At 37.0% G+C, this 72,089-nt stretch overlaps 1 long non-coding RNA gene across 1 annotated transcript; it reads right to left on the reverse strand.

Annotated features, from left to right (window-relative positions):
• Positions 1-26,207: 26,207 nt before the first annotated feature.
• LOC132310079 (uncharacterized) lies at positions 26,208-49,029 on the reverse strand. Its single transcript, XR_009482553.1, has 3 exons — positions 48,677-49,029; positions 47,294-47,361; positions 26,208-26,442 (listed from the first exon to the last, which is right to left on the reverse strand). It is a non-coding gene; the product is annotated as an uncharacterized LOC132310079 (long non-coding RNA).
• Between the last annotated feature and the right edge of the window lie 23,060 nt (positions 49,030-72,089).

Below are 72,089 nucleotides of genomic sequence, written 5' to 3' on the forward strand. Positions count from 1 at the left end.
CATGGAATACCATCTTGTAATCATACACCAAGTTGCAAATTATAAGTTAAGCAAGAATATAACATTAATACTTAATTACCTCAATGAAAACATACAAATGGAACTTAATTAAATTAAATAATTAAATTCTCAAGATTATAAAGCAACTCCAAAAATTCTAAATATATTATATGTCAAAGGTCATAGCAAAGCCTAATTTAATTTCAAGTTACAATCCAATTCTACCTTAGTTACAATAAGGTAAATTAAGATCAATGCCAAGAAAATAATTAAATAAATTTTTTAAAACTCATTCAAATATTTTCTATTTAATACATATGAAAGAACATGTCAAGGCATTGTTTAAAATCAAGTTAGAAGTTAATTCTACACTAAATACAACTAGGTGAATTAAATTTCATACAAGAAAATAATTAAATAAAGTTTCCTAAACTCATTCAAATATTCTCAATTTAATATATGTTAAAAAACATACCATACTCATTACATATATCAAGTCAAATGTCAATTTAAATGAATGCAACACTTGAATAGAAATTAATTAAACTAACTAATTAATTTCTCTATAATTTAAATCAATTTCAAATGACTCTAAATAATTATATGTCAATGGTACTATCATGGTAATCACATATATCAACTCAAAAACTTAATTAAGTAAGTGGAACAATTAAATAGAAATTAATTAATTCTTAATAATTAAATCTCTAGATTCTAAAACAACTCCAAATGACTTTATACTAAAACAAGTTATAGATCAAGACATGGCCTTCAAGAATATCATGTTCTAATTTAATTTCATGCAAGGTACTACAATCTATTAATTTAAAAATTAAGTATAAGACATGTAAATAATTTATTGTAAATTATAAAAACAATTAAAACACTTAGATTAAAAACCCAAATCACCCCCTACCTCACAAGAGGATTGTTCCTCTTGAATACAAAGCAAACAAATGAATTTTACAATTTCCTTCAAGGGTTATATAGAGGAAGGTGAGGCAAGTGTTTTGTGTTCCAAGTTTTTAGGTCTAAGAAGAGTGGAAGGAGATCAAAACCAAGGTTTTAAGCCTAGGTTAATGGATTCCTTCAATGGTGGCTAGGGTTCTAAGTGAGGAAGAAGAAGTTTAATGTGTAAAATGAAATAATTAAAACACTTTAGTGTATTCCTCCACTCACTTGGCCAATGGAAGTCAAACACACCTAGTCTTGCACCATCCCCTCACACACACAAAAATTAGACTTTAATTAGAAGCCTACACTTGTCATTAATTCAATAGTTCATTCTAGGCTTAATCTAAAGCCTACACTTATCAATAATCCAGGCCAACAAGTGCACCAATGCTAAGCCAACAAGTGGGTGAATCTCCACCCTGCACATGTCATCATCCAAGGTTTGCAAGTGTTAACCAATGAAATGCTTACAAGTGGACCAATGAGAGCGCGACACTTGTCACACTTAACGGTAATTAAAAAAAGATCCCTTTTGAAAATATCTTACCAAATAAATTACAAAAAGGTCCCTAAAAAATAAAATAATTACTTTCTATAGTTACGAAAAAACCCCAAAAACAAATAATGTTTCCGAAGAAACTATGCATTCATGCCCTTTTACGTAAAAATAAACAGCTAGCATACTTTTTTAGAAAAGTAAAAATACACAAAGCATGTAATTTAAATATCATGGATGCATGAAAAATCGGAACCAAATCTGAGTACAAAAAGTGAGGTTACGCGATGAAAATCATTCTCTGTAAAAAGACGAAAAGTGAATAGTGTCAAAAAAATGAAAATGTGGAAATGACTCGGTTCTCAAAGGAAGTTATCAATCCAAAAGGAAGAGTCTCAGAAATCATTTCTGAGCACTCGAGATGAAACTAAGTGATGAGTAACTGAACTTAGAAAAGAAAATTCAACAGAAAAAATTTATCCGTAAAATTTCAGAAAAAGGAAACGAAAGAAAATGACCGGGTCATTACAAATACGGGTCTTTAAATTTCATGTTCATAAAGTATTTTGAATTCTTTAGAAATTTCTTGGACCTCATATTTGGCTTCGAAAGAGTGATTGATACATTATCATGGTCATATATATTTGTTTTTGTTTTTCATAATCAACAACGAAAAAATTGTAAATTTTGAAAAATTCTAAAAAGATTTTATTTTCTCTTTAGATATGAATTAATTAAATTTTTTTTTTTTTTTTTTTTTGGGTATCTTTGATATCCTTTATGTGCCTATGTGTTTTCATGTGGTTTTAAGGACAAAAAGATTAAGTTTTTTGGTTTTACCACTTTTCAGATTTAGTGAGGTTCAAGTTAAGTCACTTATGCATGTCAAGTACCTCATGTTGAACATTGTGTCCACACCATTGCATACCCAAGACACCTTCATATATTATCACTTGTTCCCATTTGTCTTTGATGCATTGTTAAGGTAACATTGCTGGATTTTCTTCATTAATCATAAATTTAGATTTTTCATTGTATTTTGATGCTAGAAATCTAAGTTGTGATTGATTGAAGGAGTTTGGGAAATATTTGAGGTTTGGATTGATTTAGGGAGATTCATTGCATTTGGGTGATTGATTAATTATTATTTTTTAAAGTATTTGATCTTCTACATTTATATTTTAGGATTTGTATTCATGTTTGTGATTTGAACCCATTGGAGAATACTTTCAAACTTGAGTTTAAAATTGATGCATTCTAGGTGCTTGATATATTGTCACATCCAAGTTTGCATATCTTTTGAGTCCATTTTTAACATTCTAACAATGCTCCAAAAAGACTTAGGTCTTTAAAATTGTGTTTGTTGTGGATAATGAAGTGATAGGTAAGTCATAATATCAATTCGAATGACGAGAATTAATTCTTAGACCTTTAAAATTGTGGTCTTAGATGCTTAGTACTTATAACTTGATAGCTATGTTTTTTACTCATGTTAAGATCTAGAGATGTTCAAGGGTTTATGACTTGATTTTATAAAAATTGATAATATTGATTATTGAATATATTTTTAGAGATATTTTGATGATCATGTCTATATTTGGTTGTCTTTTGGGATACATCTTTTGATGATGATGATGGATATATCTTAGATATTTTTGTGGATGATGCATGATTTTATTTTCATGATTATCTTTCAAATTATTCATATATGTTCATCTTGTGTGAACTTTTAGCTCAATTATTGACTGAATATTGATATTCTCTCTTAATTTGTTCTTTTCTTCCTTTGATGCATGATTTGACAATTTCTTACAAAAAGGGAAAGAAGATGTACTTTATGTTTAAGGAGGATATATCATGTGTGGTTTTGAGCATGTTTGTTCTATTTATTTTGTGTATATAACATGTGTTATCTTTGAAATTTCTCTTTTGTTCCATTGCTACCATATATCATCTTGTTTTTATGTTTATTGTTATATTTCTTACATGACTAATATTTTTGTCTCTCTTCATGTTAATTTTCCCTTATTATTTCTTTTACTTTCTTGTTAAGCTTTATTTGTCAATTTGTAACCAAAAGGGGGAGAAGTGTGCATATTTGAGGAGGAGAATTTCTAGAATTGAGGGGGAGACTTAAATATTGATATATATTGTTTATCTTTCTTGATTAAGCTTCACAGGTAGTTTTGCTGAGCTGATGCGCAGATTACAGGGAGAGAAAAGTACATGTGATGAAGGTTCATATGGTTCAAGAAGAGTTCCGCTTTTTGTTTCTGTTTTTGGACATTTAATGTAATTTACTTTTTTTGTTTGGGTATATTATATGTTGTCTTAGGGTTTTTGTCACGAAATTGTCAAAGGGAGAGATTGCGAGATGTAAATTTGTAATTGGTAAATTTCGTTGTCAAAACAAGTCTGGTCGAATTGTAAATTTAGTTTCGATTTATCAAGGCTCAAGATCGGAAGCGGAATTGAAGAAGTGACCATGTTCGGATTTCGATACACTCCGCGATGATGAGAAAAACACTTTAGGAAGGTAGGTAAGGTGGCGAGGACCTTGCATGACTTTTATGTTTTCAGAAATTGTGACGACCCTGATTTTTCAAGCCAGTGCGTCCTGTGATGACCCGTAAGATGACTCGAAACGGATCCGGAATGCGAAAGCGAAAATAAAAACAAGGTCTCTAGGGATGTATGTAACTTGGAGAAATTGATGATTCAGTGATTATTTATTTTACAGTGTGGGGTTCTTCATACCTTGAATGGCTTGAATGATTTTGTTACAAATATTTTATTAACTGTTATTTTGTTAAAATTGTATATATATATTTTGTTTAAAAACATATGTATATTTTTATGAAGCTAATTTTTCATGAAACTCTTTGAAATCCTTGTTATGGTTTTTCCTACTAGGACTTCCCCCGTCTCACCCCCTTCCAGTTTCAAGTACTAAGGATGAACGTGGATTCATAGTTGCGGGCTTAGATGGAAGAAATGGTGTTGTGGATTTAATTTAATTATTTAGAGATTTTGTTGTATTTATTTGTGGAAATTGATTATGTATCAATAAAGTGTATTTCTTTTGAGATCCTGGGTGAATATTGATGTATTTGGATTTGAATAAATTGAGGAATTTTATTTAGAAAATTCGGGGCGTGACAAAAATTGAGTGTTGCTAAATTTTTTCTAAATGTAAACCTCACTGTTCAAATCTGGCTAACTTGAACTGGTTCATGTACCCCTGAACCTGAACCAGTTCAAGTGCTAAATTTGGTTTTCTTAAATTTCCTACTGGCCAACTTGAACAAGTTGCTGAACCGATTTAAGTTCAGCAGATGTTTTTGGTAACTTTGTTTCCTACTCTGTTTTTACCTTCCTATTTTGGATAGACTTCTACCGGTTCAAGTTCAGCAGATATTTTCCTATTTTGGATAGACTATTCAGTAGGAGACTCTATATAAATGTTTTTCTTACATTTATAATGCAATTAATCATCACTTGGTCAGCTATCCAACAACTAAATCTAAAAAAAATGGTGATGAATGTTGTGATTTTTTATTTTTTGTTCGATCACTTCTTTTTAAAATTTCTGCTAATGTAATGAATGGCAAATGTTGTACCAAGTATATGTATATTATAAAATTTTCCAAGTATATTAATTTTGTTTCTTATAACCAAAAAGCTGCTTACTACTCAATTGTTTGATATCAAATTTTTTAATTTTGGGGTATGATATGCATCATCGTCTCTTCATTACACATTAAATGGTTTAAAAAATTTCTAAGTGTAAACCTTATTGTTCATGTCTGACCAACTTGAACTAGTTCAAGTGCCTCTGAACCAGTTCAAGTGTTAAATTTGGTTTTCTTAAATTTCCTGCTGGCAACTTGAACCCGTTGCTGAACTGGTTCAAGTGCAGCAGATGTTTTTTGTAACTCTGTTTCCTACTCTGTTTTACCTTCTTATTTTGGTTAGACTTTTACCATAATAGTTATGCACGAAAATGACTTGTTTTCTAAGTACAATTAGGTTTTCAAAAGTCTATAAAACATGTTTTTTCACTTAGGGTTTTATAGCTTTTTGGAACAAAAATTCTGAATTTTTTTTAAGTCTTTGAGAGATTTTTTTCAGAAAATGAAATATGATCTTTCTAATTTTATTTGTAAGAGCACACACATATACACATGAGTGATTTAGGAGTGGTGTTCTCTATTTGATCATAATTGCAACACAATTGAAGATTATGAGATTCTGAGAAGTAGGATTTTAATTATATGTTCTTCATCAAATTTAGAATTGAAGAAAATGGGCAATGCGATCACACTTTGAAGGCAAAGCATTCATGGAGTGTTGTTTGATCTACCAGCAATCCTTCTACTGAGATCAAGGGTAAGCCTGAGGTCGAGAGCTATTGAACGGAGGAGTCGCAAAGTAAGGGACTGTCAGCAATTGGTTTTTGGTAGAACGATAAGGTGTGAGATTGAGTTAAAGTTCAGTTTAGTTTGCTTCAAACATAATGGATTGTTTTACTCTGGAATGCGTAATGCACGAGGTTTTTCCAACAACGATTGGTCTCTTATGCTAATCGGGGTTTCCACACTAAAAATCTTAGTGTCATCTCTCAAACTTTATTTACTTTACTTGTACTTTATTTTTGCTTTGTGGGTTTTGATTTTAGTTTTATTTCGATAAAATTAAAATGAGTAAAAATTGGACAAAGGAGCAAGTAAAACATATTCACCCCCCTCTAGGTTATTTTTAATACGAACTTCCACATCCTTTTCCGCATAGCGCAACTCACAAAATATGTTGAATTTTTTTTTTTTCCCCCTAATTGGTACTCACACACACCTTTCAAGGAATTTTTTTCACCCAATGTTAAAGTTAATGTTTATTAATTTAGAAAGTAGTTATGGTATTATAAAATAAAGAATGATGCATTAATGAGTTTATGGAGTTTTTTATCATTTGTTTTAAAAAGAAAAATACAAATGAACTGCAATTGTAAAAAATGAAAGTGCAAACATAGCCTCCAATAGTATAAATATAAAAGATAGATATAAATATTTAGAAAGAGTTTGTGGTATCATTATAAAACTAGGAATTATAATTTTATTTTTTGTTTTTAGTTTTTTAGAATAAAAATTGCAATGGGAAGAGTGGAAAGGGACTAGAGCGAGTCAGACGAAAGAAAAAACTAGAAAAAGCAAAAGAGTTAAAAAATGAAGATTTGAAAACAAAATAGAATTTGAAAAAGAAAAATAATTTAAAGAAAAAAAATATACTATACTTAACAAATAGGAGCGATTTATAAGGAATAATTGTTTGAACTTTGAAATAGTATATGTACAAAAATAGTTAGAGTTGAATTTTTGTAACTTGTACAATGAAATAGTATGGCCAAGGAAGAGCCACATGGTTTTAACCTATTTTAAAGCAAATTAAGTTACATTTAAAAAGGGCTATTTTCTTGCATAGCCATTAATCAGAGACAAGCCAGGCAATATTTTCCCCTATTTAAACACCCCTCCTCTAGCCTTTGATCTCCATCCCAAAACTTCTTCTTTGTGATTGATCAGCCCTGTACAATAATGGAGCTCGTCAACAAACTCCTAGTAGTTGCTGCCTCCTTTCTGGTCGTCTTGTCATGCTTCTTAATGGAGGCTGCTGCAACTCCCCTCAACCATAAGAGATTCCGGGATTTATTGCAAAACGGAGAAGGAGAAGGGGCGCAAGGTGTGACTGAATGCTACAAGCGTCTCGGCATGGGGGGAGCTATAACTGAGAAGGAAGCCTCTTGCCTTAATGTGTGCAAGGATGCATTCAACGCCACCTCAAGAAAATTTAGAGTAGCTCGGGAGGACTATGAGAACGAAAGTTGGTACCAGAACGTGAGAGATATGATGAATGATTGCTACAAAGAAATGATCAAGTGTGGGACATGCTTTTCTTCACTCAAGAACGATAAAGCAATTTATGAAGTGGTCAGCCCTAGTGCCAACGAAATCGTGACCACACTTCACGAGGTCAAGGCAATGCTAAAGGAAGCCAACTTGGGACAAGAAAAAACTGACGAAGAACTTGAAGCAGACGAAAAAACATATAAAGAAGCCTTCAACAATTAATTATATATATTTTATGCTGAGGATTGTTGGTGGGTGAGGCTGATCATGATCATGATCATGATCATGTTTTTTATCATGAATATTGCAGCATTAATTAATGCTGTCGAGGTGTCTATGCATACAAAATAATACTAAGAAGAAGAAGCAACTTTGGGCACATACCAATTTGAGTACTAATCATTGACTGCATGCATGCATTTTAAATATCTTGTTAAGGATTTTATTCTCTTCAAGTCGATCTGTTTATTCTTTGCATGCCCAGTAAATTAATTAATTGTTCAGTGACATTTATAACGCAGGAGGCTCTATATAAATGTTTTTTTTTTTTTTTTTTTTTTTTTTTTTTTCTACTTATTTATTTATTTATTATTATTATTAATTCTTTTTTTTAGGTTAGATAAATAGCACACACAACATTCACAAATTTGACTGTTCAAAAAAAAAAAAAAAAAAACATTCACAAATGTTTATTATAGAACTCGAATGGTTCGCCTCTCCTTGAAAGAGGAAAGTCTAATGACTACTGATTTTAAATTTTAATCAGTAATCTTGCAAGTGCCTTATTTTTGCATAGAGGTAGAGAGAAAAATATAACAGATAGATACAGAAAGACAACGCAGTAGATATGGAAACTAAGGGCCTGTTTGGGGGATGCTCTATCTTGTTCTGTGCCTTTCCCTACAGTGCAAATGGACACTATTGAGGACACCAACTTGTTTGGCATGGGCTGTATTGTGTCCAACAGTGCAAGAACAATTTGCAAGAATGGGCCAATATCTGGAACAAAAAATTCATGTTCCAAAGTGTACCCAAAATAAAGCCGGCCCACTATTTACTGTAGAAAGGAGAACAACAGCCCAAAGTTGGAGCATTCTGAGAACACATATTTAAAGAATCGGTGGAACATTGCCCTAATTGTGAACTTGCCTCCATCTCTATTCTCGTTCTCAACTATGAACTTGCCCTCTCTCTCTCTCTCTGCAACTGCAAGCTACAAAATCTACAAGAATCAAAAGTTCGAAACCCACCTCCATCTCTATTCTCGTTCTCAATTTTGAAGTTGTCCCCTCTCTCTCTCTGCAACTGCAAACTACAAAATCTAGCAGATCTGTGAACTTGCCCCACTCCCTCCCTCCCTCCCTCTCAAGAACCCCATTGATTCATACATAGATAAGCTCAGACTTAACTTTTTACAGCTAATTGAAAAGGACCCTTTTGGCTCTCTGATCTTATTTGACTATTTCTATTCCTCCATCTATATCAGTTCTCTCTAGGTAAACAGGTAGATCAACCCAAAAATTAACGAATATGATTTGTGCGTCGCTGAAAACGATATCTATCTCAGCTCTGCGTTTTTCGGCGAACCCCACCTCTGCATTTTCCGGCGAACCCAAAGCTTCGGCGCGTAGATCTGTCACTCTGGTGAGCTCTTGTGCGCTCTCGTCTGCCAATTCCTACGAACCCCACCTTTACATTTTTCTAACTGAATTTTTGTTTGATCCAAATTCTCAAATCTCTTGCAATTTCTTCACCTGCTATATATATATATATATATATATATATAATATATGACTTATAATATAATATATGATAAAATTTGTTTTTCTATATATATATATATATATATATATATATGTATGTATCAAAATAGCTTGAATCCTCATTTTTTATAATCTGAAATTTAAAAAATTTAAATTTAAATGGAGACAGAAAATAATTGTGACTTATTATTAGATAATATAATATATGATTAAATTTTTTTTTCTATTTTTAGTAAAAAGGTACTATGAAGAAGCAAATTTTCTATTTACAGGTTTTTGTTGGTAATTTTTTAATTAAAAAACCCCCCAACACTCGGTACTAATTTCATGCAATGAAATTTATTGGTAACATTTATAGGTTTTTATTGGTAATTTTTTAACAAAGAAACCCAACAATTTTTTTTTGGTAACTTACAGTTTTGGAATTTGTCACTTAAAAAAAAAAAATATTTCATGATTTTTTTTTTTAGTGATTTTGGTTACACTTTTACTCTACCAAACATGTTTTGTTCCTATATTTCTTGGAATGAAATACATTACCAAACATGTTCTACCAAGTTTTTGTTCCAAAATTCTCAGAGCAAATTTGGAACGCCAAACATGTTTTGTTCTCATTTCAAAAAATCACACTACAAAACACTTGTTCTGTTGTAGGCTAGAGCAGTACACTACATCACACTACACTTCCCAAGCGGGCCCTAAGCAATTCCTTCAACTTATCAAGAGCCTTACCTAATTTTCTCTCTCTCACTCACTGTACACACAAAATCGTAAAAGATGCTAAACAGAGGAACTACCATTTTTGAGTGGAATCATAAAAATGCTAAATAAAGGAACTACTAGTTATAGTGGGCTATTTTGTACCAAGTAGAGATTTAATTGATTAATTAAGAAGGGTGACCAAGAATTCCTTCAACAAAGAAATTGCTCCACATGAAACTTGTGAAAGATAAAGATATGGGTATTATTTATTTATTTAATTGTTTAAGTGACAATTTATAATGCAGGGGACTCTATATAAATGTTTTTTTTTTACATTTATAATGCAATTAATCATCACTTGGTCAGCAATCCAACGACTAAATCCAAACAAAAATGGTGATGAATGTTGTGATTTTTTTATTTTTTGTTCAATTCTTTTTAAAATTTTTGCTAAAGTAATGAATGGTAAATGTTGCACCAAGTATATGTATATTCTAAAATTTTCCAGGTATATTAATTTTGTTTCTTGTAACCAAAAAGCTGCTTACTACTCAATTATATGATATCAAATTTTTTATTTTTGGGGTATGACATGCATCATCGTCTCTTCCTTACACGTTAAACAATTTGAAATTCTCCTATGAAATTTAAAAAATTATTATTTTAACATTTATTTAAGTTTTAACTTTTTTTCCAAATTCAGCTACTCCTTCCATGCAACTACCATAAGAGAACAGTCCCCAATAACAATAAATTAGAATACACGGATAGATAAAAATACCACACAATGAATTTCGTAAGAAAATAAACTGTTCAAATACACTACTAAAATACACTACTTCGCTATTTAGGAATTGAGACTTAATGTAAGTGTAATTTTTCTAGATGACCTGATATCAATTTTTTTTTTTTTTTAATTTTTTTTTTTTTTGAAAGGTAATGTCAAATCTTGTTTTCGTTTATGTCATCCTACAATTTTTATTTATTATTATTATTGTTGATGGAGAAATCTGTACGGTCCGGAGTCGAGGGTGTTTTCTGCAAGACAAAAAAGAAGTGATAACCGGCGTGGTGCCGGCCGGGTGCACTCCAACGGTCAAATTAGTACTTGACGATTGAATATCCAATAAAGGATTAAATATAGGATTTATGGTTTATCTTTTTATGTTGACTGATGACTTCTTTTATAGAAGCATTCATTGTAGTAATCTATCATGAAACAAATTTACTTTCCTTATCCATTACGGATTTAAAAATCATTGGAGAGGGTAATAGTTGTTATCTCTATCTCCTTAAGTTTATCCATGCCATTTGAGTCTCTATGTTACTTGAAATTCTTTTCTAGTCGAATATTCCGTAGATTTATCGTCGTCTTAATCCTTATCGTAATCTGTAGACCCTATCTCAATCTTATGAAATGATGCGTTAATTTAACAGTCTTTCCCTATCCGCGGGTAATTAAACTATATATCCATCAGTTGCCCCCCGTTTCAGAGGATTGCTTGTCAAACCACCGGAACGTTAATTCCCAAATATTACATAATAATAGTTATATAGAATTGTAGAGTCGTTCACCCCGTATTTCTACAATAAGTTGGTTTGATTATTAAATAGTAGAGCCTTGCCCATTAACTTGACTCATATTGCCACTTCGCGAACACAGTCAGAGGTCGAGCCTGACTCAAATTTAGCCTAACATAGTCGGGGGTAGAGCCTGACTCAAATTTAGCCTGACACAGTCGGGGGTAGAGCCTGAATCAAATTTAGCCTGACAGAGTCGGGGGTAGAGCCTGACTCAAATTTAGTCTGACACAGTCGAGGGTAGAGCCTGACTCAAATTTAGCTCGACACAGTCAGGGGTAGAGCCTGACTCAAATTTAGCCTGACACAGTCGGGGGTAGAGCCTGACTCAAATTTAGCCTGACTCAAATTTAGCCTGACTCAGTTGGGGGTAGAGCCTGACTCAATTTTTATTTTTTATTTTTTATTTTTCTTTTAGGACCGTAGATATCTTTGACATATTTGTCGTAGTAAATTCATTCAAATTATTTCCATCTTCCAGAAAACCAAGTAGTACCAGTCGTAGTGATATTATTTTATGCTTGATTTTATTGACATCTTTAGTCGGCTCGTCCCTTTAATAAGGGAAGTAGATTAATACGAGTTTCACTCAGCTCGTTTCTTTTAATAAGAGAAGAAGATTAATACGAGTTTCACTCAGCTCACCCTTTAACAAGGGAAATAGAATACTATGAGCTTCACCCAGCTCACCTTCTAATAAGGGAAGTAGATTACTATGAGCTTCACCCAGCTCACCCTTTAACAAGGGAAGTAAATTACTATGAGTTTCACCCAGCTCACCCTTTAATAAAGGAAGTAGACCCTTTAACAAGGGAAGTAGATTACTATGAGCTTCACCCAGCTCACCCGTTAACAAGGGAAGTAGATTACTATGAGCTTCACCCAGCTCACCCTTTAATAGGGGAGTAGGTAACCCCTCGTCTCTTTACTGAGGAAAGAAGATGAAGTTGACCTTTCGTTCCTTTACGGGGGAAAGAGGTGTAGTCTTAATGAGAGTGACCCATTTAATATGGGAGGTAGTTGTCTCGTCCCTCTAGTAAATGAAGGAAACTTGAATTATCTCACCCTTCTATGTAGAGGGAGTAGTCGTGTTCTTGTCCCTTTAATGAAGGAAGAATGTGTTGTTGGTCCCTGATCCTTTTAATAAGGAAACCTTTAATAAGGTGTAGTCGGCCTCTCGTCCCTTTAATAAGGAAACCTTTAATAAGGTGTAGTCAGCCTCTCATCCCTCTTGGGCTAGGTTAGAGCTTCTTCTTCCATTCCCAGTCGTGAATCTGTGTAAATGACCTTTGCGAACAAGGTTATTGATCTAGTTTTTGAGGTCGAAACAATCTTCTATGTTATGTCTATGGTTCCGGTGGAACCTACAACATTTATCTCGAGACCTCTTTGTTGGATCAACTTTTAACTTTGGTGGCCATTTCAATGATGAGTCATCTTGAATCTGTAGGAAAAACCTGTTTTACAAATATGTTTAGAGGGGGGTAGTTATTATACCTGCCTGGGCTCACCGGATGACGAGACGATCTGTCAGCCTGGCTGCTTGAGAATTTCTTGTTCTTCTATTCCTTTTCTTCCCTAGTGCTAGGTGTTGGCCTCTTTTTATCCAATCTCTTATCTTCACCATTTTTATTTTTTTCATGCATTCATAGCATCCTCAGCCTTTATGTGCTTCCGCGCTCTAACCATCAACCCTACCATGCTCGTAGAGGCTTCCTTTGACAAGGAGAATAAGAACTCAGAGGTCTGTAGTCCTCTCATAAAAGCTGTGAGGTCAACCTTGTCGTCCACCTTTTCTAGCTGCAGCATTTTAGTGTTAAAACGACTTATGTAATCATGAAGAGGCTCTCCCTTCTGCTGCTTCACATTCAATAAGTGTGTTGCTGGTCTTCTATGCCTCTGCCCAGTGATGAAGTGTCCTATGAATTGTTTGCTCAACTCATTAAAGTTTTCAATGGAGCTTATTTTTAATTTATTGAACCAGAGACGAGCCCAACCTTTGAGTGTGGTAGGGAAAGCCCTGCACATAATCTCATCCGGTACGGCTTACAAATACATAAGAACTTTGTAGGTCTCCAAATGATCGAGAGGGTCCTGCGTCCCATCGAAGCTTTCAAGAGTTAGCATCTTGAATTTGCTAGGTAGAGGACAACTCATAACAGCTAGGCTAAATGCTAGGTTGGTCTTCTGTACTAGATCGTTCACTACGGGCTGACCCTTTTATTTCATCGCTTGCATGACGTCTTCAACCCTAGCTCTCAGATCTTGCATCTATAGATCGAAATGAGTGACATCCTCAGTCTTGTTGCCAACACAACTAGAGGTATCTCCACGGAGCCTGGTGGTATTCCGTTCAGGAGACTGATGGTAATGGTTTCTCTGTTGACCCCCTATTTGACTAAGCTCAACGTTGTTGTCAATCCTATGGGAATCATTGTGGTACTTCACTATTCTCCACCTCATTGGGGGCGGCTAAGCGTTACGGAATCATCGCATTTTGCTGGACTAATTGGTTCATTCCCTCATTTAAGGTTTAAACATGTTGTTCTAGTGACGCGTTCCTGATCGTTTGGGATGACGGGGGGTTGCCTCGTCGAGTCCCCTTGATCAGAAGTCTACAACGCTTTGTCCTCGCCAGCAGCCAGACCAGATCGCAATCGAACTATGCTTTGTTTAGAGAACTAAAATCGTTTCCCACAGACGGCGCCAACTGTTGATGCAGAAATCTGTACGGTCCGAAGCAGGGGGTGTTTCCTGCAAGACAAGAAAGAAGTGACAACCGGCGTTGTACCGGTCAGGTGCACTCCAACGGTCAAGTTAGTACCTGACGATTGAAAATCCAATAAAAGATTAAATGTAGGATTTATAGTGTACCTTTTTATATTGACTGATGACTTCTTTTATAGAAGCATTCATGGTAGTAGTCTTTTATCATGAAACAAATTTACTTTCCTTATCCATTATGGATTTAAGAGTCATTGGAGAGGGTAATAGTTGTTATCTCTATCTCCTTAAGTTTATCCATGCCATTTGAGTCTCCATGTCACTTGTAATTCTTTTCTAGTCGAATATTCCGTAGACTTACCGTCATCTTAATCCTTATCGTAATCCGTAGGCTTAATCCTTATCGTAATCTGTAGATCCTATCTCAATCTTATGATATGGTGCGTTAATTTAACAATCTTCCCCTATCCACGGGTAATTAAATTATATATCCATCAATTATTATTATTTTTTCTTTTAGTTAGATAAATAGTCACACACAACACCCACAAATGTCTATTACGGAATTGGAATCGTTCGCCTCTCCTATGAACGAGGAAAGGCTAATGACATATTTAAAGAGATGTTAAATATATTAATTTGTAATTAAAAATTCAAAATGTTGTAGAGAAGTCTATTGAAAGGTGTTGAGCACTTAATATTGTATTGCGAGCCTAGGAGGTATTTTCTATATATGTGTACTCTTTGTTAATGTATAACCAACGAAAAAAAACATTCTTCCCCCAAGAAATTTTGGTATCAAAGCCTAACTTCTAACTGATATTGGGCAAAAAAAAAAAAAAAAAAAAAAGCCCTCTCATCTGCAAAAAGATATCCTGTGGGATCTCTTGAATATCATGGCAGCATCCACTTCAAATGTCTCTAACTTTAATTACGTCCAAAACCTTATACCTGTTTTTGATGGAGAAAACTACGATTTCTGGAGCATACAGATGAAAATTCTCTTCATCTCTCAAGATCTTTGGGATCTAGTGGAGCAAGGCTTTGAAGAACTTGAATCTGGAGCAGTGCTTGGAGATTAACAAATGCAAAGCAGAAGGAATACAGGGAAAATAGGAAAAAAGATGTTAAGGCATTACTCTTTATTCAACAAGGGGTAAGCAAAATAATTTTTCCTATAATTTTATCTTCTTCAAAATCAAGCATAGGAAATTCTCAAAGTAGAGTTTCAAGGATCTGAAAAGGTAATCTCCATTAAACTTCGGTTCTTATGAAGAGAATTTTATAATTTGCTTAGGAAGGAAAATGAATCATTCCAAGCCTTCTTTTCTAGAGTTACTGAAATTGTTAATCAAACTAGAAGTGTTGGAGATACTATTGAGAATAAAAGAATAGTTGAAAAAGTTTTGAGAAGTTTGCCTCCTAAATTTTATCATATTGTTGTTGCAATAGAAGAATCCAAAAATCTAGCAATACTTACAATACAAGAACTAATGGGTTCACTTGAAGCACATGAGAAAAGAATGAGCAGGTTCTCATAACAATCATTAGAACAAGCTTTTCAATCAAAGGTGAAGTTTAGAAAGGACACAGAGGCTGAAAAGAAAATTTTCAGAGGGGGTGCATCACAAAAATCACAATTTGAAAAAGGCTCGAGTTCAAATCGATATGGAAGTGGCTCAAGTTCAAATCGAGGTGGAAGAGGATCCAAGAATTTCTATTGAGGCCGTGGGCAAGGAAGAGGACAAATGAGACGAGGTAATCAAAAATCAAATTCTCAATAGACAAGGATTGTTGGTATAAGGAAAGGGATCAAGCATATTTTTTTGAGAAAAATAATATATCAGATCAATTGTTTTTCACATGCCTATATTCTCATCAAGACTCCAAATATATTAGGTATTTAGACAGTGGATGTAGCAATCACATGACCGAGAACAAAAAGTGCATTGTAAGCTCAAAGACAGAAAGCTTTATAAAATGGAAGGCAGAGGTGTTATTTCGTTTCAAACAAAAGGAGGTAATTCAAAACTTATGAATGATACCACTTATATTCCTAGTCTTACTCAGAATTTATTAAGTGTTGGTCAATTGATTCAAAGAGGATATAAATTGGTATTTGACAAAGATAAATGTCTAATTCTTGATAAAAGAAAAAGACAATTGGTGGGTGTAGGTGTCACTTATTAAATGCTGACGTGACACGTTGACAAGTTAATACAACCCCAACTAAGGCCCCGTGGCAAGTTGAAAAGTGACATGGCATGTTGACAAGTTAATAAAACCCCAAGCCTTGGTATCACATCAGGACTACCAAGCCTTGGGAGACCAACCCTTGAGCACTCCAAGCCCTAGTATCACACCAGGCCCACCAAGTTTCGAGGGATCAACCCTCGACCACTCCAAGCCCGGGTACAACACCTGGTCTACCAAGCCCTAGTATCACACTAGGCCCACCAAGACTTTAGGAGCAACACTCGAGCACCCCAAGCCCTAGCACTACACCAGGCCCACTGAGCCTCGAGGGACCAAACTTGAAGCACCCCAAGCCCTAGTATCACACTAGGCCCGCTGAGCCCTGATGTGCCGACCCTGGATTTTTTAACCTAGTGTGTCCTATGATGACCCAAATTGGATTTAAGATGCGGAAGCAAAAGAAGCAAAATGGCCTCAAGAGATGCACGCCATCCCTAGGCACCACGATGACTCCCTATGAAGCCACATAATTCAAATGAATAAAGTGCAGAAGCAAGACAAAGGCAAGTCCTTAGAGATATATGTCATCCCTAGGGCACAAGAATGGACTCTCAAGGAGTTTCGAGACTCAACAAAAACAAAATGATGAGAAGGGCATCAAAACCCTACAAGAGAAGAGCCAGGGGTAAAATGGTCATTTTACCCTAAGAGGAAGGAATTTAACTTTCAATAAGTCAAATTATATCTAAAACATCCTAAAACACCCTTTGGTAACTTCACATGAAGTCCCAAGGCCAAAGGAAGAGAAATCCCAGATGAACCCTATCTTGGTTCAAACCAAATCCGACACCCTCTCACTAAAACAAGGATATCTTGAGCTATGAGAAAATTCTAAAACCAAAATTGGTACCATTGGAAAGAAAACAAAAAATTAATGAAGTTAGACTCAATAATCACCTGATTCGGAGTCCGGGCGGAAAAGATATCAAGTCCTGAAGTCGAAGGAAGGGAAACCCTATCCCGGTTCGAACCACATTCTGACACTACCTTAATAAAACTTGAATATCTTGAGCCACAAGAGGAATCTGAAGCTCAAATTAATACCATCAGAAAGCTCATTTCGACGTGGTCAATTTAGACTCTAGAACGGACCAATTCAGGGTTAAAACGAGTGAGATATGGCCCGTTGAAAAAAAGTGTCTGGAGTAGGAACAATGTTCGCGGGCGCCCGCCAAAGGCCCGCGGGGGCCCGCCAAACACGGCAGATTCTCGCGAGCGCCCACCAGAACACTGTGGGGGCCCACCAAATGAGCCAGAGGGGTGGTTTGGAACCTCAAAAATTGCAGGAACAGTGTTTTTAGCAGAAAATTGAGGTTGTGCAAGGAAAAATGATAAATGAGAAAAAGACAAAAGTGAATAGTGTTCGAAAAAAATAAAAAGTGGAAATGACAAAATCCCTAAAGGAAGTTGTCAATCCAAGGAAAAGAGCCTCAGAAATCATTCTAGAGCACTCAAGATGACATTAAGTGACGAAAAACCGAACTCAGAAATGAAAAGATCAACGGAAAAAAAAATGTCCGTAAAAATCCGAGAAAAAGAAAAGGAAGAAAAATGACCGGGTCATTACAACCTTCCCACCTTAAAGGGATTTCATCCCCGAAATCCAGCCCCAACAAAACAAAAGGCAAAACCAGGGCAACTACAGAGTACATCTCCGAGTATCCCACACAACATGCTACAAAAGTAATCCCAAAACTGAAAGACAACGTACAACCCCATGTCATTCGCACCCACGTGCTAATGACTGGACAACCCCTCAAAAGGAAGTGACCATATGGCCACACCACAAGTCGAACTCACACACAGAACCCAAGGTCAAACAAGGGAACTGAAGACAACAACTATAAGTATCCCTCCTAATGAACCATCATACGGATCCGAAAGTAACCATCAAAAGAACTCTAAGATAATCACATATCAAATCAAGGTACTAAATAAAGACAACGTGGCAGTACGAATAACGACCAGAACCCGCCCACGATATACTCAAATGTGTGGTAGCGATGACAGTGTCTAGTGCCCGCCCACACCTACTCGTCAGTAAGGTAGCATCAACTGCAACTAGCACTCACCCACAATACACAACTTTGTATGGTAGCATGATATAAGGCACTAGTTCGTAACCTGCCCCCTCTCCCCCCCCCCCCCCCCCACTAGGTCTACCCATGAAATCTCTCAATACAAATGACATCAATGTCATAAATAATCATTACCAAAAGCACTACGAAGACCAACATTTCGTGAGAGTTGAGATATGGTCCAAGGATGTCCGGCCGGACCATCTTGGCCAATCCCAAAACTCTGACAACAATGTCATAGGCACCATTATGCTTCAGGCCTTAAATCCTCAATACAACCAAACCAACATCTCTAATGTCTCAAGGCACTACTATCAACAACATCAATCATGAATCCAAAGCCTGACAAGCAAAACAGCATCTCCAAAATCCCAGATATCATCCTAGAACAAATCGACTATAAGACTACTCACCGTAATCAAACATCGGATCAAAATCCCTATCACAGATAACTAAATCCTTAAAATATAAGTCCATCAACTGGCACACATATCAAAATCTTGACAACTAGGGTCACAAAATGAGTCTCTCAAAACCATGCTTGACAACACCAAGCTAAATCAAAATTCCTCAATTTCGATCGATCCATAAACAACCACTAGAACTACAACTCCTCAAGACCACACCTAGTCAAAACTAGGATGAGAAACTCCACAAACAAGCTATACCCAACAGCGATCCCCCAAAATTCCTTCTAAGAGTCAACCACATCTAGGTTTCCAAAACGGAAACAAGTCTTCAAAAGACATTCTCAAAAGAGCATCGAGCTCACCTCACGAATCAAATAAATCCTCAATGAAATGGACACAAGTCCCCGCGAAATGATCTCACATCGATCCACTCACTCTGAGTACCACAACCTATCAACAACCACAGCAAAACTCCCTAAGGGAAGATACGAAAGAAAGGGAACCACCAGTCCTAAGAAGGACAACACCACTCCTCCGTCTCTGAAACGAAAGACAACAAGGTCAAAGACTTCACCCCCTACATGGAAGTAAGTCGACCAAAATCCATCCAATCCTCACCAAGGACTCAAAACAACAATGGTGATCCTCACAGACAAACCAAACCCAAAACCATGCACAAGGCGACGAAGAAAAGAGAGTCACTCCTTGTAAAGTCCCAAACACGAACCAAGAGAAAGAGGAGAAACCCTATTCTCCCATAAGTGGCAACACATCGAATACAAAAATGGAGTATTCTTCCCACCTTAGGGAAGTAGACAGCTCAAGACAAAACAAATGTGAAAACTCCTCCACAAGGAATCTCACAATGTATCCATTACATAAACTGGCACACAAACAACGTGCAACTGAAGGAAATAAAAGGGAAACCAAGTATGGAAGTCATGCATATAATAAAGAATGTAACTACCAAACGAGTAAATCTACTCACATAGATAAAATCAAGGGTATATGCAGCACGTCTCCACGTAACCACATAATCATGTCACTAATGTACAGTAACAACATAGCATCTCTAAGCATATAAAGAAGGCATGATATAGCCATACAACAAGAAAGCAAATGTGGACATACTTCCACCTACTCATGCATCACAATAATATAAATCAAACTACTAACATGGTAGAAAATGAAACTGCAGAAGATTAAAATGATGCAACAATGAACCTTATGGACATCGTGTCCTAGAGTGTCTAGGTAAAAAGAAGGACAATTCCTAGCCATAACTATCTCCAAAAACCAATGCGACAACAACCTATCTCAAAATAAACGTGAGCCTTTACCTCAATGGTAAGACTCCAACAATCCAACTCCGAATCACTACAAGTGACACTAACAGTGCAATGCTCTCACTAACCCAAAACATCAATCAATTGACTCGATCCCAAAATCGTCATCACGCAAGGAGAACCCAAATAAAATGGCTACTTTAGCCATACAATCGAACAATCAAATCGATCTCCAAAATCGTCCCCAAAACGACCATCAATCACCGTCTCAACACTAGATGCACAAAACAAAACTCACACCATCGCCAACCCAAAAGGACAACGCCTATCAAAACAAAACCAACATCGATTCCATTCGAACTGCACTTGTAGCTAGCTAGTACGGTAGCATGACAGTGCCATGCACCTGCCCACAAACGTACCCGCCTATGAAAATTGCAATCTCAGAGGAACCACCCCGAACAACAAAGGATCCTAAGAGGTCCATAACCTCATCATGGCCCAAAACCAACAACTCCATCACTATGGCAACGCCAAATGACTCACCTCATGAGAGCCTAAACAAAAGGTGTCTCAACACCTACCTCAAAACCAATGCTAAGTCGACAACAACCTACACTACCATGAAACTGTGACTACAATCACCATCAACCTCAAATCTTGCCTCAATAACCAATCCCGTGTCATGCCAAATATGCAACACAGTTATGCATATACAAATCTAATCTAGCATACATCATATGTCATACTCTTTACAATGGATCCAAGCAAGCTATACAGTTAGCATACCACATATAGCACATAAGCACATAAACATGTTATCAAACCAAAACATGTTATGAAAAAGCATATAAGTACATAGAGCATGGCAACATAAACATGATATGCACCCAAAACCCGGCGTCCAAGGTATTCAAACCTAGGAACTCTGATACCACCTGTGATGACCCTGGATTTTTCAATCCAGTGTGTCCTATGATGACCCGAATTGGATCCAAGATGCAGAAGCAAAAGAAGCAAAATGGCGACAAGAGATGTACATCATCCCTAGGTACCACGATGACTCCCTATGAAGCCACGGAATTCAAATGAAATAAAGTGCGGAAGCAAGACAAAGGCAAGTCCTTAGAGATGTATGTCATCGCTAGGGCACAAGAATGAACTCTCAAGGAGTTTCAAGACTCAACAGAAACAAAACGATGAGAAGGGCATCAAAACCCTACAAGAGAAGAGCAAGGGGTAAAATGGTCATTTTACCCTAAAAGGAAGGAATTTAACTTTCAACAAGTCAAATTAGATCTAAAACATCCTAAAACACCCTTTGGTAACTTCACATGAAGTCCCAAGGCCAAAGGAAGAGAAATCCCAGATGAACCCTATCCTGGTTCAAACCAAATCCGACACCCTCTCACTAAAACATGGATATCTTGAGCTATGAGAAAATTCTGAAACTGAAATTGGTACCATTCGAAAGACAACAAAAAATTAATGAAGTTAGACTCAATAATCACCTGATTCAGAGTCTGGGCGGAAAAGATATCAAGTCCTGAAGTCGAAGGAAGGGAAACCCTATCCCGGTTCGAACAAAATTCTAACACTACCTTAATAAAACTTGAATATCTTGAGCTACAAGAGGAATCTGAAGCTTTAATTGGTACCATTAGAAAGATCATTTCGACGTGGTCAATTTAGACTCAAGAACGGACCAATTTGTAGTTAAAACGAGTGATATATGGCCCGTTGAAAAAAAGTGTCTGGAGTAGGAACAATGTTCGCGGGCGCCCGCTAAAGACCCGCGGGGGCCCGCCAAACATGGCAGATTCTCGCGGGCGCCGGCCAGAACACTGCGGGGGCCCGCCAAGTGAGGCAGAGGGGTGGTTTGGAACCTTAAAAATTGCAGGAATAGTGTTTTTAGCAGAAAATTGAGGTTGTGCAATGAAAAATGATAAACGAGAAAAAGACAAAAGTGAATAGTGTTCGAAAAAAAATAAAAAGTGGAAATGACATAATCCCTAAAGGAAGTTGTCAATCCAAGGAAAAGATTCTCGAAAATCATTCCAGAGCACTCAAGATGACATCAAGTGACGAAAAACCGAACTCAGAAAGGAAAAGATCAACAGAAAAAAAAGTACATAAAAATCTGAAAAAAAAAGGAAGAAAAATGATCAGGTCATTACACTTGAGGGACCAACCCTTGAGCACTCCAAGCCCTAGTATCACGCCAGGCCTGCCGAGCTTGGAGGGATTAACCCTCGAGCACCCCAAGCCCTGACATTACGTTAGGCCCGCCAAGCCTCGAGGGACCAACCCTTGAGCACCTAGTATCACGCTAGGCCTACCGAGCCTCGAGGGACCAACCCTCGAGTATCCTAAGCTCTGGTATCACACCTGGCCCACCAAGCCTTGAGGGACTAACCCTCGAGCGCCCTAAGCCTTGAGGGACCAACCTCGAGCGCCCCAAGCCTTGTTATCATACCAAGCCTCGAGGGACCAACCCTCAAGTGCCCCAAGCCCATCACACCAGGTCCACTAAGCCTCGAGGAACCAATCCTCGAGTGCCCCAAGCCCCAATATCACACTAGGCCCATAACACATCGAAAGAGTGGAGCCCTAGAGAGCTCACCATCAGAATGCCACAAGTTCATGCATAGTATGAAACGAAGGTAGGGCCTTCGTAGCTTTAAGGGATCTAAATTTGGGAAACTTAGGATGATCTTGGATTGGTGGATAAGAAGTCAAGAAGTGCCTTCGCTCTTAACATGGCCCAATTATCAAGATGATAGGATTATACACATTATGACAGCAAACCTTAAAATCACACACTACAATAAATTTGGGTTCTTGCCACAAAATTTTTTGCCGTACGTAAAATTTTGTGGCAAAATTAAATTCTTGTGGCTAAATGTTGGTATTTGCCACGAAGTAAACTTTTCGTGGCAAATATTAGGCTTTTACGACGAATTTTATGGACGACCTCAAAATTTGTGGCAAAATATTAATTTTGCCACGACAAATTAGGGACAACATACAAAGTCGTGGCTATTGTATGCTCTTTTGCCACGTAACTATTTTCGTGGCAAATCTGTTAGTAATTCGCTTTTATTCTGCCACAAATTTTTAGTCATGGTTATTGTATGCTATTTTGCCACATCATTATTTTCGTGGCAAATCTATTAGTAATTCGCAACGATTTTATTTTTGTGGCGAAAAATGTTAATTTACAACGAATATTTTGTCTCGTGGCTAAAAGACGTATTTTGCCACGAATTTTTAGTTATGGCTATTGTGTGATCTTTTGCCACGTAACTATTTTCGTGGCAAATCTATTAGTGAAATAATTATGTTTATTTTACATGTTATATGAGAAAAGTTTAAAGAAATTTATTTCGTTACAAATATTTTGATATATAAAAAATATTGTAGCTTATACTAAACGATAAACTTATTTATATTCCATTGCTTTAATATATTTTTTTTCTTATATAAAAAAATCTAATTAGAGATGAGAATTGATAGAAGTTTACATATGTTTTCAATGGCCAATCTTAGATAATTTTTCCCACATTTCTTTATTAAATTTCCCAGTAATTGTTTTGATATAATATAAAAAATATTATATTTTATAGTGAAAGATAAACTTATTTAGAGGTAATTAATTAAATATATATTTTTCTTTATTAGAGAAATTCATATTGTCCAGTTTACTCAATCATTCTAATTAAATGATCTGCCAATATATCTCTAGGTAACAAATAATTATTGTTCTAAGATATACCTAGGGGTTTTCAAATAATCCATTAATCTGATCCGTGTAGTTCAGTTCGATTTTCATGTCTCATGGTTCGGTGATGTTTTAAAAAAATAACAATCGCTATTCACGGTTCGGTTAATGGATTGGGCCCTGAAAAAACCGATTCGATCTGTTAATCGTACTGAACCGATCCGTTACCTTAATTATATATTAATATATTATATATATACTTACTGTCATTTATTACTGTATTTGTAGTTTTTACTTTTATTCATTATTTAAGTTAACCCTAGGTCGATCACTAGTTGTCTCGTTAGTCATTAGAATTTGTAGTCATTGAAGGCGCCGTGCACCTCACTCCTCAGCCTCGCAGTCTTCACTCTTCCCCTCTCTCTTCCTCCTCTTGCCTCCCAATCTCTCGCCTCTTAATCCAGCACCTCTCAATCTATCATTCACCCTACAATACATCAAAATAATGGCGACCTTTACGTATTGAAGCTATTGGGATTTGTATGCCTTGGCATAGCGAATTCCTATTTGGATTAAAGTAACATATGTTCCGAATATATCTTAAATATTTATGCTTTATACAATTGGTGAATTCAATGGTATTATATTTCGATTCATTATCGAATTGATAGTGTCCACTTGATTACAAAAGATATTTATATGTATGTGATGCCGATCAATACATGAACATAAATAGTAATCATAAATAGTTCATAGTCGGTAATTATCGATGGACTCATTATTAACTAAGACTTGAACCGGATCCGCGTTAGGTTGAGATATATTATGAGAGCTGCCATATGTAATTGCTCTCTATCACTATTATGGCATTTGACTCTTAAGCATAAGAGATGTATAGAATTTTTTTATTAATTAGTAATTACTTTAATTTGTTCGGCGAATTCTTCGGAATCCCTAGACCGGCACTTTGGGTAATAATGTAATTAATAATTAGAGGGTTATATTTTCAATATTTGCATCATTGCTACATATATTTATTTTGTATTGATTATGGTTGATCACAAAGTAAATTCGAAGGCCTTCATGTGGTTTAAACAAAATGATTTTCTATATATTTATTTATTTAAATTATTATTTTTGGAAAACAAATGTTTTATTGTGATCAAGCCGGAAATAATCAATGGTACTAAAATAAATATATTAATTTAGTAGTCGTATTGATGGCTTTAAGGTTAGTATTCTTATCTCATGGAGGCTTCCACAAGCTAAACTTTCCAAAGTCATTTATGGAGGTATATGTGTGATTTCTGAAGGTAAGATCATAACCAATAAGATAGAGATCCAAGAAAGAGGCATCTAGCAAAGTGATCTACAATAAGTAAGAACATTCACTTTAGATGAAAGATTTAAGGTTTACTCAAAACTTGATGTAAGTTTCTATCTCTAATTGAATGGATCATCATATTCTTCATGCATAAAACTTGTCTTTACATATAAATGAAGATCTTTATTTGAAAATCCCTCTAAAAGTTTTAAAAAATTCCGTTTCCCCAACAGAAGTGACCTCTTCAACTGGATTGACCTCTTTTCTAGTGAGTTCACAAGATTTTTTCATGCATTTTCTTATTCTTCTCTTCTTTGAACAAATCATATTTTTTCATAAGACGCCAAAGTGACTTCCTGAGAAGTCACGAGACTCAAAAGAAGCAAATACGGAAGCTAGGGTTTTAAAACGGACAAGGTAGTGAACTAGGGGTAAAATGGTTATTTAGAATAGAAATGGGTGCTACCGTGCATACCGTTGGATAGACAATGAAAAATTAATAAATTTTGACTCAAAAATCACTTGATTTGGATTTAGAACGAAGAAGATATGAATTTTTAAAATTTTACAAAAACGTTGCCAAAATGTTCCCGGTACGATCAATTTGGCTGCGAGCAGTCATTTTTTCGAAAACACGTGAATTTCAGGGCTAAAACGGGACTTTTTAAAAAACGTTTGTGAATAAACCCCCCTTAACAATGAGTCCTCTGATCGACCTTGGTCCAAACCAAGAATAAATTATAAAGTAAAATGACCAAAATGCCCCGGAGTGAAAGGTATGTTAAGAAGAAAAAGCCTTTGGTTGCGAGCAGTCATTTTTTTAAAACACTTTATTTTCAGGGCTAAAACAGGACTTTTTGGAAATACTTTGTGAAGTAACCCCCCCTAAAAATAAGTCCTCTGATCAACTATGGTCCAAACCAAAAATGAAGAGTAATGTAAAATAACTTAAATGCCCCCAAGATTAAACTACGTGAAGAGATAAAAACATGCTGAAAAATGACATACGTTTCAAACATTAAAAGTTCTTGGCCCTTGGCCTCATTACATTCAAGTTAAAGTACTTAAGTTCGTATTACACATCCAAAAGGAAGCAAGACATCCTTCTAAATAAGTTATACATTAACAACTTCAAAAGAGCTATATCATGCCAACACTTGCATGTCAAAAGTATACAAAAGGTATCGAAATGAAACTCTAGCCAAGGTAGGGATGTTATGCATCCAAAAAGAGAGTCTCTTTGCCTGAAAAACAAATATCAACTAGGGTGAGTAAATGACTTGCTCAGTAGGATGAAGCGTATGCATATACCTTAAAGTTTCAATGGTTTTTGCAAGTGTAATATAAACCAAACACATATAGATCATTCCTCCTAACGTCTAGTTTCATGGGGGAAACTAAGGGATCATCCTAAGCTATATTTGAAACATTTTGAAAGCAATCCACAATAGGTAATGTACTTAACAATATTGGAATCTCCAATGAAATACAACAAGTTACAAATCCAAAGTAATGTCAACTTGTAAATTGAAATGCGAAATCAACAATAGTGAAAACTTGGAAGCGGCGTCCGGTTATGAACTTCATAATGTAAGACAACTAATTGTTTCAGGCTTCTAACCCACAAGGAACTACCTAAGTACGCACTCTATTGGGGAGAATTCATACCTCTCGCACTAAGGTCTTACCCTAGCCATGTCAAAGTTTCATTGCCCCAAGTGTTTCCAAAATCAACAAGAGTACCAGAGCTATTACATAGTTATACAATGCATTTAACCACCTTCCATGCACATCCAAATTTGAAATCCACACAAGGCATGCCCTAAGTCCTCAAGCTACAACGATATTTGCACTATCAAGTTTATAATGTGGATATAACTACACTACTACAAGGTTGTCAACATAGGCAATTTATACATGCTATCAAAGTAAGCTTAAATCCCTAATTTTAGACAACTACATAGTTTAATTTCACACATAATCAATGAAAAGAATAATTCTAGAATATTATAGTTAAAACAACAAAATAATACTAGAATTTAATTCTCTCGTAAACAACAACTACAAAAGAGATAAATCATAAATAAGTCTTGCACAAAATGAAACCCTAAGTTAGATATATTCAAGATTCATCTATATACAACCCTAGAACTTTATATACATGCATACAATGTATATCAACTACAAATAACACAAGATACACAATGAATATAAACATAAGGTAACTCCTACCTCATTAGAGAATTGTATCTCTATAAATATCAAGGAAATGGATGCAAAATGGGAAACCAAACAAATGTGTGGTAGAGATGGATGTAAGAAAGCTTTTGTCTTCAAGGTGGAAGACCAAAAGCCAAAGGGAAGAGGCTTGAAAATGAGCAATGGAGGCTAGGGTTCCATGTCAACAATGGTGGCTTAGGTGTGAAAAATGAAGAAGACAACACTTTATTAGATTTTCCACTAACCTAAAATGCATTTGTTAGTCACATAGACTATACTAACACTACCTCTCTCTCTCACACACACATCCACCCTCCACTTGTCACCATCCTAGGCCTCCTCATAAGGCTTTAATCACAACCTTACACTTATCAAAATCCTAGGATAACAAGTGTTCTAATCTAAAGTCAACAAATGAACCAATGAAAGTTGTCACACTTTACCAAAATTGCAATTTAGTCCCTCTTCTAAATATCTCACAATTGCAAAAGGTCCCTAAGACAAAATATCTCAAAAATTTAATTACACAAAGCACCCCAAAAAATGAAAATGTTTCCGAAGAAACTATGCTTTCATACTCCCAGAATTTAAAATTAAATGAGCATGCTAATCTATGAAATTAAATCATGCATTGACAGTAAACGATAAATGGTAAGAGCTCAAATGTTGCACATTAAGTTAGGGTATTTTAGTCAATTTATCTATTTTACTTTCTCGTTTTAGTTCTAATTCTTGTTTTTGTCTATTTCAGGTCAATAAGGTTAAAATGAGCTAACAATAGCTAATTAAGCCCTCTTTAGAGTTATGAAGAAAATTCAAAAAATTCTAAAAATTTGTCTTGGAGAAATCTCGATCGATCGAAGATTCATCCACGATCATTCGAAGATTTATGATCCATCGAAGCCACATTCGCAAAGGAATAGAACTACCACCTCATCGTTTAACTAAGTTCCCAATCGATTGAAGCCCTTTTCGATCAATCGCAATGCCACGTCAGCGCCATCTAAGTAGATAAGGTTGCCAGTTGTCATGATAAGCATGCTACATAATTCATGATCAATCGAAGATAATCTCGATCCTTCGAAGTCTCTTTCGATCAATCGAAATCCTACTGGCAGTGAGCTGTTTAATTCCTGAGCGCGCCTGAATTCCACCTAACTTTTGGCTGCGGGATTAGACCAATGAAATGGCTATTTTATGACTTGTTGCCTACACAAAGAGGCTTGTATTTAAATCAAATTGGACCATTTTGTTAGGGTTCTCAAGTTTTAGATAAAGTTGTTCATAGTTTAAACACAATATTCTCTCTCTAGATTAGGGTTTTTGGAGCAAGAGAAAAGGCAAAAAAGGAGTAGAAGATGAACTCAACCATAAAGATAGCCCTTAAAGGTTGTAAGACAACATCCACAAGTGGCTAGATCCTATGATGGCCCTAGATTTTCAAACACAGTGCGTCCTATACTAACCCATTAATGGATCCAAAATACGGAAGCAAATAATAAGACAATGGTCTCGCAAGGCACAACATACCTCTAAGACACTTTGAAGACCTTCCATGAGGTCGTGGAACTCAATGAGAACTGACGCGAAAGCAAAAGATCAAAAAAAAACAATTAAGCCCTAGGGCCAAAGCATTCATTTCTGAAAGTATGGATTTCGATGCCACCAAGCACACTGCTGGGAAGACAACGAAAAATTCATCAAAATGGACTTAAGAATCGCATGATTCGGAGTCCGGACAAAAGAGAAACGGCAAGAAAAAAAAATGAGCACTTAATACTAAAAGAGTAATTGGTAATCATCCAGGAAGACCTACATGCAAATGAGTACACCATTGGAAAGATAGCGAAAAATTAGTCAAGTTCAAAAAAAAGTTCACTCGATTAGGAGTCCGGTGGAGGGAGAAACGAGGGTTTGAAGTTGAGATGTTGCGGTGGCCCGACGAAAGCCATGGCAGCCCCATGCACGTGCGGCGCCCATGCGCGCTCCCACCGGCGCCCCATGCGGCGCCCAATTGCATGCACATGCTTATAGCAAGGGTCTAAAGCATATTTTCCAGAATTGAGGCTTGAAATGAAGGCCAAAATGAATTTTTCTGGAAAAATACGAAGAAAAAACCCCCCCTAAAATCGAGTTTTCTACTTATCTATATGGAAAGAAATGAACAAAACACACTAAGAAATCCCCAAAATACCCCTAGATCAGAAGAGGTCAAGAGGGAAAAAAAGCTGCTACAGTAACTGTCCTGATCTAAGAGCAGAAACGGGCTATCAAATGAATTTTTCTGGAAAAACACGAAAAAGAAACCCCTACCGAAATCAAATATTCTACCCAACAACATGGGAGAAAATGAAAAAAAGACATTGTGAAATGGCCAAAATGCCCCTAGATCAGTAGAGGCTTAAAAACTCAAAAGAAAATCTATAGAGTACTCATTTTGTGAAATATGACTCTAAACTTGAAAACGATCATGCACACAAATGTAACTTACCTAATAGGACGTGCTACAATAGTCCACAGCTTAAAAATACCGCCGATGCAAAATTCGACCCCCCGACGGCCAAAAAGACAAAAATGAACGAGAAATGGGAAATTTGAAAACCAAAATTAACAAATGATTTCAAATTACCATTTGGCCCTTGGCCACACTTCATATATGATTATTGAGACCCTATGAACGAATAAAAATGGAATTCCCACACCCGATGCAAACATAGTGAAGCAAAAACTTGTCATTTTTCAATATTTTCATAATATTTCATGAAGTTGAAAGTTAAATAGGATACAAACTAGATACCATTGGCCTATGACCTCATCTTATACATGTCAAATACATTTTAAAGAGGGTACTCATATACACATTACATGTATGGAATCAAAAAAATACAAGTTTTGACATATAAGGCAACAAAATGATATTTCATGCTAACATTTGCATGAAATGAAAACTTGAAAGCTAGAAGTCATCCAAGGAATGATGAGCATCATGAACAAAGTCTTCATACCTGAAACAAATCCCTAACAACTTCGGGGTGAGTAACATAAAGCTACTCGTAGGAAATGAGCATGCATCGACCTAGTACTTTACAAGGTTATTACATTTACATGAAGCAATTCAAGGATCATGCTACCTAATGTCTATGTCATAAATAAGACTCAGGGATCATCCTAAGCTACTCATGCAATTGAAACGAACAATGGCATACAAGTACACATACTCAGGTATGCAAAACGATGCTAAAACATGATATACAACATATAAGCTTATATTTCCAAGTATACTAAACCATATTAAGACAAGTCATACAATGTCTAAGTATATTCACACAAGTGTACATTTAATGTGTAATCTCGTATATCAAGTACACAACACAAGTATACTAAATGCAATTTAAACTCATTGAATAAGTATACAAGTTCAAGTATACTAAACAAGATTCAAATACCCAAAGCAAGTATCAATTCTCAAGCTACAAGTAATATATGATTAACAACTTGAAATTAAACGCAAAATCAAATAGTGGAAAGACTAGGACATGCGGTCGTTAGACCAAGCAAGTATTTTCAGGTAATTACGACCCACAAGGTACCACCTAGTGCGCACTTATGACTTAGAGGACCCTTGTCCACGTACTAGAGCCAAACCATAGCCATCACATAAATTATGTCCTCACAAGCTTTTCAAAATCAATAAGTTCAAAACTTATACAAAATCAAATGCAAGTTACCACATTCCATGCACAAGTAAGGTTGAATCCAAACAAACCATGTCCTAGAATTCAAGCCTATATAGCATATGACATGTCATGTCCTTAATATGCAATTTATACCCAAAGCAAGAATATTTTACAACAATTGAACTAAATTACCATCCTAAGCCACAAGTACTAAACAAGCTACAATTTATTAACTAGCTTTCAAGGTAAACAATTGTAATATTCTAACAAGCTATATACCTACACAAGATATATTTAAACAAGTCATGCAAGAAAATGATATCATATATCATGGTAAGTCCAATTCCTTGATTTAAACATAGAAACAATTTCAAAGACATAGTTAAATCCATGGAAGAAGTAGATAGAATTTAATTAACTAAAATAATTAAATTCTCTAGATTTCAAATCAATCCCAAATAATCTCAAATTAATAAATGTTGAGGGACATAGCATAGTCTTTACATATATCATATCAAATATCGAATCAAGGGATTTAAACACTTAAAAATAAATTTAATTAAACTCATTAATTAATTTTCTCTAGATTTCCAAATAACTCCAAATGTCCTCAATTTTACATAGGTTGAAGAACATACCAAGGCCTATTTTAATATCATATTACGAGTTGATTTCATACTTGTTACAATTATGTAAATTAATCTTTAACAAAAGATAAATATTAAATAAAATTTGCATTTCTTATTCAAATGCTCTTAATTTAATATATGTTGATATACATACCAAGGCCTAATTTACTAGCATGCTACAATTTAAATCTAAGGTACACACCTTCATGAGAATTAAATCTTAAACATAGAAAATAATTAAATTAAATTCTAAAACTTGAACAAAGGCATGCTTACAAGTTGTATATGCTTCTATAACAATCAATACAACATTAATATAAACCTAATACATCCCCTACCTCAAGTTAAGATTAAAATCTCAAAAGCCACCAAAATGAAACTGTCCCGAATCCGAGAATACTTTGGGGTTTTGTTAGGGACAACGCCGTGAACATTAAACTCCAAGGAAGACCAACCAAAATCATAACTTGACCTCAAACCCGAACTCAAAAAATAGCCAAAAAGGGGTTCTAATAAGGGGGAAAGATGTGCATCGTCAAGATAAACACAAAACGTAAAGGCTCTATGACTTTTTAACAAAGGGAATGAGGTTTAATTGAGAGAAGAAAGGTGGCAGCCCCCCTTGGGCTGCCATGGCAACTGCTGGTCGTGCATAAAGAGAGGAGAAGGTCAAAGATGAAATGTCTCACCCACCTTTTATAGGAAAACCCTAAAAGTGTCCCGAAAGGGCCCCGCCAGGTCCGGAAAAGTGGAATTTGAGCAGATGCGCTCAAACGGCAAAACTCCGTGAACAAAAAAGAACTGAAATGAGAAAATATGAACAACGGAAGAAATGGCGTCAAAAATCAAGTCCCGAGCAGAGAGATATGCCCTGAACAAGTTCGACGACAACTAAGGCCAAAAACCTTGAAACTAGGGGAAAATGACCAGAAGGCAATTCTAAGAGTACATGACTTGATGAAAAGTGAAAATGAATCCCGTACAAGGATTCAGGCTCAAAACGAGTCATTTTTGCACTAACTTTCATTAATTGCACAATGGCCCCTATAAAAAGTGAAAACTACACTAATGACCCAGAACGAAAGTATCTTCCAAAAATATTTTCTTAAAAACCCCTAAAATAAAATATCTCTAAAAGATATTTACAGAAAATACCCTAAGAAACAACAATGTTTCTGAAGAACTTTGCACCCATGTCCCTATGGACACCGGGAGCAACCAGAGTACTTTCCTACAAAAGTAAAGATTTGTATTTCGTGGAAACCACTTAGAATGAATATAAAAGAAGTCAAAAACCAACTCCGAACATAAAAATTGAGGTTATGCCAACAAAGTGACAAACGGGGAAATGACAAAATAGGGAAAAGACCGAAAAGTGAATAGTATCGAAAAACGAAAAATGTGAAAATGACTCGGTCCTTAAACGAAGTTGTCAATCCAAAGGAAAGAGTTTCAGAAACCATTTTCGAGCACTCGAGACGATACTAAATGGCGAGATATTGAACTAAGAAAAGAAATTTCAATGAAAAAAATTCATCCATAAAATTCTGAGGAAAAAGGAAAGGAAGGAAATGACCAGGTCATTACAACCTACCCTTCTTAAAGAGATTTCATCCCCGAAATCAGGAACACTCCCAAAAGAACTGAACAAGGACCATACACAAGGTTACCCCGAGGAACAGATCATAAAATACCCAAGGACAACTCCAAAGGTCTCAAAATCAACGAAGAGACACGAAACCGCGAACAGTGAGACACCTCTCCAAACGAATTGACATACTAACCCAATGTCAACCACCCAAAAGGGACCAAGGCGACTACATGTCGAAACAAAGAACACGACCAGAAGCAACATGGCAGCACGAATAGCTACTAGAACCCACCCACAACGTACCCAAGGTGTGGTAGCATCCACAGTGTCAAGTGCCTACACATACTCACATTACTAGCTAGGTAATGCAAGGTAGCATCGATGGCAACTAGCACTTGCCCACACACAACCTGTAGGGTAGCATAACAGTATAAAGCCCTAATTCATCATCTGCCCCCAACAAGTTTACTCATGAAACCTATCGATACAAATGAAATCAATGTCAAACAATCATTACCAAAAGCACTATGGGAACCAGGCATTCTGTGAGAGTTGTGATATGGTCCAAAATATCCAGCCGGACTATTCTGGCCAATCCAAAACTCTGACAACAATGTCATAGGCACCACTATGCTTAAGGCCTTAAATCATCAATATTAGAAAAACTGAAAATCCTAAGTCTCAAAACACTGTTGTCAACCACACAAGTCACAAATCCAAAGCCTGACAAGTCTATACCCTCAAGCCAATGGATCGGACTTTACAAAATCAAACAACATCACCATCGCCCTAGTCACAACGACTCCCAACAAGACAATGCACCTAAAATCCTCCACGTTATCCTAAAACTGACCTACTACATGGCTACGCCTAGGAATCAAGACATCGGATCAAGCTCACACACACAACCCCGACAACCAAGGTCATATAACCCCAAGCACAGTGCGGAATGATAAAAAGGAATAAACTAATAAAGCAATTAGTCATGAAATATATATATACATATGCAAGTATTCATTCACAAGTATACTAAGAAATATTGAAATGGAAATACAATATATATATATAAGTATACATCCACATGTATACTAAATAGTACTAAATCCATGTAGACAAGTATACAGGCTTAGGTATACTAAACCAAAATCAACTGAAATAAATAACGTGCAAGCATACTAGGTACAATTATACTAAATATAAATAAAAGTCCACGCACCATACAACTAAACACATAGTATACAAGGGCAATCAAATATGCTACTTATCACATAGGGGTCAAACATCAGAGAAATGCTACACATCACCTATGACGCTCGCATGACGAGTAGATATACTAAATGAAAACACATCATGTATATCATCGCATAACTACCAAATAGTCACATCCCCTAACATGTTTCTAAGGTATACTCAAAACAATAGGGTATATAAATATGTAGGAATGACTATGCAAATAACAATCCCATAAAACACAAGCAAAAAGGGATGAATTGCCTCTCAAAAGGACAAACTCACCGAAAGGAAATCTAAAAACCCGGATGAGTCCAATCCCTCACCGTGAGGAAATGAATCATCTTCCAGAATGGGTACGATGATCCCTGAAACAAAAGTCTACAAGTCTTTCCCAAGACTAGCTCAAACACAAGGTGGAATCCTAACGCCACACAAAACAAGCTACGATGTAATGGATAGTTCCAACACTAACCATTAAGAGACACCAATAAGGGAACTCAACTCAAGATGCCAATGAGTTTGATGAGAACTCCATAGGATCCTATCAGGACCCTAAACACAAAATCCTAAGTTTCCAAGGACGGGAGAGAGTAATTAATTGCACCAATGCAATTAATTACACGAAACTACTCACACCCCAACCTTAGCTCGTAAGAGCTGTCCAAGGCAAGATAAGAAGATATCCTAGGTCAACGCACCTATCAAATCCCTAACCATCACTTTAAGAAGAAAAGACGCGTGGACCTCTCCAATGAGGCTCATGAAAACAAAAACTCCTAATCCCCAATGAAGTACTCGAGTCAATCCGACCAATCGTCTTATGATGCTAGAAACAAGACCCCAATGACGTCACCACATCAAGGTCACCACGAAACTCCAAGAGATGATACCCTAGCATCAATCTCAACTAACCAAGTTGGGACAACCCGCAATGCCTAAACAAGACACAAAATAAATAGTTAACGCGTACCATGGCAATGAATTACATACTTACACAAGTAGTAAGGAATCGCATAAGGCATATCAATGTATGCATCATACCATCATGCTAAGAATAACAAGTAAAAACAATATACTAAAGTAGACAAGCATAACCAACATGCTAAGCAGACAAGCGTAAATCAATATGCTAAAACAGACAAGCATATACAATGTAATAAGGCCGACAAGCTTATACAATATGCTAAGGTAGGCAATCGTATATAATATACTAAAGCAACAACCATATATCTCATGCTGAGACAGTTAAAGTAAACTTCAAAATGTACGTCCGCCTAAGAACGTAAACATGTTATCAAGAAGCAACTAAAGACATAGAGCATAGCAACACAAGCATGATATGCACCCAAAACCCGTCGTCGTAAGGTTTTCGAACCTGGGAGCTCTGATACCACCTGTGACGGCCCTAGATTTTCAAACCCAGTGCGTCCTGTACTGACCCATTAATGGATCCGAAATACGAAAGCAAATAAAAAGACAACGGTCTCCCCAGGCACAACACAACTCTAAAACACTTTGAAGACCTTCCATGAGGTCATGGAACTTAATGAGAACTGACGCGAAATCAAAAGATCAGAAAATAACAATTAAGCCCACTGGGGCAAAATAGTAATTTCTAAAAGTATGGATTCGATGCCACCAAGCATACTGCTGGGAAGACAACAAAAAACTAATTAAGATGGACTCAAGAATCGCATGATTCGGAGTCCGGACTAAAGAGAAACGGCAAGACGAAGAAAAACGAGCACTTAAGGCTAAAAGAGTAAACTAGTAACCGAGCATACCATTAGAAAAACAGCGAAAAATTAGTCAAGTTTAAAAAAAAAGTTCACTCGATTTGGAGTCCGGACAAGGGAGAAACGAGAGTTTGAAATTGAGACGTTGCGGCAGCCCGACGAAGGCCATGGCAGTCCCATGCGCGTGCAGTTCCCATGTGCGCCCAATTGCATGCACATGCTGATAGCAAGGGTCCAAAGCAGATTTTCTAAAATTGAGGCTTGAAACGAAGGCCGAAATGAATTTTTCTGGAAAAGTACGAATAAGAAACCCCCCCTGAAATCGGGTTTTTAACCCAACTATATGAAAGGAAACAAAAAAAAAAACATATTGAGAAGTCCATAAAATACCCCTAGATCAGAAGAGGTCAAGAGGGCAAAAAACTGCTACAGTAACTGTCTTAATCTGAGAGCAGAAATGGGCTATCAAATGAATTTTTCTGAAAAAACACGAAAAAGAAACCCCTACCGAAATCAAGTATTCTACTCAACAATATGGGAGAAAATGAAAAAAAAAATACTGTGAAATGGCCAAAATGCCCCTAGATCAATAGAGGCTTAAAAACTCAAAAGTAAATCTATAGAGTACTCATTTTGTGAAATATGACTCTAAACTTGAAAATGATCATGCATACAGATGCAACTTACCTAATAGGATGTGTTACAATAGTCCAAGGGTTAAAAATACTGCCGATGCAAAATTCGACCCCCCGATGGCCAAAAAGGCAAAAATGAATGAGAAATGGGAAATTTAAAAACCAAAATTAACAAATGATTTCAAATTACCGTTTGACCCTTGGCCACACTTCATACATGATTATTGATTATTGAGACCCTATGAATGAATTAAAATGGAATTCCCACACCCGATGCAAACATAGTGAAGCAAAAACTTGTCATTTTTCAATATTTTCATAATATTTCATGAAGTTAAAAGCTACGTAGGATACAAACTAGATACCATTGCCTATAGTCTCATCTTATACATATCAAATACATTGTAAAGAGGGTACTCATGTACACATTACATGTATGGAATAAAAAAAAAACAAGTTTTGACGTATAAAGCTACAAAATGATATTTCATGCTAACATTTGCATGAAATGAAAACTTGAAAACTAAAAGTCATCTAAGGAATGATGAGCATCATGAACCAAGTCTTCATACCTAAAACAAATCCCTAGTAACTTCGGGGTGAGTAACATAAAGCTACTCATAGGAAATGAGCATGCATCGACCTAGCATTTTACAAGGTTATTACATTTATATGAAGTGTGACGGCCTAAGTTTTTCAACCCGGTGCGTCAGTGATGAACCAAAAGTTGACCCGATAAAGGATCCGAAATGCGGAAGCGAAACAAAAAAGAAGACCTGTAGAGATATCAATCATCCCTAAGACACCCAAATGACTTTCCATGAAGTCATAAAACTCAAAGAAATAACCAGAAGCGGAACCAGAATAAAAAAGTCAAATGATACCCTATGGCACCCATGACGACCAAAGGAATGTGATCTAGTTCAAACTAAACTACATACACCATTAAATGGCTTAAACGAGATCGACAAGGTTATGTTGGAACAAACAAATAAAGCCAACTAGCCGAAACAACTGACCAAGCAAAACCCACAAAACAGCTCCAATTCGGTTGACCGAAATGGAGCTTCGGTCTGCCGAAATGGACCAGGAAGAGAAGAGAAATGAACCTTCATTTCGGTCGACCGAAATGACAAACCGGTCGACTGGTTTGTGGCTTGAAGTGAAAAATGGCTACTGGAATTGGACTTTTACTATTCAATTGAAATTCAAAGGCCATCGGTCGATCGAAACAAGCAACCAGTCGACCGAAATAGGTAGAAATGCAAAGAATGAACCTGTTAAGCACCAAAACTGAAAAGAAATTCCTAAGTCTCAAATGCATCCCTAATTGCATGATCAAAATGAATTGTATACAAGTGTGTGATGATGTGGACATACACGCAAGTGTAAAATAACATTTTAAACATGCTGAAATGGCCTATGGCCTTATTATAATTCATTTACAACATTTGACATGTCAAACCTCCAAGTTAGAAAAATTACATTTCATAGGCAAAACTTAAACATACAAACACTTGCATGTGAACAAGAATGCTTCTAAAGAAACTTAAATTCTGTAAATCACCAAAGCAAGTGCGAATCTCCAATCTTATTTCCTGTACCTGAAATATGCCCCAGTAACTTTGGGGTGAGCAACATAAAGCTACTCGTAGGAAATGAGCATACATCGACCTAACGTTTTACAATTTTATCACCTTAAGGTGAAACATGCTAAAGGGGCTCATGCCACCTAACGTCTATGTTAAGATGAGACTCAGGGAGCATTCTAAGCTACCCTAGATCATTTCTAGCATCAATCACATCATCCATGTAATTCAAACCACATTGGAGCATGCTATACAAAGCAACATGATATAGATTCTCAAAGTTACCAACTTGAAATCTAAAGTGCGAAAATAACCAAAGTGGGTCATGCCACCTAACATCTATGTTCCAAATGACTCTAAAGGATCACTCCTAAGCTACATTTAAACTACAAAACACAATCACAATCTCTATGCAATTTAACCAACATAGAAGCTTGCTATACCAAGCAATAAGATATAGATTCTCTAAGTCATCAACTTGAAATCTAAAAGTGCGAAATCAACTAAATATAACAATTTAGTATAATTAGAATATCTAATACCACACATCAAGACATAGATTCTCTAGGTTATCAACGAGAAATATAAAAGTGCGAAATCAATTAGTGGAACACTTAGACATCTAAGCTCGGAATTCTGCAGAGACCTCAACGGCTATTACGGGGACTAACCCGCTGGTAATACCACCCCTAGTACGCACTATCTCAACGGGGAGAACTCATACCTCCCGCGCTAGAGCCAATCTCTAGCCATGTTATAGTAACTATGTCCCAAGTGACTTCAAAACAAATAAGTTAACAACTTATATATGTATAAAATGGTACACAAGACTACCTTCATGCACAAGTAGGTTGAAACCACACAATACATGCTCTAAATCCACAACTACTATAGGATGACAAATGTTGAATCTTCAGAGCGCGATTCGTTAAGCGTTATAATAACATAACATGTCGAATCTTCAATGTGCGATTCGTTACACGCTATAACAATATAATTCAATATTGAAAGCATAACTTATAAGTCCATTATAAGTCTAAAATCATGCTTCAAACATACTACCAATGTTATATGCATGACTAAATCTTCAACGCAATAGAGATGGAAATTAATTACATAACCTAATTAATTTCTGTAAGTTTCAAGTCTCAATTTAATGATCCCTAATTAACACATATTATACAACATAGCATGGTCGTTACATATACCACATGAAAAACTTAATTAGGTCATTAACAGAATATGATGGAATTTAATTAAAATAGGATAATTAAATTCCTAGATTCTAAAACAACATCGAATGGTCCCAATTTAACATATGCTATTGTACAAGTCCTAGTCATCACAAATATTAAGTTAAAAACTTAATTAAGCCAACGGAACCTTGAAATAGATTTTAATTAAAATCTCTAGATTTTCATACTTAACCAAATGCTCTCAAATTAAAGTATGTTAAACAGCATGCCAAGACTTAATTTAAAAGCATGCTACAAGTTAATTTCATGCAAGGTACGTCCATGATAATTAAACTTTCACAAAAGATAATTATTAAATAAAAAGTGCAATTCTTATTCAAATAATTCCAATTTAATATATGTTAACAAACATATCAAAACTTAATTTTCTAATATGTCACAATTTAATTCTAAGTTAGATAACATCATGAGAATTAAATCTTACCCATAGAAATTAATTAAATTAAATTCTAGATTTTAAGCAAAAGCATGCATACAAGTTGTATAATCATGGAAAATAATCCATACAACACATATAAAATCTTAAAACATCCCCTACCTCAATTTGAGATGAAAATCTCAAAAGCCCACCGAAAAAAAAGTGCTCCGAATCCGACGATACCGAAGGGTTTTGTCAGGGACAACACGATTTACATGAACCCCCAAGAAGCCCCATCAAAATCACAACTTGACTTCAAACCCAAACTCAAAATTTGGTCATAAATGAGTTCTAATAAGGGTGAAAGATGCGTATCGCCAAGACGAGCAATAAACACAAAGGCCCTACTATGTTTTGACAAAGGAATGAAGCTCAAAAGAGGAAAGATAAGGTAGCAGCCTCTCTTGGACTGCCATGGGAGCTACTGGTCATGCAAGGAGAGTGGGGAAGATGAAAAATGAAATACCACATCCCCCTTTTATAGGAATCTCAAAAAGTGCCCTGAACGGGCCCCGCCGGGTCTGAAAAAGTGAAATTCGAGCAGACACGCTCAAATGGAAAAACTCTATGAACAAAAAAGATTTAAAATGAGAGAATATGAACAACAGAAGAAACGGCGTCCAAAATTGAGTCCCGACCAGAAATTTATGCCCTAAACAAGTTCGGCGGCAACTGGGGTCAGAAACCCTGAAACTAGAAAACAACGACTAGGAGGAATTTCTTTGAGTACACGACTCGATGAAAAGTGAAAATGAATCTCGTACGAGGATTTAGGCTCAAAACAAGGCATTTAGCAATAACTTTCATTAATTGCACAATGGCCCCTCCATAAAGTGAAAACAACACTAATGAGCCAGAATGAAAATATCTTCCAAAAATATTTTCTTAAAATCCCCTGAAATAAAATATCTTCAAAAGATATTTACGAAAAACACCCCAAGGAAAGAAAAAGATTCTCAAAAACGATGCATCCATGCCCCTATGGACACCGGGAGCAACCAGAGTACTTTCTTACAAAAGTAAAGATACGTATTTCGTGGAAACCACTTAGAATGAAGATACATGAAGTCAAAAACCAACTCCGAACGTAAGTAGTGTGGTTTTGCAAACCAAGTGACAAACGGGGAAAAGACAAAATAGGGAAAAATACGAAATAGGGAAAAGGACGAAATGTGAAAGTGTCGAAAAATGAAAAAATGTGGAAATGACTCGGCCATCAAAGGAAGTTGTCAATCCAAAGAAAAGAGTCTCAGAAATCACTCCAGAGCACTCGAGACGACACTGAGCGACGAGGAACTGAACTCAGAAAGGAAAAGATCAACAAGAAAAAAAATATCCGTGAAAATCTGAGAAAGGGAAAGGAATGAAAATGACCGGGTCATTACAACCTTCCCACCTTAAAGGGATTTCGTCCCCGAAATCCAGCTCCAAGAAAACAAAAAGGCGAAACTAGGATAACTAAGGAGTACATCTCCGAGTATCCCACAAAACATGCTACGAAAGTATCCCAAAACTGAAGGAGAACCTACGAACCAAAGTCATTCACACTCGCATGCTTATGACCGGACAACCTCTCAAAAGGAAAGTAACCAGGCGGCCGCAGAACAAGTCAAGACTCACACACAGAATCCAAGGTCAGATGGGGGAACGGAAGACAACCACCATAGCATCCCTCCTGACAAACCACCAAAAGAACTCCAAAATCCCCACATATCGAACAAGGACAACGTGGCAATACGAATAGCGACCAAAACCCGCCCACGACGTACTCAAATGTATGGTAGTAATGACAGTGCCTAGTGCTCACCCACACTTACTCTTCAGTAAGGTAGCATCGACAACAACTAGCACTCGCCCACAACACACAACTTTATACGGTAGCATGACAGTATAAGGCACTAGTTCATAACCTGCCCCCCACTAGGTCTACCCATGAAACCTCTCGATACAAATGACATCAATGTCAAAAAAGATCATTACCAAAAGCACCACGGAGGCCAGACATTTTGTGAGAGTTGAGATATGGTCCAAGGACGTCCGACCGGACCATCCTAGCCAATCCCAAACTCTGACAACAATACCATAGGTACCGCTACGCTTAAGGCCTTAAATCCTCAATACAATAAAACCAACACCTCTAATGTCTCAAAATACTCCTATTAACAACATCAACCAAGAATTCAAAGCCCAACAAGCGAATCAAAACCTCCAAAGACCACAATGAACCCCATCACAAGACATTTCATCGAAAGTCCTACACATCTCCTTGAAATATATTAACCACACGACTACACTGAAATCAAACATCGGATCCACATCACTATCATGGATAACTAAATCCTCAAAACACAAGTCCATCAAGTGGCACACATATCAAATTCTGACAACAATCAAAATCTCAAAATGAGTCTCTCAAAACTGTACTTAGCAATACCAAGTCAAGTCAAAATTCCTTAATTCCATCCATAAACAATCACTGGAACTATGATTCCTCAAAACAATACCTAGTCATAACTAGGATGAGAAAACTCCACAAATAAGCCATATCCAACAGCGATCCTCAAAAACTTCTCCTAAGAGTCAACCACATCTAGATCTCCAAAACCAAAGCAAGTCTCCAAAAGACATTCTCAAAAGAACATCGAGCTCACCTCACGAATCAAACAAATCCTTAACGATACGGACACAAGTCCCTGTAAAATGATCTCACACCAACCCACTCACTCTAAGCACCACAACTCATCAACAACCACGGCAAAAACTCCCCATGGGAAGACACGAAGGAAAGGAAACCACCAGTCCTAAGAAGGACAATACCAAGACTTCATCTCTGAAGTGAAAGACAATAATGTCAAAGACTTCACCCCCTACATGGAAGTAAGTCGACCAAAATCCGCCAAATCCTCACCAAGGACTTAAGACAATGATAGTGGTCCTTACGGACCAGCCAACCCCAAAGCTGTGCACAACACAATGAAGAGAAGAGACTCACTCCATGTAAAGCCCCTTACTCAAACCAAGAAAAGAGGAGAAACCCTATTCCCTCCCACAAGTGTCAACACGACAAACGAGAAAAAGGAGCATTCTTCCCACCTTAAGGAAGTGGGTAGCTCAAGACAAAATAAATGTGACAACTCCTCTACAAGGAATCTCACAACGAAACCCTTATGGAAACCCACATACACACTACGTGCGACCGAGGGGGAAACAAAAGGGAAAAACTCAACATGGAAGTCATGCAAATAACAAGGAAATTCAACTACCAAGAAAGTAAATCTATTCATACAGATAAAATCAAGGGTACATGCGGCACGTCTCCACGTAAGCACAAAATCATGTCACTAAAATAAAGTAACAATATAACATCTCTAAGCATATAAGGAAGGCATGCTAATGCCACACAACGAGAAAGCAAATGTGGACATACCTCCACCTACTCACGCATCACAATAACATAAATCTTATTACTAACATGGTAGTAAACGAAACTGCAAAAGATAAAAATGATGCACAATGAACCCTATGGTGTCCTAGAGTCTCTAAGTAAAAGGAAAAAAAAAAAAAAAACCAGTCCTAACCATAAAATGACTCTAAAAACCAATGCAACAACAACCTGTCTCAAAACATACGTGAACCCTTACCACAATGGTAAGACTCTAACAATCCATCTCCGAATCTAAAGGTGACACTACAAGTGCTACTAACAGTGCAATGCTCTCTCTACCCAAAGTATCAATCAATCGACTTGATCCTAAAAGCGTCATCACGCAAGGAGAACTCAAAGAAATGACAACTATAACCATATCAACAACAACCAAATCAATCACTACGACTGACCTAGGGATGGCAACGGGGCGGGTTTGGAGCGGGTTTCTTTAAATCCCGCCCCGCCCCTTTTAATTTTTGTCAAGTCCATGCCTGCCCCGAGACCCGCGACAGGTTGGATTTTCATATCCAACCCCGCCCCGTTAGGAAATACTGTGCCCCTGTGCCCGCCCCACTACCAAATTTTTTTCTCCAACTTTTTGGAACTTAAACTCCTGCTATTTAAATGTGCAAAGCCTAGGAATGACACAACATAAATAAAATTATGTATCCTAATAAAAAAAATAAATAAATAACATGCACATAACATAATTCAGAGAACATAATAAACAAAAATAAAAGTTTAATACAACCAAATCACAAGAAGTTCTAAACTCCAACTTCCACCATAACCAAAACAAAAGCAAATTTAATACCAAGTTTACATCCCAAATTAGGATTATAAGAGATGGGTAATTAGCTATATATATATATATATATTAAATATAGTTATATGCGGGGCGGGGCCCCTAGGATATGTATATTGAACCCTTACCCGCCCCGTAACCCTCGACGGGTACAAAATTTGTATCCATGTCCGCCCCAACGGTATAACAAGTGTTCCCATATCCGTTATTAACGGGGCGGGAAGGGGCGGGGCCCCGGCGGGGCGGTAAAAATTGACATCCCTAGACTGACCCCTAAAAGAACCATCATCATCATCGATCATAAGGACAACACCTATCAAAACAAAACCAACACTAATTCCATCCGAATTGTACTTGTACCTAGCCAGTACGGTAGCATGACAATGCCATGCACCCGCGCACAACGTACCCGCCCACGAAAATTGCAATCCTAGAGGAATCATCCCGAACAATCAAGGATACTAAGAGGCCCATAACCTCATCATGAACCAAAACTAACAAATCTAGCTCTACGGCAACGCCAAATGACTCACCTCACGAGAGTCTAAACAAAAGGTGACCATCCACCTACCCCAAAAACCAATACTGGGTCGATAACAACCTATACCACCACGAGACTGTGACTATAATCACCATCAACCCCAACTCGTGCCTCAATGACCAATCCCGTGTCATGCCAACTATGCAACACAGTTATGCATATACAAATCTAATCTAGCATACATCATACGTCATGCTCTTTACGTAAGAATTAAAATCATGCTTAAACAAACTCCATACTATATATACCATATAAGCACATAAACATATTGTCAAACCACAACATGTTATCAGGAAGCATATAAACACGGAGAGCATGGCAACATAAGCATGATATGTACCCAAACCCATCGTCCAAGGTATTCAATCCTAGGAGCTCTGATATCACTTGTGACGGCCCAAGTTTTTCAACCCGGTGCGTTAGTGATGAACCGAAAGTTGACCCGATAAAGGATCCGGATGCGGAAGAGAAACCAAAAACAAGACCTGTAGAGATATCAATCATCCCTAAGACACCCAAATGACTTTCCATGAAGTAATGAAGCTCAATGAAATAACCAGAAGTGGAACTAGAATAAAAAGGTCAAATGATACTCTATGGCACCCATGATGACCAAAGGAATGTGATCTAGTTCAAACTAGACTACGTACACCATTAAATGGCTTAAACAAGATCGACAAGGTTATGTTGGAACAAACAAATAAAGCCAACCAGCCGAAACAACTGACCAAGAAAAACCCACAAAACAGCTCCAATTTGGTTGACCGAAATGGAGCTTCGGTCTGCCGAAATGGACCAGGAAGAGAAGAGAAATGAGCCTTCATTTCGGTCGACCAAAATGATAAACCAGTCGACTGGTTTGTGGCTCGAAGTGAAAATTGGCTACTAGAATTGAACTTTTATTGTTCAATTGAAATTTAAAGGTCATCGGTCGACCAAAACAAGCCACCGGTCTACCAAAACAGGTAGAAATGCAAAGAATGAACCTGTTAAGCACCAAAACTGAAAAGAAAATCCTAAGTCTCAAATGGATCCCCCATTGCATGATCAAAATGAATTGTATGCAAGTGTGTGATGATATGGACATGCATGAAAGTGTAAAATAACATTTTAAACATGCTGAAATGGCCTATGGCCTTATTATAATTCATTTACAACATTTGACATGTCAAATCTCCAAGTTAGAAAAATTACATTTCATAGGCAAAACTTAAACATGCTAACACTTGCATGTGAACAAGAATACTTCTAAAGAAACTTCAATTATGCAAATCACCAAAGCAAGTGCGAATCTCTAATCTTGTATCATGTACCAGAAATATGCCCCAGTAACTTTGGGGCGAGCAACATAAAGCTACTCGTAGGAAATGAGCATACATCGACATAACGTTTTACAATTTTATCACCTTAAGGTGAAACATGCTAAAGGGGCTCATACCACCTAACGTCTATGTCAGGATGAGACTCAGGGAGCATCCTAAGCTACCCTAGATCATTTCTAGCATCAATCATATCATCCATGCAATTCAAACCACATTGGAGCATGTTATACAAAGCAACATGATATAGATTCTCAAAGTTACCAACTTGAAATCTAAAGTGCAAAAACAACCAAAGTGGATCATGCCACCTAATGTCTATGTTCCAAATAACTCTATAAGATCACTCCTAAGCTACATTTGAACAACAAAACACAATCACAATATCTATGCAATTTAACCTCCATAGAAGCATGCTATACCAAGCAATAAGATATAGATTCTCTAAGTCATCAACTTGAAATCTAAAAGTGCAAAATTAACTAAATATAGTAATTTAGTATAATTAGAATATCTAATACCACACATCAAGACATAGATTCTCTAGGTTATCAACTAGAAATCTAAAAGTGCGAAATCAATTAGTGGAACACTTAGACATCTAAACTCGGAATTCTGCCGAGACCTCAACGGCTATTACGGGGACTAACCCGCTGGTAATGCCACCCCTAGTGCGCACTATCTCGACGGGGAGAACTCATACCTCCCGCACTAGAGCCAAACTCTTGCCATATCACAGTAACTATGTCCCAAGTGACTCCAAAATAAATAAGTTAACAACTTATATATGTATAAAATGGTACACAAGACTACCTTCATGCACAAGTAAGTTGAAACCACACAATACATGCTCTAAATCCACAACTACTATAGGATGACAAATGTTGAATCCTTAGAGTGCGATTCGTTACGCGCTATAATAACATCACATGTCGAATCTTCAGTGTGCGATTCGTTACACACTATAACAATATAATTCAATATTGAAAGCATAACTTATAAATCCATTGAATACTAACCTCCTCCCATGAGCAATAACCAATATAACAGGCCAAATATGTATCCACCACGGACTAATCTGCCATTCCTGTATTGCCATGGGCCCACAATACACTGGTCTTAGCAAACTTAACATTAGAGGATTCTTATCAACATTCGTCTAATAATATATTATCAATTGTCCAAAAATAGAAACCTTATTGGACTTTGTGGCTATTTGCAGAAAAAGGGGGAATGGCAGCATGAGTAAAAAATAAAAATAAAAAATAAAAAATTGAGAAACTTAGATTCTAAATACACACACACACAAACACAGACACACGCACACAAACCAATTGGTTGAATAGAAACTTGGAAGGAACAAGTATTCAATTCAGCTTGCCTTCCTTCTCCTGAATTGATCGATCACATATCTTGCAATTACATCCACATATTCTTAGCCATTCCAACACTAATGCAAGTGAAGTGGCTACCCTTTATCGTTGATTGTTTCATCAATTCAGCCTATGGAGATTGAAGTAAGATAAGGGATACTACTCTATATGTCAAAACCAAACATTTTCCCCATTTTAACGTAGTCTGATCTATAAAATTAAGGGAATAATAATCTGCCTTTAAGTGACCCAGCTTCCACCGTCTTATCAGATGGTGAGAGTCACAATGCAGCAGATTTTAAGATTTTAAAGCTCCAGCCTATTGAGTATCAACCGATTTCCTCACAAAACACCAAAGACCCACTAGAGAATTATGCAAAACTGTATCAGAATGAGAACAGGCCAAGGGATCTGCAAACCAAGTTTAAAGCATTCCTAAGAATATCTTAGGCAACAACTAGTTTGACATGAACTGCCCGAAGCAACAAGGGCAAGAGAGTGAATCAAGCAACAGATACATTGATAGTATACCAACAAAAGCAAGATATCATATTAATAAATTTGCAAGATATCATTTTCCCCTGTATATTCCTCTTTTTTTATAAATTTGCTTTACCAATCCAAAAGATATGAATAAATAAATAAATAAAATATCATGCTAGCTTGAGCTGGAGATTAACGTTAGAAAATTAAATAATTACTATTAAACTCGAATTACCATATTTTCACAGAATGCATCAAATTAAGCATTTTATCCATAAACCTTTCTTTGCTCAAATTTCATCAATTCAGGACCAACAAAGAAAAATAAAAATAAAATACCAATTAATCAAAAGCACAAATCACATAATAGATAAAGGATTGGTGAAAACAAAATGATGAAGAGACTAGTTAATAAGTACCGCCAACATAAACCCTCATATGGACTAAAGTACTTAAACCAACCAACCAACAAAACATACATGTTATCCCCTTCTCTACTACTAAAGAACATAAACCCCAATATAGATAGATAGATAGATGGTAAACCTAGAACCAAGGAATCCATGAGCTGAACCAACCGCGGCTGGCCTCGCGCAGCACCCGGTCGGTGGTTTCCTTGCCGAAGTTTTCTGTGTGTACATCTGAGAGCATTAAATAGGAAGCCTGAGTAAGCATCTTATCGGTGACTGTGAGGTTCATCTTCTTCACAGCTTCATCGTCCTCAGGGTCAACATGCACTTCCACAACCCCCTTCTGAACCGAAGCATTCAACACCATGTTGCATTTCATCAGACTCGAACAGCTCAATTCGAACAGCTCAATTGTCTCGTTTTCTTTCATTCTCTCTTTCCACTTTCCATTTTCCACTTTCCACCTTCCACTTTCCACTTTCCACCTTCCCCTTTCCCTTTCCCTTTCAGACGCGTTTGTGCGCCTTGAACTATGAATTTATTGCAATTAAGGATATTTTGATATCTAGTTTAATCTAAAATATGAAAAAACAAACTTACCATTACAAATATACATTAAGAAGTCTTTAAGATAATCAAATCAAAATAAACATTTTATCAGGTAATTTTTCTAACAAAGGATCTATTTGACTAATATTTTTGCTTTGTGTTTTTTGATTTTGTTAGTATTTTGTAGAGAAATAAAAACACAAAACATATTTGGAAACATTTGTTATGATTTGAATAGTATCAAAGTGCTTCTAAAATTGAGGCCAAAATTGAAAACATAAAAATTATTGTTTTTGTTTGCTTGTAGCAAAGCATTGTTCAAAACAAAAAAAATAAAAAAAAAAATATTTCTAAAATAACATTTGTAACTAACTATTCAAACTTGCAACACTTTTTACTAAATATGCTTTCATATTTTTATTTCCAAAAATCTTATAATAAATTTAAATTACCAAACAAGTTTTGAAATAGTGTTGAACACACTTTAAAGTATAAACATTGTTTTTGCTTCGAGTCAAAGCAAAGACAATTGCCAAACCGGCGCTAAATATATGAAAATAGTGTCCATCGCCAAAACCAATAAAAAAGGAAAGCTATGACAACTTTATCAATTGTATATAAATGCATTATGAGTTTTTACTCATATTGTCTCCCATAAGGGGGAGTAATGTTGATTAGAAAAGAAAGGAGGTTATCACCTCACTATGTAAAGATTTATATTTTATTTATTAGGCAATAACTTATTGTTGGTAAGGATATAAATATGTATTTTGCGCCATGTGTAGAAAAATTGATTTTTATGTATTTTGCTGTAAGAAAATACACAATGGGGACGTTTACCAACACATATAAATTGGTGAGATTAAGTTGCAAAGAAATGTAATGAGCATAGATCAGCTTAGCACATTCTTAATAAATAATCAAAGTTTTCATTTCTTAGATTTGTGAATTCGGAGGACGGAATTCCTTTTGTTATGGGTGAAGAATGTAATATCCCTATATTCTAAAGGATTTATTTATTGGGATTAATTTATTTATTTTATTTAAAATAATTTGTTTGATTTAATTGGGATTATTTATTTTTATTTTGTTTTAAGTGATTTGTTTTATTTAATTTAGTACTTAGATTAATTGTTTTATTTTAATTAAATTATATTTCGTGATTATATTTGATGAATTGGTGTAATGTTTTGATTTGTGGAATGCTAAGATTGAATTGTTTGTTTGACTATGTGTGATTTTATGCTTGTGTGATTTTATTGTGAATTATTTGTATTTAATAGGTTTAATTTAATTATTTTATTTATTTAAGTTAATTAGTTTAGGATTAAGAGGAGTGGGACCAATGGATGTGGTATTGAGCTTGGATGAAGCCTTGTTGAGTTAATTAATAAAGACCCATGTGTGGGGGCAAAAATCTCCCCTTCCAAATTAAGACATGACACATCATGACATAAGGGGACCACCACAAATACTGAAACTATTCAACCTTCAAACTGGGCCTCTACAAAAAGCTTGGGCAGGTTAACTAAGCATAGGGACGGCAACGGGGCGGAGTTGGGATGGAGTTGGCTAAACCCTACTCCGCCCCATTAAAAAATTCGCCATACCAACTCCGCTCCAACTCCGAGACGGGTTTATAATTGGTTTACCATCCCCGCCCTTACTCCGGTAGACAAAATACCAACTCCGCCCTGTATACTCCGTTTAATTGCGGTAAAGTTGAAACTGTTGAATTAATTCCAGGACTTGTGATAGAATACTAAGATCTTGAATCTTTGAAGATTGAATCACGTGCACAATTGTAGAATTTTAGTAAGTAGTGATTCTAGCGAATATTTAGTCAAAATATATTAATGGACACTTAAATTAAATATATATATATATATATATATATATATATATATAATCGGGGCGGGGGTGGGGTGGGGGCATCACTAAATCCGTCCCCGCCCCAAACCCGCTTCGGGTTTTCAATTCTTTTACCATATCCGTCCAAAACCCATTTATGGAGCTACCAAATCCGCCCCATTAGGAGCGAAGCGGGGCGGAAACCTAGCGGGTTGGAGGAAATTGCCATCCCTAACTAAGCATAATGGGCTGAACTCATTAAGAAGGCCCGAGATGATGAGATCCCAAGCTCAATTACGAATTTTTTACTAAACCCATTTTAGTAACAGTTCTATTAGAAGAAGGATTGTAATATATGGAAACCAAATGATGTAAATCCTTGTTATAAGGATAGTATGATGTAATTTAGATTCTTAGGGGACAAGCAATGCGAGTCCTAAAAGGAATCGATTATGGTTTTTCTTATATAAAAAAGGCTCAGGACCCTCACTAAAGACACAGAGAAAAAAGGGCAAAGCCCCCAAAAATAGAGATCCAATTCTCATCGCTAGAACTACGTTCCGACCTGATTCCCACGCCCCATGAGGCAGGATACGTAAGCAATTTAGGTAATCCTAGGTTCGGTCATATCATCAAAATACCCCCTCATCTCTATATAGTATCTCTAGTTCATTGTTCTTTCTCTATTATTATTTTGGGTGTACTGATTGTAGAGAATTCATTGACTTGTCAAAGTTGAACGAATTTTTGCACCTACAATTTGGCGCTGTCTGTGAGAAACGTATAGAAATATTCCCCCACGAGTGATTAGTTATCTAGCTCAAATGGCTTAGATCACGTTACACCAGCAACGTGATATGGGATTTGAACCTATCCCTTTCCAACCACCAAAATTACAATCGGTGTTCATCTAGGCAAAGTCCAGTAACGTGATGTGCACGTTCAAATCCAACAAAGTGATTCTCTAGGAATTGAATCTGTTGCCCAAGTAATGACCCTAGAGGGGGGGTGAATAAGGTCATTGGCAAACTATGGAACTTTTTCGGTTTAGCTACTCTAAGCTTCTTTTACTTGTCTCTTTAGTTTGGAGCCATGTATGATTCTTTGTGATGAATGCTCTTCTAGTGAGTTGTAATGTAGAAATTGCATAATGTGTAGAATGCAAAGCAATGATCTTACTACACTTGAGTGGTTGCTTTAACAAATGAATTCTTTCTAGCTTCAATGCATTCAATTTCAATTAACCATTTAGAACTAGCATTTGCACAATATTGATGTGAGTAATATTCAAGGTGTAAAAGTCACGAAACACATTATTATAGAGTTTACAACAAATATATCAAACACTTGGTATGCTTATAAACTCTAAATGTGAAGGATGTGTTGAATATGCATTTTGTCAAACACTTGGTGTGCAACATAATTTTAGCTATATAAAAGGCTAATAGAGAACATATACTCTAAGCTAAAATCAATCAAACAATCAACCTACTCCAAGCATTCATCCCATCCTCCTCATATATTCAAATTAACATGTCCATCTCATAGCATTCATAAATAAAGTATTAAGATCATGAAATGGAAAATGTTAAGGAAATAAAGAGAGTAAGAGTTAGAGAAATTGCAAACCAAAGGACACGCGATATACATGGTTCGGCACAACCTCAGCCTACGTCCATGCCTTGAGAAAACCTCTCAAGGATTCCACTATGGCTCCTCCTTACGGGTGGAGAGCAAACCTTTACATGTTCTTGCTTGCGGGTGAAGAACCGACCTTGTAACGAAGCCATCTTGCTTCTCCTTCTTTTGATGGCTAAGAAGGAACCATTGCTCACTCTTGTGGGTGGAGAGCTCTACAAAATCCTCTCATTAGAGAGACACCTTCTTTCTTTTACGGGTTGAGAAAGAGAACCATTACAATAGCTTAAACAAGCTTTCCCTTGCCAAGAGCACCTCTTGGTCTTCTTCTCTCAAGAATGGATATATAATGAAGCTCACAATGAATGTCTCTCAAATAGACAAATATACAAATCAAAGCTCTCATACTTAGAGTTACAAATGAAATAATCAAATGAAAGCTCAACTCTAAGTTTGCAAGATGAATCACATGAATGATATACAATATATTTCAATGGTGATTCCTTGTATAGACTACTAGAGCAAAAGCTCCATAAGGAGAGGGAGGAACTAGAGCAAAAACTCTATAGAAGTTCCTTTTAAAAGCCTCAACTCGAAACCAGAAAACCCCAACTCTAGTTATAGACATCTGATATACAATATAGTTGTTGGGCACTCAGTTCTAGGTGAAATAAGCGTTTGAGTTTGAATTCGCGCTGGTTCGGTCGACCGAAATGAAACACCCTTGTGTTTCGGTCGTCCGAAATGGTTTTAAGCTTGGTTCATCACTCTCAGTACTCTTGGTTCGGTAGACCGAAGTAATACCCTTCTTATTTCGGTCAACCGAAATGGTTTCACCATTCTCAGCATTTTTGTTTCGGTAAACCGAAGTGATTTGGTGCTCTATTTCGGCAGACCGAAATAGAACTGATGCATCATCCTCAGTATCTCTGTTTCGGTAGACCGAAGTGTGTTGGTCTTGTATTTCGGTAGACCGAAATAGAACTGATGCTTCAGAAAATGTTCTAAGTTAACAGATTAGACAGTGTTGTACAAGACATCTGCACAGACCTTATTTTCATTGAAAACATTTAAGTAAATGTCTTTACTTTAATTTATATGTCCATTTACTTTAAGTTTACAATCTAAATAAGGAAGTACCCCCCATTTGGATTCAATAAAAAATACTAAAAAATTGAAATCCAACTAAATCAAAATGTAGAAATTCAGTTTTAGTACAAATTTAGATTTCTGGCTGTTTTGGTAAAATTGAATCCTTGTGTAGACCAATGTAGACTTGGTCAAAAATTCTGATAAAATCAAATTAGGCTAGTTGAAGTATAAAGAGTTATTACCGAGAAAATTTATTTTGAAATAATCATTATTTCAAAAATCCATTTTTTACACTTAGCCAAAAACACAGTTTTTCATGACACGCATTCTGGGGTCCTAATGTCCGTTACCAACTCATGGTAATGAAGGTTTCTCATGCCTTAATTGTTGACCAATATGAATTATATGATAAAGTGCATGGTCTTAGCATTTCTAGCACAAGTGATGAGTTCTTTCAAAGCTTATGCAAGCTTGAACTAATTCACTCGTTAGCAAAGACTCGATATGCAATTATATATGAATGAAGTGCATAGTCTATTGCTAATGGATATAGGAGCATATGAATGATGATATGATATGCATGGTCCTATAGGGATGAGCTTTCAAATGAAGTTACTTCAAAAATAACTTTACAATTTAAGTTGCACTCACCAAGCTATCTACCCCTTTCTTCAAGCTTTGTTCATGATCTTTTAGGCTTTGAGGTATTCTTGTTTTCTTCCTTTCTTTAAGTTGTTTTCTTGATCATTGATGTCCAAGTTGTCGTTGGATGGACTTTACATTTGGTTCCTTGCAACTTCATGTCTTCTTTGTCTCTTTTGTTATCCATAGATGTGATCTTGAGTAATGGAATACTTGGAATGATCTTTCGTGCTCTTCATTGAGGTCATCTTTTGAATGTGAATAATCTATATAATACTCAATATAAACATTAGTCCTTAAACATCATTAACGGTTTGTTATCATTAAAACCTCTAGATTGTCCTTGAATGGAATCCTTAAGGTCAACAAAATCCAATCTTTTCCAACTGCTAGCCGGTACCGAAGGTCTCCACACCTGGCAGACTCCAAAACCCATGTTCCTCACACGGCCAAATCTTTGCACAACAAGTGCAACCGTACAACCACAACGCGCAACACATCAAAAGTCACAATACTTTAAATTAAAATCTCCAACGTGACTTTCATCCATACGAAGTCCAGCAACGTGATGTATTCACGAATTCTGACTCTCTGGGATTTGAACCCAGCCCTTTTCCAAGCACTACACATTGACGATTCCGTGTTGCTCACACGACAGAAGGATCTACATGTAGATCCGGCCGGTGGGATTCTCAAACAACCCAACCCAACATGTTTCGACCATGTTCCAGAACGCATACGGACACATGGCATTTCAACGCAGGCCTTTTCAGACACAACGTGGTGATAGGTCTCAGATAAGTTTCCCAACTTGATTTTTACAGTTAAATCTTTATTAAAAACTATATATTGCACACATGATACAATCATGATACATAAAGATTTATGACTTAGTCAATGTCAATGTATGTGATAAACAAGAACGATTAAATACTTGTTGCTAATTAGAATTTCTAATTAACGTGGGGGCAAGCTTAACCACAAAAGTCTAGGACCTCAAGAGTCCGTAGGTACCAAAAAAACAAAATTCCTCTCAGGCTCATAGCCGAGGAATTACATGCTTCAGACCCTAAGTGTCCGGTACAAATCAAAAATTCCTCTCAGGCTCATAGCCGAGGAATTACATGCTTCAGACTCTAAGTGTCCGATACAAATTAACAATTCCTCTCAGGCTCACAGCCGAGGAATTACATGTTTCTGACCCTAAGTGTCCGGTACAAATCTGGTACAAATCAGCAATTCCTCTCAGGCTTACATGCTTCGGACCCTAAGTCTCCAGTACAAATCAATAATTCCTCTCAGGCTTATAGCCGAGGAATTACATGCTTCGGACCCTAAGTGTTCGGTACAAATATTTGCCGTGAAAGAATAATCTTTAGACCTCAAGAATCCGAAGGTATCAAAATTCCTCTAAGGCACAACGAGCTGTAGAGAAATAAAAATTCGTTTTCGGACTTCAAGAGTCCGAGGACCTCAAAATTCCTTTAAGGCACAACGAGCTGTAAAGAGGAATAAAATTCATCTTCAAATCTCAAGGGTTCGAGGACTTCAAATTTCCTCTAAGGCACAACGAGCTACCGAGGAATAAAATTACATGAAAATTACCTTGAACTCCAATAAATCGAAGGCTAAATTTTCATGTAAAATCCTCCAAGGCACAAAGAGTTGCCGATGAATAAAATTTATCTTCGGACCTCAAGAGTCCGAAGATTTCAAATTTCCTCCAAGGCACAAAGAGCTGCCGAGGAATAAAATTACATGAAAATTACCTCGAACTCAAATAAATTGAAGGTTAAATTTTCATGTAAAATCCTCCAAGGCACAAAGAGCTGCCGAGGAATAAAATTCATCTTCGGACCTCAAGAGTCCGAAGATTTCAAATTTTCTCTAAGACACAAAGAGCTGCCGAGGAATAAAATTCACCTTCAAACCTCAAGAGTCCGAGAACTTCAAAATTCCTCTAAGGCACAACGAGCTGCCGAGGAATAAAAATTCATCTTCTGACCTCAAGAGTCCGAGGATCTCAAAATTCCTCTAAGGCACAACGAGCTGCAAAGAGGAATAAAGTTCGTCTTCAGATCTCAAGGGTCTGAGGACTTCAAAATTACTCTAAAGGCACAAAGAGTGCCTGAATAAAATTACATGAAAATTACCTCGAACTCAAATAAGTCGAAGGATAAATTTTCATGTAAAATCCTTCATGGCACAAAGCGTGCCTGAATAAAATTACATGAAAATTACCTTGAACTCAAATAAGTCGAAGGTTAAATTTTCATGTAAAATCTTCTGAGGCACAAAGAGCTACCGAGGAATAAAATTCATCTTCAGACCTCAAGAGTCCGAAGATTTCAAATTTCCTCTAAAGCATGCCTGAATAAAATTACATGAAAATTACCTTGAACTCAAATAAGTCAAAGGTTAAATTTTCATGTAAAATCCTCCGAGGCATAAAGCGTGCCTGAATAAAATTACATGAAAATTATCTCAAACTCAAAGGAGTTGATGGTTAAAATTTTCATATCAAATCTTCTAAAGCATAGAGCATTGCCAAGGATCAAAATAAATTACCTCGAATTCAAAGAAGTCGAAGGTTAAATTTTCATGTAAAATCCTCCAAGGCACAAAATAGTGCCGAGGTATACACTTTCATGAAAATTACCTACATCGCCACCATCAAGGCATATTGTCCCAGCTTTTCAAGTGACCTATAGCAAAGGCAACACAAAAACGAGACATATTTTTCTTTCCTTAATGGGGGCAATACCTTCCGTAACGAGGGCGGGATAAGCAGCCTTAAAGAGATATTAAGAAAAGAAAATATATTCTATCTACCTCAGACCTCGGACATCAAGAGTCCGGTACAATACAGTTTCTCTCAGGCTTATAACCGAGGAACTACCTGTCTCGGACCTAGGGCTGCAACTCGGGCAGGTTTGGCGGGCTTAAGACTTAATTCTGGCTCAGCCCATGTACAAAATTTTTTGCCCAAGCCCAGCCCGAGCCCGAGCCCGCCTAAAGCCAAATCCCAGCCACCCAAGTCCAGCCCATAATTAACTTCTCCTACCCAAGCCCGCCTATGAGCCCACGCCTCTGTATTCAGAATGTAAAAAATAAGAAATTTGTGCAGCTACAAGGACTCGAACAGAATTCCTCCAAGAAAAATCCCAAACACACTACCAATTAAGCTATTTTACACTTGTGAAAAAACATAGTTTTAAAATAAATATACCCTTTTCGGGCTCGAGCTGGGCTTCGGGCTTTATATAATATCAACCCAAGCCCAGCCCGAATTTAATTTGAGCTTAGAATATCTAGCCCAAGCCCAGACCTAGAACAAAAAAACACTGCCCAAGCCCTGAAAATTTCGGCCTGGGCTCGGGTAAATTCGGGCTAGCCCAGCCCGAGTTGTAACCCTAGTCGGACCTCAAGAGTCTGGTACAATACAGTTCCTCTCAGGCTCATAGCCTCGGAACTACATGCCTTGAACTTCAAGAGTTCGGTACAATACAGTTCCTCTCAGGCTCATAGCCTCGGAACTACATGCCTCGGACCTCAAGAGTCCGGTACAATGCAGCTCTTCTCAGGCTCATAGTTGAGGAACTACATGCCTCGGACCTCAAGAATCTGGTACAATACAGTTCCTCTTAGGCTCATAGCTGAGGAACTATATGCCTCGGACCTCAAGAGTCCGGTACAATGCAATTCATCTCGGGCTCATGGCCGAGGAACTTACCACCTAGGACGCTAAAAGTCCGGAGTTACTGACCCAAATGGGGGCAAATATTCTTTATAGCTGTCACACTCACAGACCCCCATACTTAGCCTAATAGTGTACAGCCCATTAAAATTTTTGTCCCACATCGAAAACAAATGAAAAACGTGAGTGCAATATATAGTGCAATCCCACAATTGTCGATCGCCAAGAAAGGTTCCCCTTGATAAATAGGTCTTCAAGCGAAATCGCTCAATCAGAAACCTATATATCAAGGGACCCTCTTTCTTGAGCCTATCCTTTTCAAAATCATCGGATCATGATGGTATGAATGCAGCACATATTTCAAAAGTTGAGAATTCAAAAGCATCAATGAGATTCTTCCAACGCACATGTAAAGGCCGAGGAGACACACACTCTAGACTTCAGGAGGCTGAGGATACCAGTCAAACACATGCCTCGGATGTCAAGGGTCCGAAGGTATCACAAAATTTTCTCTAAGGCACAAAGAGCTGCCGAGGAATAAAATTCATTTTCGGACCTCAAGAGTCAGAGGACCTAAAAGTTCTTCTAAGGCATAAACATCCGCCGAAGAACAATAATCTTCAGATCTTAAGAGTCCGAAGGTATCAAAAAATTCCTCTAAGGCACAAAGAGCTGCTGAGGAATAAATATTCGCCTTCAAACCTCAAGAGTCCGAGGACCTCAATATTTCTCTAAGGCACAAAAGTTCCGCAGAACAAAATGACATAAAAATTACCTCAAACTCAAAGAAGTCGATGGTTAATATTTTCATATAAAATCCTCTAAAGCAAAGCACTAATAGCTTGAATAGAAGAAGGCTCAACATAAGACGCCACCTTTGAGTATGGGGGCACCTCAACTACAACCTCCTCAGAAGCTTTGATTTTGGGTCTTCGAACTTTCCAAGAAGACAAATAGAAGTCACTGATCGGTTGATCAACTATACATCAACCTTCGCAATAGCACGAATCATTGTAAAATAGGGCTATTGGTCGGGTAAGTCGAACCACTGGGACTGTGCTAGTTTAAGGCAACCTAAGCATCTAGAATTCGTATAGAGTGATGAGGGGTTTATAAAGGGTTTGTGTGTTTGTCACTAAGCTAGTAATTGAAGTGCATAAAACAATAAATTGCAAGGAAATTAAAGGAGTGAGATACAAGTAGAAAAGACTAGGGAGATGAATCCACACTACACCCTAAGTACATGCTAGATTAAGGCTAAATTGGGGAAGTACAATGTATAAAATGGTCACGGAATATATAGCAACACTAGATTACCATATACCCTTAGAGAAGTTCATTAAATCATTAAACAAGAATAATCGCTCAAAAATTAATACATTTGAGCTACCTAAACTAAAGTGTAGCCTTCAACATACTCACTCAAGCAAGAACTATCAAGTTTGTAATCAAATGATAAAGCACATGAGGTAAGAAACTAGCATGACCCATCAAAGGAAGTTCCTAAGCAATGGACTATCTATTTTCTCTATCAACATTGCCTTGAAAATTATTCATAATCCTATCTCCATTGTCACCATGAAGAAGCAAGCATTATGATTACTACAAGAAACCATCTAAGACAAGATAAATCACTTACAACAATCATTTATAAACATTAGAATTCATTACAAGAAGTAATAAGCTCTTAAACTATGAAAAGACCAAAGTTTATACATTATAATCCCCAAAATAGAACCTAATCTAGAACATGAACAAAAGGGGAGGCTTCATCACCTCCCTAGATGAGGTTTAGTTACCCATGAGTGAGCTAGGAGAAGGAAGAAGCTTGCCCTTTTCCTCCATTTTCGAGCTCCCTTCCTTTTGCTCCAAGAACCCTCTTCTTCTTGCTCTCTTCTCTCTCCTCTATCTTGCTAAAGATCAAAGATTCCTAATGTGTGGCCCTTGGGTAGCTTTTTATGCTCCAACAACACCCTCTCTCCTCCAAGGAACACCTCCAACCACTTCATAAAGAAGGAAGATGGCATTGAGGAAACCAATGTGCAAGTGGGCTGAAATGAGCCATTTCCGAACGGCATTCTGCCTGATTTTCGAGCACTCGCTTGGTGATCTCGAGCACTCTAACTTAGTGCAATGTGCAACATGCTCCTCTTGCTCAGCGCTGACCTATTTTGGTAAAACTGCTATAACTTTGTGCCCCGAACTCCGAATGATGAACCACTTGAAGATTTGGAGAGCTGATTCAGTGCTTTAAAAACTTCATGTTTTGATGAAGACCCAATTCTCAAGTCTGGTTGGTCGAAAATGGGGAGAAACGCAGTACTTCAGTGCTGCCAGGCAGTTCTGCGTACCTCTGGTAACAAGGCCATAACTCTCTGCTCCGAGCTCTGAATGACAAACCGTTTGAAGATTTAGAAAGCTAATTTAGAGCTCTAAATCTTTCATGTTATGAGGGAAGTCCAGTTCTCGAGTTTGGAAGGTCAAAATGGCAAGAAAAGTCCAGGTTCTACTGCTGCCAGAATTCAGCATTGGCACCTTTTGTTGCTCAAGATTCCACAAGGCCTTATTCTTGTTCCATTTTGGCCAATGAACCTGAAAATGCATAAAAACATAGAAATGAAGATAATCTACATAAATTAACATACAACGGACTTTACTAATGCAATTTAGGGCGCTTGAATATATAATATTCGGCGTTTATCACACCCCCAAACTTACATTTTGCTAGTCCCTTAGCAAAACTACAATGAATACTTCAATGAAAAGATAACCATGGGCATGCTACTACAAAAATATCATCCATGGTAAAATGAGATAGATACATAGCTCAAATACAACTTGAAACAGACAAAAACTGGAGATGGGGTCATTGGGAAAATTACCTTGCATATATGAAGCATTGATACAAAAATTGGCTAAATACATTTCCACATACATGCATCAACATCAAAGTCTATATAAATAACTCAATTATCATCTCTTGAATGGAAATCAACTCTAGCTTCAGTGAAAGTGAATTAGATTCTCAACATGCGGCTTTTACTTTCTTTTCCAATTCCAAAGCACAAGTTTTCAAATCATTAAATTCCCCTTTAAATGAGGTCCCTAAGGCATGATTTTATTTACAAGACAACTTTTGTTGCTTGTTGACAATTTATTGTAACTCATAAGTGAAACATAGAATGGTTGTGCAATGCTGAAGTCCCTTAAGCTTTCTAACCAACCTATGTAGCAAGCGTTCGGCCAACAACTCCCAAACCAGATGGCTTTAGGGTGTTTAGTGTATAGACACTCCATAGGGCTTAATAGCTCAAGTTGGAAAGGCTACGAACTCCAACGAACCATGTTTATTACCAGTTTATTTTTTTGAATGACCGTGCAATGTTTAAGTCCCTTAAGCTTTCTAACCAACCCCTGTAGCAAGCGTTAGGCCAACAACTCCCAAACCAGACGGTTTTAGGGTGCTAAGTGTAGAGACACTCCTAGGGCTTAATAACTCGAGTTGGAAAGGCTACGAACGTCAACTGATCATTATTTTCTTTTTTCTCAGTTTTTTTTTTTTTTTTTTTTTTTTTTTTTAGATTCATGCCAAAAGTATTCATCCATTAGGTTCATCAAATCAGATTAACTAGGGCAAGGTCAAGGTCAATCAAGTTGCATGCCTCACAGTTAAGTTTCCAATGTGCATCTGTGCATTGTGAAGCTTAAAAGAGTGTCAAATCCAGCGAGAATTTACTTGAGACATTTATACAGACTAATTTGAATCTACATGATCATTTCAACTCAAATTTTTCTTTATTTTCAAAAATGTCAATTGCTTCTATACACAAGGTATTAAACATATGCTTCGTCTCCGACAAGTGTCAAGTTATACTATCATTGCTTAGCAAAAATTATGAAACCAAAAATGTCTAAATGCAAAACCAAAAATGTCCTATTGCACCCCCAAACTTGAATGTCACATTGGCCTCAATGTGTGAAGACAAGTTAAACAAAATAAGAGCAAAGAAGGTAAAAGAACAATATTACCAAGTGAAGTGACGAATGCAAAAATATCCATCGATGTGAATGCGCAAATGCGTCCCCCAAACTTGGACATGAAGACCTATCAAAACACAACTAATGTACACAGGTAAAAATCAAAACATAAATAAAAAGAAAAACAGGACTTATTTATTTATTTATATATATATATATATATTTTGTTATAATATTATTATTATATATATATAGTATTATGTTTTTTTTTTTTTTTTTTTTTTTTTTTTTTTTGGAATGAATGGCATGCATGAGTTTGTGGTGAGTGAGAATGTGAGGTTGGTGAGGGTGGATGCCGAGGGTGAAGGGGATAGAAGCCAAGGTTGGTTAGTTTGGGTAGGGTGGCTGCATGGTTGGCAAGGTTGGCGTGCATGATGGGAGGTTGATGTGCCGAGAGGGAGAAGGCTGGTGTGAGGGTTAGTTAGTGAATGAGAGAAGGGTGAAGGTTGGGGTGGTGGTCGGTTTGGTTGGTGTGTGCATGGTGTTGATGTGAATGGTTGGGATTGTGTTGGGAGGGTGGCCGTGGAAGACATACATGGTTGAGGGTGGGGAGCATGCATGGTTTGCATGCTTGGGTGGGGAGGTGTGGGTTGTTTGGTGGAGAGTGGAGAGGTGGGGATGCCGAGAGGGTGGCATGAGAGAGTGAGGGGCATGCATGCATGGGCTTGCATGCATGCATGCAGGAGGGTTGAGGTTGGTTGGCATGGTTGAGGAATTTCAGCGAACACTTGGCGTGCACCACAAAAAGGAGAAGGTGAAAATGAGTGGGGTGGAGGATGAAACCCAAAAATTTTTGGCCCTGCAATTGTAAGAACGACTCCCAAACAATCACAAATCTCCATTGCATGCAAGCCCATCCTCCATTGATACCAAAAATGTGAAAGAGAAAAAGAAGGAGAAACTTACCCCACAATGGAGAACCAAAGGCCCTGTGTGCGTGGGATAAATGGTGGGGATGGGTGGGAGGTTAATGATGGTGCTTGGGTTAGAGGAGAGTGGGGAAAAAGGTGGAGGAGGTGAAGGTAGGTTTGCATGGGGTGGTGAGGTTGAGGGTGGTTGGGTTGTGGAGTTGGTGGAGGAGAGGGGTTGGCAGCCAAGGAGAGGAGATGAGGTTGAGTGAGAGTGGTGGGCTGTGGTTTTAAAAGGGAGAGGGAAGCTTGGTTCGAGCACTCGAAGGGTGTCTTCAAGTGCTCGAAATTGGGGCAGTGGGCTCGGCTGTGAGGATGGTGTATTGTGCTCCACACTTCGAGCACTCAAAATGGGACTTCGAGTGCTCGAAGTCTTGGCAGTGAGTGAGGGAAATGTGGTAGTGAGGTGGTGATTGGTCGAGAGTGGTGAGTCAAGCAAGGTGGTGAGGGTGGGTTTGATGGGTTGAGGTTTGCCGAGAGAGATGAGGAAGGTTGGGGGGTTGATGGTGGTGAGTTATGGGTTGATGGTGGTTGAATGGTGTGAGGCCGAGAGGGATAGTGGTTGGTTTGGGAGGTGAGATGCGGGTTGAGGATGATGAGGTGAGGTTGATGCGTTTGAGATGAAGGTTGTGCATGCATGGTTGTGCATGCATTGGTGTGGGTTGATGTGTGTTGGTTGAGGAGTTGCCGAGAGGGAGAAGGGTGGTGTGTGGGGTTGAGGTTGAGTTGGTGGTTTGCAGGTGAGTGAGATGGGGAAGATGGTTGATGCCGAGAGCTGGTAAGGGTTATGGTTTGGTGAGGTGAGTTGTGAGAGATGAGGGATGGTTAGAAGGTGAGTGTGTGCTTGAAGTGAGGGCAGTGGCCGCGGAATGGGTTGAGAAGTTTCATGGAGTTTTCGAGCACTCCAAATGGGAGATAGAGGGCTCGAAAATGAGGCAGTGAGATTGAGAGAGGTTAGTATGGGATGGAGCAAAATTCGAGCACTCCAAAGAGGAAGCTAGAGTGCTCGAGCTTGGGGCAGAGAGAATGGCCAAGATGTGAAGGGATGTCGAGCACTCGAAATGCCAATTCGAGTGCTCGAAATTGGATCAGTAAGCTCGGGAAAATGAGGAGGCTTATGAGATGAAATGCTGAGCACTCGGAATGGGTGCTAGAGCCCTCGAACTGGAGGCAGTGAGCATGCTAGGCGGATGAAATCACTGGGAAGGATTTTTGAACAATTGCAACATTATGCCAATGGAAAATTTTCCAAGCTTGATACATTGCAACATGATGCAAAATGGATGAATTTCTCAAAAATGAAATTTTCAAGCTTGGCATGCATGGGAAGAAATGGAGACTTTGTATTGGAAAATCATTGGAAACTTTGCATGCTATTCCAATCCAATGCATGGATAGATTTTTAGGAAAATTTTGAAAACTTTGCATGCCATTCCATGCATCGAAAATTTTTCATGTCATTCCCATGCATTGAAAAATCATTGCAAGCAGCAGCTTCAATTCAAGCCATGCATGGAAAATTTCTGGAAAAAATTTTTAAATTGCTTAACCTCTCTTCTAATGCCTGGATGAAATTAAGAAAAATTTTTAAATTGCACACAATCTCTCCAATACATGGATGATTTTGAGAAAATTCTCAAAGTTTGCAAGAATCATGTTAATGCATTAAGATAGAAACTTCCAGGAATGAAAGTGAGAATTGAGATAATCTAAGAGGCCAGTCTAAAATTGTGGAACACAACTAAAAATATTTCCAGAAAAATTAAACTTTTGGCTTTTCTAAACCGTTTCCCAGAAAATTTCAAGGCACGAGCAATTGAAGACAAGGGAAGCATGGAAATTGGAAGAATTGCTTCCCATGAGTGCTAAATTTAACGTCGATAGCTAGACGCACCGAGATCAAGTTGGTCCTCATCACCCTATACCATGTCTCTCAAGAGATTCAAGCTTCCCTAAATAAGAAAGTTCTTTTGGAAGCGGAAGAAAAAGAGCTTGAAGACAAAAGTTGGAAAGAGGTAATGGAAAGACCTCAATCCACTCTTCATCCTCAATGAAGAACTTTGGATTATGGGGCTTATTTGGATTATAGGAAGATGGAGTAGGTGAGAATGCACCTAGCAAAGGCTTTTGGAGGGTCATATTGAGCACGGGAATGCTCGACAACTTATCCTTCAAAATTTCAACATCCTCCTCACACTTATTCGGCGGTTCGGGCTCAACAACTTGAGACAACTCAAGTGAGGGAATGGGATGAGATGCAAGCTCCCAAGAAAGAGATACATTTGATGTTGACCAAGGAAGAGAATGAATAGGTGGATGAATATTAAGCAAAGAATTCACCTCCGAAATGGAATTGTCAACATTAAAATCCTCACAATTGAAATGAGCCAAACAAGCTTTTAGAGGATCCTCCATTGAAGGAGGTGTATCAAGCAAAGGATTATGTAGGGGCTGTTTTGGAGTAGGGTAGACAATCTCTACATCATTATTTTTCCCATTTTGAGCCACAATTGCTTCATTTTGATGTGGGGCAACAATTTGATCTTCCACCACCATTTCATCATTTTCACATGTAATAACCACTTGATCATTCTCATGATGAAAGTAACTAGGAGTAATCTCATCATTCATAGAATTTTCTTTTGGATTTGCCATAAATTCAAATGAAAATGTTTCCTCTTCTTCATGATTTTTAGCATTAATCCTTTGTTGAATTTGAGATATTTGGTCATCTATCATTGCACTAACTTGGGACTGGTGATATGGTACCACTTGATTGATAGACTCTACTGTGGATTGCATGCTAGCAAGGGAGGCCAATAGTTGATTGTTGGAGTCCATCATTTGCGTGTGCATAGACTCCATCATTTGTTTGTTAGCAACAATTAGCTCATCCAATGGAGACGGTGGAAAAGGAGAAGAGGGCGAGAAAGAATGATCATTGGGTTGAAAAGGTTGCATATGAGATTGTGGGGTTGAATTTCCTATGTCATGCCACAAGAAGTTTCGTTGGTCTCCCCAACCCGAGTTATAACCTTTGAAGTATGGATCACTACCCGGTTCAGAGAAATTTGCATTTGGTTGCTCTAGATAAAAATCCGAGAATTGTCTCGTTGGAAGACAATCTCTTGTATGATGTGAATTACTAGAGCAAAAAGCACAAAACGCATGTGGTGCATAGAATTGAGTTGGGAGATAATTATTCTCCATCTAGGAGTTAAACATCAACAACACACAACATAATCAACACAACAATTCTTTATCATCAACTCCACATACAATGATATTCCCTTTCTCCTCAATTATCAAGACAAAAATTAAATTGACCACGACAAGGACCGATGCTTGAACACGAAATTTAAACAGGATAAGAGCCTCAACAAGGGCTTCACAACTAAACTAAAACTAAATTTAACACATGCACAATATTCACAACTCGAAACTAGAAGTCACGAGACTTACCTGGGGTCCTTTAGACTTATAATTTGCTAGCAATCCCACGGCGAGCTTCGAGTCCCTAGAATCTTACAACACGAAGATGATCAAAACACACAAGGAATATTCACAAGACACAATATGCACAATCAAACTAAATTTAACCCTAGAACTTTGGTCGCTAAACCGTTTGCAGTCCCCGGCAACGGCGCCAAAAATTGATCGGTTGATCAACTATACATCAACCTTCGCAATAGCACAAATCATTGTAAAATAGGGCTATTGGTCGGGTAAGTCCAACCACTGGGACTGCGCTAGTTTAAGGCAACCTAAGCGTCTAGAATTCTTATAGAGTGATGAGGGGTTTATAAAGGGTTTGTGTGTTTGTCACTAAGCTAGTAATTGAAGTGCATAAAACAATAAATTGCAAGGAAATTAAAGGAGTGAGATACAAGTAGAAAAGACTAGGGAGATGAATCCACACTACACCCTAAGTACATGCTAGATTAAGGCTAAATTGGGGAAGTACAATGTATAAAATGGTCACGGAATATATAGCAACACTAGATTACCATATACCCTTAGAGAAGTTCATTAAATCATTAAACAAGAATAATCCCTCAAAAATTAATACATTTGAGCTACCTAAACTAAAGTGTAGCCTTCAACATACTCACTCAAGCAAGAACTATCAAGTTTGTAATCAAATGATAAAGCACATGAGGTAAGAAACTAGCATGACCCATCAAAGGAAGTTCCTAAGCAATGGACTATCCATTTTCTCTATCAACATGCCTTGAAAATTATTCATAATCCTATCTCCATTGTCACCATGAAGAAGCAAGCATTATGATTACTACAAGAAACCATCTAAGACAAGATAAATCACTTACAACAATCATTTATAAACATTAGAATTCATTACAAGAAGTAATAAGCTCTTAAACTATGAAAAGACCAAAGTTTATACATTATAATCCCCAAAATAGAACCTAATCTAGAACACGAACAAAAGGGGAGGCTTCATCACCTCCCTAGATGAGGTTTAGTTACCCATGAGTGAGCTAGGAGAAGGAAGAAGCTTGCCCTTTTCCTCCATTTTCGAGCTCCCTTCCTTTTGCTCCAAGAACCCTCTTCTTCTTGCTCTCTTCTCTCTCCTCTATCTTGCTAAAGATCAAAGATTCCTAATGTGTGGCCCTTGGGTAGCTTTTTATGCTCCAACAACACCCTCTCTCCTCCAAGGAACACCTCCAACCACTTCATAAAGAAGGAAGATGGCATTGAGGAAACCAATGTGCAAGTGGGCTGAAATGAGCCATTTCCGAAGGGCATTCTGCCTGATTTTCGAGCACTCGCTTGGTGATCTCGAGCACTCTAACTTAGTGCAATGTGCAACATGCTCCTCTTGCTCAGCGCTGACCTATTTTGGTAAAACTGCTATAACTTTGTGCCCCAAACTCCGAATGATGAACCACTTGAAAATTTGGAGAGCTGATTCAGTGCTTTAAAAACTTCATGTTTTGATGAATACCCAATTCTCAAGTCTGGTTGGTCGAAAATGGGGAGAAACGCAGTACTTCAGTGCTGCCAGGCAGTTCTGCGCACCTCTGGTAACAAGGCCATAACTCTCTGCTCCGAGCTCCGAATGACAAACTGTTTAAAGATTTAGAAAGGTAATTCAGAGCTCTAAATCTTTCATGTTATGAGGGAAGTCCAGTTCTTGAGTTTGGAAGGTCAAAATGGCAAGCAAAGTCCAGGTTCTACTGCTGCCAGAATTCAGCATTGGCACCTTTTGTTGCTCAAGGTTCCACAAGGCCTTATTCTTGTTCCATTTTGGCCAATGAACCTGAAAATGCATAAAAACATAGAAATGAAGATAATCTACATAAATTAACATACAACGGACTTTACTAATGCAATTTAGGGCGCTTGAATATATAATATTCGGCGCTTATCAGTCACTGCCGTCAAGGCATACTGTCCCAATTTTCAACTAACATAACTTTTGGTTTATTTCAATTACCATACAATTCATTAATTCCTTCTAGTTATGGCTACCACGTCAAAGTAAAAGGAATTGGGGGCAAAGTGTAGGGGCAAAAATCTCCCTTTCCAATTAAGACAAGACACATCTGGACATAAGGGGACCACCACAAACACTGAGACTATTCAACCTTCAAACTGGGCCTCTACAAAAAGCTTGGGCCGGGTTAACTAAGCATAATGGGCTGAACTCATTAAGAAGGCCCGAGATGATGAGACCCCGAGCCCAATTACGAATATGTTACTAAACCCATTTTAGTAACTGTTTTATTAGAAGAATGATTATAATATATGGAAACCAAATGATGTAAATCCTTGTTATAAGGATAGTATGATGCAATTTAGATTCTTAGTGGACAAGTAATTCGAGTCCTAAAAGGAATCGATTATGGTTTTCCCTATATAAAAAGGGCTCAGGACCCTCAATAAAGACACAGAGAAAAAAGGGCAAAGCGCCCAAAAATAGAGATCCAATTCTCATTGCTAGAACTACGTTCCGACCTGATTCCCACGCCTCATGAGGCGGGATACGTAGGCAATTTAGGTAATCCTAGGTTCGGTCATATCATCAAAACACCCCCTCATCTCTATATAATATCTCTAGTTCGTTGTTCTTTCTCTATAATATCTCTAGGTTCGTTGTTATTTTGGGTGTAGTAATTGTAGAGAATTCGTTGACTTATTAAAGTTGAACGAATTTTTGCACTTACACCATGGTTATGAGATTATTTAATAATCATTTTGGTATAATTATAAATATATATATAGATAGATATATATATGTATATATATGATTTAAATAACTAATGATTATTTATGAAAGGTATATATGTGTGTGTGTGTGTGTGTGTGTGTGTGTATATATATATATATATTATGTGTGTGTATATATATATATATATTATTTAGGTTTATTATTATTATTATTTGATTTTGTAGTCATAATAGGAATAGGATTAGGGTTTTAAAGTGTATAAATATATACATAAGGTTTTTTTGTTGAAGGTTTTCGCGTTAGAAAAATAAGAGAGATAGAGAGAGAAAAGGGGTTTTGTTTCGAAACCTTTATGCGAGTTTTCTCTATCTTTCCTTTTAGAACTCGTAAATATTTCACCTTGAGTATCAAGGCTTTAGATTAAATTTATTAATTAAATCATGGTTAGAACGGATTAATCAAAAACATTAAGTTAATTTTATTGGATTAAATCAGAGTAGTTAAAAGTATGAATTATCATTATTTTATATTTTTGGAGTTTTTTTTTATTTCCGATTTTAGCCATTTTCCATTTTTTTGGAATTTTCTGTTTTTGCAAAGGCATTTTCATCGTTTCCTCGTTTTGTGTGCCGAAAACCGTCAGATGTGTCGGGTGTGTTTGAGAGTTGATTGGGACATTTCTTTGAGTTCAGGACTCCTAGAAATGGGTTGTCATTTTTACATTTTTCCGTTTTCTGGACCGGATAGTCTCGGGTGGGATCCGTTACCGGAGTTTTTGTGTACGGGAGTTATGTCTTGGGTCATTTGCATACAATGCATTATTATTTTGTGCCTAAGCAAATTGTTTAAGTGCTAAATTGTGTGGCCATGATATAATTGGAATATATATATATATAATTGTATGGTGGCAAAATAATTAAAAAGAAAAAGAAAATGTGGGATTTTAATTTTTGTGGTGGGACCCACTTCCCACTAATTCTTTTGTGGTCAAGAGACCACATTTTTGGGCCTCTCATTCTCTCTCCCCGGCTGAATAACTCTCTTCCTCATTTTCCTTTCATTTTTCTTTTCTTTTTCATTTTAAGCTGCAAATCTTTAATAATCTCTCATTTCTTGGAGTTTTTTGGGAGCAGTTTGCGGCAAAATGGAGAGCACGGCGAGATCTACGTGTGAGTACAAGCAATTTCAGTTTTGGCCTCCCCTAGGATTTCAAGTTTTGAGACCCATTTTGAGGGTTTTTCTACAAATTGAGGTAGGGGTGTTCTAATACATAAAATTCTTGTGCTTTTGTGAGTTTTCTTGTTTAATTTGATGTTAAGCATGCTCAATTTGTATAATCTCTTACAAAACTAGTTTAAATGTCAGTTATGGAACACATGACTACTTGTTACTTGTTGTGTAGTGATTATATATATACTTATGTGAAGTTAAATTTATGTTTTGAATGCTTACAATGTTAAATTGATGTTGATTAAAAGCATGAGTTATGTGTTTTGAAAAAATTATGTTGGATAGTATGTGTGAAAATTTTATTGTTGAATTGATGATTTGAAACATAGAGCAATCTTGCATCCATTGGGAAGAGAAATGGGAAAAGTGTTTTCAAAACAAAGGAAATTAAATTATGGGAAAATATTTTCTAAAAGCGTTTGCGAAAACCAGGATGCCTAAGAGGCGCCTAGTGGTCCATGGTGTTAATGTGATCTAGAGGGGGATTAGAAAGAGACTCTAGTGTGGTTTAGTTATCCAGACGATGCCATGGAGGTGCTATGTGGTTGAGGAAAAACTAGCCAACCCTTCCCTCGTGACGCCTTAGAGGTGCCTTGGGTCGGATTACACTAACGGTTTGAATGTTGAAACGGAATTATTTCGGAATTGGGGAGCGACATGAGCATGGCATTGTACTTCATTAGCATACATGGTGTGTTTTTGAATTGGATGGCATATATGTTTATATTGGATGTTGTGGTTATGGTATACATTTCCGGTATAATATGATCCCATTCTCTTGTTTTCTATTCTATACGTGGATTCACGGGGTCATAAGAAGTGTGTCTCAGACACTTCCTACTGAGCTTATGCTTACCCCTTTATTATTAACATTTTTCAGGACACGAAAACAAGGTGGCGGACAACGATCTACCACAAGTTTAGACGAGATTGGAGACCTATTTTATTTTGCTATCCTTTGTATTAGAACTCTAATATTTTGTATCTTAACTATTTTGTGAGACTTTAATTTAAGAGGTGTAATGTTGTAAGCTATGGACTTTAAAATTTTAGCTATATATTATGGACTGTAACTTGATGTAACTAAAGTATGTTCCTTGTTTGGAGGAGATGGAAGAACGGGATTTTTTATAAGTATGTAATCGTTTTGGGAAAGTGATATAATATTTGTATTGTGTGTTGGGATATGATAGATTAGTTTTAAGGCCCAGTAAGGCCATTGCATTTTTTAATATTTTTTAACAGGTTGTAGAGGGACTTTTTCTACAGAGGTCATGCCGAAATTTTATATATTTTATTATTACTATTTTGGTATTATTTTTTGGTCATTACAGTTTTGAAGTTTAATTGTAATATATAAGTGTTGTGTATATTTTAAATTAATTTATAGGTTGATTTATAACCCAAGAGGGTTAATTTTGGTTTCTGAATTTTTTAGAATTTTTTGGGATTTTCTGGAATTTTTCTGGAATTGTTTTATATTTTTTGTTATATTTTTACAATTGTTTTTATTAGTTTCTAAACAATATTTAATTTGTTAGACGTTGAAGAGGGTTCTACCCAACGGCGCGTCCATAAGGGTGAGTGATTCCATGCGGCGCGTCACATAGTGCTTCAGTGCGCCCAAATTAGGACCATTATAATAGAGTTGAGCGCAATTAATTAAGAGAGGCCACCACAGGACGAGGGCCAGATCAGGTGCGTGTGCAGC

Source organism: Cornus florida, unplaced genomic scaffold (genome assembly GCF_030987335.1).
Source record: "Cornus florida cultivar Cherokee Brave unplaced genomic scaffold, ASM3098733v1 CherokeeBrave_3.0.0_Hap2_Chr05, whole genome shotgun sequence".
Taxonomy (NCBI): Eukaryota; Viridiplantae; Streptophyta; class Magnoliopsida; order Cornales; family Cornaceae; genus Cornus; species Cornus florida.